This window comes from Lytechinus pictus, chromosome 15, assembly GCF_037042905.1.
Source record: "Lytechinus pictus isolate F3 Inbred chromosome 15, Lp3.0, whole genome shotgun sequence".
Classification (NCBI taxonomy): domain Eukaryota; kingdom Metazoa; phylum Echinodermata; class Echinoidea; order Temnopleuroida; family Toxopneustidae; genus Lytechinus; species Lytechinus pictus.
Genome location: NC_087259.1, coordinates 24,159,781 through 24,224,094, shown reverse-complemented (window position 1 = coordinate 24,224,094; position 64,314 = coordinate 24,159,781). Strand labels below are relative to the sequence as shown.

Below are 64,314 nucleotides of genomic sequence, written 5' to 3'. Positions count from 1 at the left end.
AAGAATAAAAAATCAATTTATGAATAAATATCAACGAAATTATAATAATAAAAACTTGAAAATAAGGTGAAACTTAATAAAAGAGAAATTGAAGTAAAAAGAAAAAGAAAAGTAAATAAACGGAACAATAAACAAAGTAATATACAAATTACAGAATAATGAATAAAAAATATATGGGTAATGATAATAATAACATATAGCATTTATGAGGCGACGATTATCTGGTTGCCTATTCTTTGGAGAACTATACATGTATATTACCCCGACTTTAGCTCCAGCTGCTAAAGGTGCTTGGTGCATTCAAGGAATTAATCCTGCTGGGTACCCATTCTCCTCACCTGGGTTGAGTGCAGCACAATATGGATAAAATTCTTGTTGAAGGAAAACATGCCATGGCTGGGATTCGAGCCCACGTCCCTCTGATTGAAAGACGAAATTCGTAACCACTAGACCACGAAGCTCCCACTAACTATAGTCAAAGGAGGGGCATCATATACCCCAATAGAAAGACGTGCAAATGTTGACTTTTCTTTCTAATAACTTGGTCTACAAACAGTTGGTCTAGCTTCTCAGATATATACTAAACACATTTTGTCTACCATCAATTTGATCTAATCATTAATTGTTGTTTGGTCTAAATTGCATTCGGTCTTATTCACACTGGCCCGTATTCTGAAATCGGGTTGAACTTAAACTCAGGTTTAAAATTGTGGTTTAATTATGGAAAGCCAATTGTTACATAAATCACTAACAGTAGAGATATCGTATTTCAGCTCATTTGGCTCTCAAGTCATTCATAATTGTCTATGAAGTATAAAAAGATGATTGTCTTCACCATCGATGAATCAGGAAAGAGCACAGTAAACATAAGAAACATACAACTTAATAAATTTTTTGACACTTTTGGCTTCCCATAATTTTAGCACAGAGTTAGACCATTGACTAAGTTAAAGATGACTTCAGAATACGGGCCACTTAGTCTAATTCTCATTAAACAGTCTAATTAAATAGTCTAATTTCCACCTCGTCTTCTTATGAATCGTTTCTTTGTCAAATGAAAATTTGGTTCATAAACAGTTCATCTCATAATAGACTAAGTAATGTTAAACCAAGTGAAATTATAGATATAAATGGGTAGATCCTAATTGGAAATGATACAAAATGGTAAATGGGATAATTACAATTAGACTACATTTGTAAGAAGGCGAATTGGTTGCAGATGAGCGAGGACTATATTGAACGATTTCTTCTTGCCGGGCAGTTATCAATGATTTGGGAGTCAAATGAGCTGATTCATCGAACTTGTACTGTAAGAGTTTTGTGTTACAATTGGCTATCCATAGTTAAACCACAATTTTAACCAGAGTTTAAATCAAATCCGACTTCAGAATACGGGCCACAGAGATTATCCCCCTCAAAATTAAAACTATATTTACATGAAACATAAGTCGGTTTAGATAAAGATCCACTGTGGAAAATAATAAATATTATACCGAGGATGCGAACTAAGCGACCATTTACATCTTTGCCACTTCCCATCACGTAGGATGATAATCACATTGCTGACATAAGCTTCAAAACAGGTCGACAATTTCAGCCGGAGGGCGCGTAATAATTTATACAATACATCATTCTGCATTCACTATTTTTATAGTGTTAAGGTGTGTGCGTGTGTGTGTTTATTTTTTTTTACTTCAGACTTTGCAAGTATAGTCAAACAATAATAATGTCAGTACAAGGGTAAATTCAGTTAACCATCTGACCCCATATAGCAGATTTGACATCCATTAAATTGATAACATTGCTCGACAACCAATCACTATCTTCCATGAAAGATATACCGGATGGCGAAGTAATTGTTTAAAAAAAAATCTTGAAAATCATCTTTAGCATTCATTAACCACAGAAGAGGTTTACGGTACACCATGTGATGTGAAGGGCAAAACCTATTCTGCGATTATCCACACCACCATGCAAACCTGCAACACCATCTAACATTCAGTAAGATTTAACATGTTTAATGATTAGAAAAATGTATCAAAGTTTATACGAGCGGAAATATACTTGAGGGTGGGGGTGTCCTTCTCTCTTGAAAAGTGAAGTATTGTATAGAATTAGTAATGGAGATGGTTTTGAAGCAGTAATGGAACTATTTAACACTATAAGAAAAAAGCATGGGAAGGGGTCACAAGTAGAATAAGTCACAATTTATTTTCTTTTTTGTATTATTATTCAATTATTTATTATTTTGGGTTAGGTTTTTTTTTTTTTTAGAAAATGTCCTAAATTCGCTTATTTCAATAGCAATTTCCCAACATTTCTCTCAAACCTATTTATGTCACTTTCTATATTCCCATTTTTAGGATAACATATGGGTTAATTTCGGAAAAACACTGGCGCCAGACAGTCTCTCCAAATAAGTTAAATACATAAAATAAGAATTATTTGTAACACGTAATGGCGTACTACTAAAGTGGGGCAAGTGGAATGGAGATTAAAACAAACATCTTTAGTCCCAATCTTCTCATCAATTAATATAAAATCATTAACGTACTCAAAACAAAGGAATGAGAGATAAGACAATTAGAAAAGATGTTCCTCTCGTTGTGTCTCTCGCTCTTCAGACAGACGAAACGTTGTTCTTTTGATATCGATTTCAACTTGAATTATCGTTGTCTATATCGTCGTCTGCCCGAGCCTGCGTGTTTTTATGTGCAACTGAGTAAAGTGGTAGTACGACGCCATGTGCAGTACATTACAGCGTACGACAGTATTTAGTATTTAAGAATGGTTACTCTTTCCAGAGGCAACGCCAGGGTATTTTGATTTTTTAGGGGGGGGGTGGCAAGACGACTTTACAATAGAATAACATGGATAGTAAATAGTTACATGACTGCAACTTGTCTCTCTCTCTTATAACTTCTTTCTTCTATCTCATATCTTCTTCCTCCTCTTTCCTCTTTTTCCCTCTCTTTAGTCGCACTCCCCTTGCTCACCTCCATGGTCCCTCCCTCTACTGTATCAGGAATGATTAGAATATTTGATAGCCTGTCTAAACAATAAGTTTTCTTCAGTGTTAAGGTTGTTTTAATGTAATGTATTGATAATCTCCCACAAATCTTGAGCAAGTACGTCATGTATATCCTCACTGTCTTAATCATAATGTCATAAAAGCAAGCCTAATAAATTGGACGCTGGTTTGTCTAAAAGTATTGATTATAAATCTCACGATTTGCAGTGATTATTCCACTAGCAAAATAATATCAAATAAGATGTCGGTTTTTAATGAAATGTAAAATAAAATCACTTTCAAGTCGCTATCAGTAATTGGTAAAACTCTTTATTGATCTATGTATTTAATACCCTAATTCTTAAAAAAAATTAGTAAATTTAGTTTGGAATGCCATGACCACGTTTTGAAATAGATTTTTTTTACGTTTTGGGATGGTCTGACTTACTAGACGACGTACTACAAGACGAGGGTAGAAATTACAGCAATTGGTTATTGGACTAAATTGAATTCGGCTGGTGGGTAGAAGACCAAGTGCAGTTTCGATCGAACGGCAATTAGATCAAATTGACGGTAGACCAATGGCCTGTATTCTGAAGTCAGGTTTAACTTAGACTGTGGTCTAACTCTGTGCTAAAATTATGGGAAGCCAAAAGTTTCAAAATGTTTATTAAGTTGTATAATTCTTATGTTTACTGTGCTCTTTCCTGATTCATCGATGGTGAAGACAATCATCTAGTTATACTTCCTAGACAATTACGAATGGTTTGAGAGCCAAAAGAGCTGCAATATGATATCTCTACTGTTAGTGATTTATGTAACAATTGGCTATCCATACTTAAACCACAACTTTAAACCTGAGTTTAAGTTAAACCCGATTTCAGAATACGTACGGGCCAATAGGTTTAACTTTGGATGAAAAGTAGACCAACTGCTTGTAAACCAAGTGCATCTAGACCAAACCAAGTCGACAGAAGGCCACTTGCCTAGCTAGTCAATCCGTCTGTTCATTCAATAGAAGATTTTCTGGAATGGTTGTTAAAGAGAGAGAGTAAAAAACCTCGTCTTGGCCTGGATTCATCATTACCGCTGTTCATCGTAGTTACTAAACAGTGATTAAAGTCTGCCGACTTGTTATACTAATTTGACAAGACAAGAAACATCTCAGGAGAAAGGATTTGCAACCAGGGCTCCATGTCTCCCTGCATGCCTCGACTGTGGGCCTGTGCCCGTACAGAGAGGCATGTCATGCCACTTGGTGAAAAGAACCTTGGTTTGTCTATGGTACAGACATTAAAAACCTGCGAATCGTTAGTGTAAATGACAATTCTCTCTATTTTTTTAAGAGATGACCAATGTCTTTCTATAAGTAGGCATATTAAAGATTCTTTTTCTTGGTGGGGCAAAATAGCTTGACAGATAATGATGCACTCAAATATGTATAGGCCTACACACACTAAATACTTTTTTTTTTAAACCGCAACATTAACCATATTGACAATGTTAACAAGCATTATACATTGATCAAAATAATCAAATTTTACATAATTATCGGACTTCAACCGAATGCTAATGCTTATAATACAGCATTGCTCTCAATGTAAAAAGAAATATATTTTTCTTTATCATGTCGCAAAAATGAGGATAGGCTACAATTTTAATTGTAGGACATTTTCACTGCGATAATTTGATTTTATACTTACTGGACAGAAATATGATTTCCCATGATTCAGTACATGCTTTCACTTGCATTATCTTTTATATCTTACTACAGAAAGGATTAATCCCCAATTCTCTTGTCCCTATATATACCCTTTCCGAGGTTTAATCGAAATTTGTTTAATAAAACGACCGTCTAATTAAGAATGTTCAATAAAGAAGAGAACAATATTAATGGAGAATAAATATATAAAAAGATTATGCTGTTTTGAGAGCGCCATCTTTGAAAAAAAATTATCATTCAGTGGCGGATTCAGGTAGGGGTAGGGGCACATCTGGCCCGTGCCCCCCCCCCCCTGAGAGGCACAAAAATAATATATATATATATATATATTGGAGGAAAATGCCATGCAAAGGTAAGTAAGGACTTTGGGGGCTTGTCAAATTGTTCATGCACAAAATGACCTCTATTTGGAAGCGATTTTTTTTTTTTTTTTTTTTTTTGGGGGGGGGGTGGGTGGTTGTCAAAATTATCCTTTACACCCCCCCCCCTTTGTAACCTGGATCCACCCCTGTAATCCTTGATATTAAAGATAGGACAAAACATGAAACAGACAGAGAACAATCAGGATACATACAAAACAAAATCACAGAAAATGTTTTTAATGTTTTAAATTAGAGAACAAAAGCAAAAGAAGGAAATAATAATGTCGCTTGCTACAATCTTGGTGAAAAGTAGGACAAAGCAGCTCGAATTGAAGAAATAAAATACGAAAAGAACATGAAAGAAAGGGTATAATTGCAAAATATTGGAGACACTCAGAAAAAAAAGCAATAACCAGTCGTCCGTTGAAGCATTTTACGCTGACAAATCAAGAGAAGTAGCGAGGTATGGAATGATAGATTGGTTTGTAGCCAAGCGAGGCTTCAAGGACATTGAAGTGTCCTTCAAGTATGACCAAACATCTGCATCAATATGTGGGACTGAGTTAAGAGGCAAATGCACTTCTCTTAGTTTTCCCTATGGATTTAAAGCAATGATTAGTTATTTTTCATAAATGAATACGAGAAAAAAATATTTTCCTTCTTATTCTACTTTTTTTTCTTCTTCATGTCCTTGTTCTGCTTCGTCTTCTTCTTTCCTTTCTTCTTCTTCTTCTTTGTCTGCTCCTCTTTATTTTCTCGTGCATATTTCTTGGAAAAACGTTTTAGTAAGCAATATCAACGATATCAAAGTACTTTAGAAAAAATGCAGAAATATAACCTAAATTCTGTTAATTTTTACTAGAAAAGGGTCACGCGGTGATCTCGTGAAATAATGGCAAAATTTTGACGATTTTCATAAATTATTGCCTATATTAATTTGAAAATGGGGATATGGGCTTCCGCCCTCTCATCGTAATTATCTCCCCTGGTATGCATAAAAATCAAGCTTAAATGATGCCCAACTAAGCTCGTTCAGGATTGAAATAAGGACGCGCCCGCCCCGGAACATGCGGAACGCGCCCTATGTTCTTAGCATCAAGTGGAGCTTTATTGGTAGATTAATAGAAATGGGAACAGCCTCATCCTGCTAATACAAAAGCGCTTGTTCACATTGCGTTAGAATCAATACCTTTGTAACTATATATATATTTGATAGAACTATTAAGTTTTCAGTTACTTGTAAATCCTTCATTCGATTCCCCTTTCGTCATGTTCGTAAGGAAAGGGAAATTTTTCATAGAATAAAAAAATCCCCAATAACAAAAATATGTTCGGAAATTTAAAAATCCCTCCTGCATTGATCCCAGCATGGGTTTGGCGCCGATATACCTTAAATATATCCCTTTCGATTTCTGGATGCAACCGTGACACAGAAGAATTAATACCTCAACCGTTACCATGACAACGCACCCTTCACGTGGGCTTATGAATCACCTCATTTTTGTAATGAACACAAAAAAGGACAACAACATCGTGATTATAGCTGAAATATGTTATATAATATAATTACCGAATGTTGAAATAAGCTGACTTTACTGATAAGCAAACTTTACAACAATTATATTTAATTCCGGCTGCGAAAACTCCGGTGTTGATTTACCACCAGCCCGGAATCAACATCAGAGACGTATTGAAAAACAACACCAGTTTGGAATCAAACTGATGGTGTTTTAATACTAATTAGTGTTGTATAAACACCTATCTGCATGTTATAGACCAAAACCAAACTGGTGTTGTTTAACACTTCTCTGGTCAGCTGGTGTGGACATATAGATTCCGGGCTGGTGGTAAATCCACACCGGAGTTTTGCGGTGCAATCTAATCCAATTTTGATATAGCGTCTTTTCCTTTCTTATCGACCAAACTGAGTGATTTTTTATTTGGTTTTTAATCAAGAAAGAGGATCGATGTTATATGAATATTACTGCGTAGACGCGTCTAATAGAAAGTATGCACGATGTTTGAAAAGAAAGAAATGATGATACGGATAATGATTGAAATTTACCAAAACAAATGAGTACAAAAGAGACAAATAGTTACGTGTAACGTAAATGAAAAAAAAATGTTTAAGAATAAGTTAAATTCAGCTCGAACAGACCTGCGCCAGGAGTACCAAGATAGTTATTTACGTCAGTAAAAAGTAAACAAAGAATTAACCAACATAAACAAGCAACTATCAAGCAAAACTTACAGAATAAACAATCAATAATATGGCACAATTTCACATTTTATTCAACCAACCTATTGGTTACTTCAAATATTAATCTATCTACTGTTTGTTAAAACAAAACTACATGCAAAATTAATTGGGATTTTTTTAAAAATCCAACTTTGCGGTTGTTCTAAACATATTTCTGAGAGTGCATGTTTGTAGCTATGCAACTGTAAATGAAACCTCAAGCCAGCAATGTGAACGCACTTTTATAAAGATGTTACCGGGGTATATTATTAGATTATTGCTTAGGAATTTGGGTATTTAGGTTAGTGTAACTGTTTGTCACATACGGAGCCTTACACGATGTAAAGTAGGCTTTAATGAGCGTAAATAGGACCCGATGTTTAATGCCCCATGCAGTTCGGTCTGACGCCATTGGTAAAAAAAACATAAGGGAACAAAAATGGCACGCGGCAATAATAGTGGACCCATTCAGCTCTGCATGTATTGAATAATTATCTTTTAAAATGCTGAAAACTTTGTTCATGAAAGAAATTACATTCAGATTTAGAGATATGAGAGCACACTCATTAATTAACAAGGAAAAAGATCATGAATATCCGATCATATTCAATGCTGAAAACTTTGTTCATGAAAGAAAGTACATTTACATCATTACCAATATCTTCATCATGACCACCATCATCTCCATGGCCTTCATCATCATCATCATCATCAACATCATATCACCGTCACCCTCAGCTTTATCATCTTCATCTTCATACTATAATATTGCATGAATTCATGTTTCGTATTTGAAAATGTATGCCCATTCTGCTTTATAAATGTATTAATTAATTCAATTAGTATAAGTTTGGGATTGTCATTTTTTTCAAGCAATCTGCTTATGATGACAATCCTTCTCCTGCAAATTGTGAATATCATATAGTTAATCATTTTTGTCTGAAATTATCTTTTTAATACTCTTTATTTATGATTCATGCCAAAAATGCTAGCATGTTATGTTATGAAAAATGTATTATACGAATGTTATGGATGCAGAAGAAACCAATAAATCAAATCAAATCAAAAAATCAAAATTTAGAATTAGAGATATGAGAGCCCAGACATGCACCATTAACAAAGGAATAAGATCATGAATATCCGTTCATGTTCTTCATTACAAATATCAAAAACGCAAAAAAAAACTATTTGTTTTCTCTTTAACATCCCCTTAATATATTGTAGCACAGAGAAAGTATAATTACTAATTCAATATATTTTGTAAAGCGTTTTGAGCATGTTCCAATGAAAAAGCGCTATATAAATGCTATAATGTGGAGAACCGAGAATTCATGCAAGGTCTAGCTCGTTCGCTTTTACGGTAAAGAAACCTAAAGTTTTACTATCACCCGCAAGCTCCAGTATAGTCGAATTGGACTATTCTACTCAGTGGCGGATCCAAGGGGGGGGGGGGGCACAGGCCGGAAATGCTCTTTTGAGAGTCATAGGGGGTGTTGCAAGAAAATACTTGCAATCAATCGCAAATATTCTGTTGCAATTTACAATCAATAGATCAATTTTAGCTCTAGCAGATCAGATTACACTCCTTGTTTCAAGAAGCAGATAGGCAATCAATCGCAAATATACAATCAATTACAAGAGATATGATTGATTCAGGTACCGAAAATAGACTTGCAATTGATCGCAAGTTTCTTGCAACGCCCCAATAGTCATTATTCCTAATGTGAATGTGGCGTTTATTTTTTATTTTTTTGCTTGTCAAATTTTACGCGGGACAAAATGACTTTCATTTTTAGTGACAACCTTAACTTTTCTTTCTTTCTTTTTTTTGCTTGTCAAATTTCCCTTGGGTAAAATGTGCCCCACCCTTTGGAAAAATCCTGGATCCGCCCCTGATTCTATTTTACTACATGCCTACCATGGACAATACACCGATACTTACCGGTCACATTTGATGATGTAGAAACGTATTCCACATCTGTCATTTTAACCAATGATTTAATTTTTTTATGTAGCCTCCTATAAAGCCTTATACAAAATACAAGGAATGGACTATTACTGTATATCTCCAACCAAAACTATTACTCAATGTATGTACCTCATTTAAAATTCAGATAACGTACTATGTGAAAGCTATATATAGCACATCGATCTCGAAGCTCAAAACGTGGAGCAAGAATTGTCAGAAAATCTTCATGCTAAAAGTGTCAAAACGCATTATTGAATGTTGGCTATAAAATTGAATCGGGCTTTTAGAAAATCAAATCAAGTATTACAATTGAATTAGAATATAGGTTAATGTTTCGATAGTACACCTTGTATTTTGTGCAAAGAAATAAAAATGAAATAATTTGGGGAAAAGAGTAATACATCTTCTAAAATCATAGAAACATTAATGACGCCTAAAGATTGAGTATGACCGTATGCACCATGAGTGAGTTTCGATAGAATGATATAATTCGTATCACGTGCTATTTACTTATTTTTAAGAATTTACACGAAAAAAGACGAATTTATTACTTTTGCGGATTATATGTCAATATTCCATCGAAACGTATCAATTCGAACTTTAAACTTATGTACATACTTAAAATGCTGGGCAACGTTCTGTCCACCGTGTCACTGTGTTGGGTAATGTCTGTTGCTAACAAAATTATATTCTGGGCAATTATTATCCAATTGAGCAAATTTATTACCCAATTATTAGTTTTTATTACCCAATTTGGACAGATTCTAACCAATGGTTGTGTGAACAGTATGTTGTCCAGGGTTGGTTAAAAGTTGGGCACTTTTCGCCCAACTATATAGTTTAAGAGTGTAATCATTATTTTTTGATATTGCAAATATTGTACATCTTCGTATGGTTTCAAGTCGCAATCAATATACAGGTATACCAGTATAAAGTTCATCGATGGCTTAAGTGACATAATACAAAAAGTCTCAATGTGTTGAGATTGTGGATTATTATGTAGCTATGCGTGATAATGTATGACTTGTGATAGACCTGGACACTTGACGCGGTAATTTTTGTTTCCCTTCGCAGAAAACCAATAAATAATATGGAATTACAAATATATACACTTTGTGTGGAGGATGGCTATCATAGCTCGGCAAACAATAAGTGAATAATAGAATGAGAGACAGTGTCTGCTTTATGGGGGGAAAAGTGGATCAATTAGTGCTACTGCATTATTTATTCATTTAAATCACCCCCTCCCCCAAACAAAAAAGGAACAAGGCATATAGGAAAGGGAGCAATACATTTTCTAAAATTAAAGAACTGAATGAAAATGGACCTGAGCTTTTGGGTAAAAACAAAACAAAGAGAGAGGGGTAGGGGGGAAAGGGGCAGGGGCGGATCCAGCCTTTGCCAATAGGGGGGGGGGGGTTTTCAGCCACATTTTCACAGATCGGCCTCTCGAAGTTGATTTTTGTTTGTTGATTTGAAGAGGTAATCCCAATAGTCACTTCTAAGCTTCATTCTTATAAATCAACATAAATATATGATAATCTCATAAGCCTTATTTAAATTGTGCGAGTGCGAAGCGCGAGCTATTTTTTTTTTATTTTATGTATATTTTCCTAAAATTTAAACATTCTGGGTAATGTTTGTGATCCTAAACGAGATGTGTATCCAACTAAACAATTACTGCAAGCGCGAAGCGCGATCAGAAATTTTTTAATATACGTTTTCATCTGGTCAAAAAAGGATCTGTTTACGGCTGCTTGCAGTTAGCTATGAAGACGTTACATATTTCAACAATCAGATAATGCTAGCGCGAAGCGCGAGCTGAAAATTTCGACATTTCTACCTTAAGAATGGAACTTCTAAGGACTTTTTGTAATCGTGAAAAGGATAAGTATATAACTAAACAATATTGATGCGAGCGCGAAGTGCGAGCGGGAAAAATTAGAAATTTACACCTAAAAATGGGACACTCTATTCATGTTTTGTAAATCATGAAAATGATGAGTAATTGGAAATCTTCCTACATTAATGCGAGCGCAAAGCGCGAGCAGATTTTTTTTTATAATGTGATCTGAAACTGGATAATGATTTAGATAGAGAACAAGCTGCGTATCTGAATAAAAATGCGCAGGCGTGTTTCAGATTTCGACCAAGAATCTGGGCATTCTAAATACCTTTTCTTATCATGAAAATCAATAAAGCGAGCTTGAAATATTTGATATTCTGATCTTAAAAAGGGTCAATTTAAGCCCTGTTTTATAATATGTTTCATTATTATTACTTTGAGTTTTGACATAGGACCGGGATATTCTAAGAACATTAATTATGTCATCATATGAAAATGATGACTATCTTCCTATTTCTCTTCCTATGCGCGAGATGAAACTTGTCGATATTCCATTTTGAAAAAGGGACAATTTGATCATTTAAATTAATATCTTATTTATTAATCTAATAAGCCTAAGGAGAGCGCGAAATCTGTTAATATTATGGCCTGAAAACTGGACATTTAAAGCTTTTTTGTAATTATGAATAAGATGCATAAGTTAATATATTTACAACAATCAATGCGAGCGCAAATCGCGAGCCGAATTTTTTGATAAACTGTCATGAAATGGGGATTTTAAGTAGTTTGTTATAGAATTAATATTGAGATTTACATAAAATGCGAGCGTGCAGCGCTAGCTGATACGTTTTGAGAATCTGACCTGAATAGGGATATTTTGAGAACTTTATGGAATACAGGAAAATTATAGGTACCAAACAAATAAAATTTTGCGAGCCGAAAATATTAATATTCAGACCATAAAACAGAAATTTTTACAGAGCACCTTTTAAAAATCAATTTGTAAATCAAACAAAATAATGAAAGTTCGATTTCCGAGCTGAAATATGTTTTGTATATTGACTTCAAGATTTGATATTTTAAGCTCTATATTGAGGAAGATATGAAAATCACCTCAAAGGCAATGCGAGAGCGAAGCGCGAGCGAAAATTATATATAATGACATAAGAGATTTTTTTATATTATTTTCCAAGTCTTCCCCTCATCTTATTTTATTCACTCGTCTTCCACCTCTTATGTTTCCATTTCTTTTTATCTCCTCTCTTTTCCCTTCTTTTTTTCTCCGCCAATAGGGGGGGGGGGCAGGCCCCTCGCCCCCTGGATCCGGGGGATATAAATTCTTCAGCTAGAGAGAAGAAGTCAGAGAGACAGACAGAGACAGAGGGGGGGGGGGGGGCTGACTAAAAACCAAGTGCATCTTCTCCAATTACAACCTTGTACATCGAACTGGTTTTTGTATCATGTGGCTCGCAAGTTCAAGTCGATGTTTAACTCATCAACCTCGGGGCGGCGGCCCGGAGAGAAAGCGATCTACTACCTAAGATCACTCACCATTCACCGCGCAAACCAGACACAACCATTAACCTTCAACAAACAGACTCTTATCCACTTTCATAAAATATCATCGTATTCATGCAGTATGATAAACAGGCTTGAAAGTGTGGGGAGGTGAGGGAGAAGGTATTAAACTGCCTGAAAAAAGGAGACTATCACACTTTGATTCATCGATGTACTTTTTTAGAGCTCAAAGTTGACTGGTTTCGCAAAAAGGAATAAATTTGAAAAAAATATATAAGAATAAGAAAAACAAATCAGTTTAATAACATCCCGTGATGATAAAACCAATTTAGGTTAATTCCTGTCATCACATAGAAATGTATATCATAACTTGTATGACATAGGATTATTCTGCAAGGTTTAATGTCAACACTCGCAATAGGCCTATATCTTATCTTCAAAGGATCAATAATATTAAAAGGGGGAATACGCGTTGCAGATCAAATCTATAACTATTATAGTATATTTTGTAATCTAAATATTCAAAATCCGCGGATTATATTACAATAGTTTTTTTAATGATAAAAATCTCATATGAATTTAGAACGAAATATTAAGATCATTATTATCATTCATACTCAAAGAGAATATGAATAGACCCCCACTCTTTGTGTATTTTCAATATACGAAAGGGAAAATGGGTTTTATTTGAAGTCAACCGAATGTGGTGGGGAAATTAAGTTGAAACTAGCGAAGCGATGGAGTTTGGCGTTGCCGTTTTACACCCACTGATCAGTGCCCTTGGCCGTGAAATGGCGTCCATTCATCACACTGTCAAGTCCAAGGCTGTCGCCTATTTCTTTGAAGATTGGCAAGATTTGGATATGAACTGGCCGATATCTGATTTAATTTGATTTTTTCCAAGCATTTTTAGGGTTTCTTTACTGATATATATATACTTTGTATTTATCTATTTATTTGTTTATTTATTTATTCATTTCTTTATTGATTTATCTTTATTTTCGTGTCTTTCTTTGATAATTTATTTTTTTCCGGGGTGGGTGACATTATATAAAAGAATGATTTTGTAATGCCAATGACAAAAGTTTGGGAAAAATACAAAATAAAGATAGTGCAAGATGCAAGAAATTGCTATCAATTAGATCTGAAAATTATTTATAACTCCAAGCTCATGCAGAAAACAAAATTGATTTCAGTGATATTGTTCCAAATATAACCGTCAATTGTAAATTTGTCAATTAATTTGCAACTGACTGCAAAATGGCGTTAGGTCTTCACAATACCCCCTTCTTTTCGTGAACACTGATTTATGTAATGTTTCATTCATAGAAAAAAAAATCTTGAACAATAATGACCCTTAAGGCCGAATGAGATTCCAAACCGACCGGCTTTTGTCGGCCGTGATTCGGTCTCGCGGGTTTGACTGTAGCATTTAATTTGGCAGATGTTCGACTTTCAGAAACTATTCTTTCCCTTATCCATCTTCCTCGATTCATGACATTGGTATCATTTTTTATTCCTCCGTTGCAAAATGTTTCCATTTCGTGTAAGTTAAAGGCACCACGAAAGTCGAACCATTGGCCAATTTCGAGTTAAGAAAGTTATTTTTCTAGGGGTGACCGTCAGTTTATTGATAAAATCAAATGAGTGGAGTGAGAGATGGCAAGGTTGATCTTCATAGATAAGTATTTCAATTAGCTAGCACTTTATCTCGAAATGAGCTTCTCCAGTCAACCATGATGATGAATATAACGATAATACTGATAATAGGGGAAGAAAAGTAAAATTAAACTATAACCATAAATGCTGTCTAAACTAAACTATAAAAAAAAAACGAATACGTATATGTGTTCGACACGATGGGGGTGATTCTTCAGTTGTATTCTAACATGTTTTAATCGCTGGAATTGAGCACTGTTCAAATGCAACACCGACATCACTTTTTTTTTTTGGGGGGGGGATCTTGCACCCTATTGATAAAAGGTGCAAATGTACCTTTTGCAAATATGCCTAACGGAAATGCCTGGTAAACTCCAAAAATGTTCGGCCTTATCGCCTTTTAAGATTTTTGCGTCCAATTGGTGCACATTAACTTTCCTTAAGAGTGCAACTCTGCACTCTAATAGGATGCAAAAAGCAATGTAGCTGACTGCAATGAGGTGTAAAGAACTGCTCATGGTGCAAAGTTGCATTAAAAAAGAAGCTCGATATGTTGCATTAAATGATGCAAAATTGTAAATCTGCACAATTTCTTCGTGTGTGAGTTGGAAATTTGCTCCAGTCCGTGGGGTGTATGGGAAGGTAAAGCACGATTGTGCATGTGTGGGTGTGGATGTGTGATTGGGTCGAATTTTACAGTAAACACGGTAAAGTAAACTAATTACACGCAATCACAGTTCAATAAGGCTATCTGTATACATGTAGGCATATGTCACCATGATAAACTGGCCAAACTTAAGCAAATGATTCATCAGACAATTTTATAGCATTAACCCATTTTTTTTTAATGACATCAATGATGTAGTCTAACATTGTTAGGAAGTACACTTTTGAAACTTCAAAAACATCTTTCTTTAATCTCGATGCTTTTTTCTCCCTCTCACTTTGTCTGTCCGCACTCCGCATCATATTGTCTGCCCGTTTCCCTCTCAAATCCGGAGGGGTAAAAAAGATGCTCCACAAGTATGATAATAAATGTATTTTGGCAAGATACTGCCATTGGGATACATGTGACCGTGACCTTGACATGATGGGTTTGACCTTGGGGAATCGCATCAGGATGTGACATACAATATTACACCCTAATTAAAGGTGATATTCTTATCAGTGTACAATATAATAGAGAGAAATGGGAGAACAATATATAAAAAAAACAGCTAAGCAAGCTAACAAGCGAACATCAACATTCTATAAATTTGAAATAATTATGAAATAGGGTATTTCGGTTTTATCTCAACCATTCATTGATGTTATTGCCACTCTTCATGGCGTTTAAGGAGTCCTCTACAACACAAAATTGTGTCATCCTTTGTATTATATTCTCAGAGTGAAGTATCAGGATTTGGTAGAAATTATAAGCGGTTGCAAGAAATAATAAATGGTATTGGTCATGATATAAATGTTTTTGTTCTACCCTTTTCCCGGCCTTTTCCTCATCATAGAAGCGTGCTTGATAATAGATATAACAGCCGTTACACTGCTGTCAAGTGAAATATTAATTCAAATTGAGCAATATGTTTATACCTTGAATTGAACTGTTGATAATTTTTCATCAAAGAGTATAAACGATGAGGGGTTTAATTCTAATTGTCGATATTCTGTCATCGTTCTGTCTCGGCGACCCCTTTCTTCCGAAAGTATTCGATTTCTTGAGGCAAAGTTTTTGTCGGGACTGAGGAGACAGCGCGCGGTCGGGTGATTGAGGGAGATGAGTCGATTGACTCCCGTTGGTGGTGAACCAATGGTTTCGCTTCTCTTACATCTCATGTTCTCGCCACTCCGAATCACCACATGTTACATCATACACGCGGTCTTTGGTTGGTGGGGATAGGGACGGTGCCCCAGCACCCCTTTACGCGACCCTCTTCATCTAATGGGGTGTTACAAGAAACTTATGTTTTAATTCCAAATCAAACGTCAGTAACAAACATAAATCAAGCATAAGTGTTTTGATTGAACGCAAACATATAGTTTATTTGGGTTTATCATTTTAAAATTCGGGATTTCTTACCACTCCTCCATTACGCATGATTTTCGCTGAAGGGGTAAGACGACCAAAGTCGGTATAGGATTTGATTTATTCAAGTTTCAAGTTTGGTTTATTTCCCCTCAAGTTATCAGATAAAATACATAATACATAAAATAGACATTGAATAACAATGTATAAAAGTAATAATGTACATAAATAAGTTATAGAAAATGAGGAGGGGAATGGTTAAAAAAGGGAGTATTGCATACAAGTAACGCAATCTCTTGTTCAAAATTCTTTATTCAATTTCATATCTTTTTTCTTTCTTTCTTTCTTCCTTCCTTCTTTTATTCCTTCCTTCCTCTCTCTCTCTCCCTCTCTCTTTCTTTCTTTCTTTCTTTTTATTTCTTTCTTTCCTTTCCTTGTTTTCTTCTTGTTTTCATTTATCCATAGTTTGGTTTATATCATTCTATAAACGACCAAAAAAAACAGCAACAAGAAACCCATTAGAGGCGGTTGCCCCCCTGTACACCTGTAGCTGCATGCAGTGTGTAATTATTCGCAATATTTATGATATATTTTGTCGTGATATTACTAATTCAGGTCGATGAGCTTCATTCCTATTATACCGAATCTGGTTTCTATTGGAGAAATGAAATATTTCAATTGCAAAGTTACCGTAATTATCACAGTGATTTTTTTTTTTGAAAATCAGATACTTATGCAATATACAGAAGTGCCCACAATTTGCATCAATCTGTTTTTCAGCAAGGGCGTGATAACAACAATTGAACAAGGATACAACAAGTTACAATAATAACGCAAAAAATTAATTTTATCAAACAAATCATATAATGACAAAGAAATAAATGAAAACCCGAGTAATGGGACATTGTAAAAGTTTCCTGCATCTCCTCATTATGTTTGGCGAACGCGCTGTGTAAAAGAAACTTCATTAACATCAGTTTCATAAGTATGGTGGATACACGTGTCCTTCAATGTGAACTTAAAAATTATGATCTCTTTAAAGGAGTTAATCAAACGTCCAGCTTAATGTAAAGTCATCATAGATCAGTCATCCATATTGCATATTATTTAACCGTCCATTAGTCTTTGACTTTATTATAAATGGCATTTCATCCAATGCCCATTTCATTCAATAGACTTACACCCTTTGCCTCCTAGGATAGATACAACATATACATGTATATATATGCCACTATTCGCGGTGAAAAAAATGACCCTAAAGCCTTCGATCCCCCACCACAGAAACATGCCGTGATTCACCCATTGCTTTTTGACAGAGATAGATTGGTAGGAACCAACCCCTCCACCGCCACTATCACCACGGTAGACAGAGCCAAATAATACAGTCGTCATTCCAAATCAGGCATTTTGATAAAGCAAAGAGAGAAAAGGTTTTCTTCTGATTAAAGCACAGAAAATCGAACATCGATAGATATGTATGCCTTTTTTATTTACCATTCTCGCAATCGAAGCCCCGGCTCCGAAGTCGCCCTGGTCGTGTCGCCAAGAACCGTTTTGAATGATTGTTTTCAAGGGTTTAATCTTGTAATCCTCCTTTCTTTAAATATCACTCTCAATCAATCTAAAGGCCATAAGTAGCGTAACACAATTTCTTTGTGCTGCATTAAAATCTTATGAATTTCATTTACAAATGTAGACATGTATGTCATCATGTAAAAGTAGGAGAATTAATGACAAACTCTTTATGGACGACTCTTAAACTGAAGTTTGATCATGAATTGTAGAGAGAAGGGGGCTTGCAGTTTACTGTAAAATAGTGACAAATAAATAAGGCCACAGGTTTTGAACCAGGCTAGTTAAGCCCTCTTGGAGTTCATTCCCTCCGAGTTAAGTCCACCTTTGTTTCACAATTCCCTAAACTAGTGTGCACTTCGAAATGTTGAGGATGACAAATCGTCTGCACACTGGATCCAAGGACGCGATGCAAGTGACCCACTTCCCGACATTTTTGGCGCGGTTTTCGATTGAGATAGTTTAACCCGATGTGATGTTTTTTTTTCTTCTACTTTTCCGAACGAATATGAAAAGTATGAAATTCTAGAAGCGTTTAGAGACATTGCGAATGTTAGTGCGGGTTTTATTTCATGTCAATTGAGTAGCGCTTTAATGAAAAATTACAAGCATTTTCCTTTGATGCGCTTTCTACAACAACGAAACTTTCAAATTGTCGGGTATCAATGTTTGACCAATAAATCGAACAGTAATATGTTTACACAGTATCAACGAAATTTGGGAAGCTTTGATTCCCCCGTCCCATTCCTTCTTTAGTCTTCAATCCAGATTGTTCTGACATCGACATTTCTTCAGTTAAAGAGGACTTCCAGTTTTCATCTTCTCTACAATTGAAATAAGAGTCGATAAATGCATTGAGACATCGCTTTATATCAGGTTTATCAATAAATGCTAATTCGAAAGAGCATCCCTAAATGACTAACTCTTATTCACTCTCGATGACCACCTAATTTGTTTGTTGGTAACACTTAGCTTATTGATATTAAGAATATACTAATATTTGACAGATATCTGAAAATAGAAGTAAATATTTTGGTGACGATGATTAACTTTAAAATTCTATAAAAGGGTGAATTCATTGACCAATGACTGACAGACTCGTTTTATCTTGGCAGTTCTCCTTTGTCACTCCTCACAAACGAGGAGACAATTATTTCGAAATCTTTTAGAGTAATGATTTACTTCATCACGTTCATCGGTCATTATGACCTAGGTTATTTTTACCTGTACTAGACAAGTATATTGTTACATCAGTTTAAAGAAAAGAAGGATGGGATGGATGCCGTTGGATTTTCCACAACATGTTCATCGAAAAAAAGAAACCTGTGGACATTCGTCCTCAGCATTTAATATGTTCAAACATTACTTTGTAACAAATTATAAAATGGTGTGCAAAATTATCAAAATTGTCGTTTTGTCCGGTTATACAACAGCAATTGGAAATTTTATTCAGATACATAGTTAATATAAGCGAGCGCGATGCTTTAGGATTGCATTTCTAACATATCTTCTTCGGAAGTGATTAAAAGTAAATTAAAGAGAAAGGGGAAAAAGGGAAACAGGAATCACTCTCTTGTTTGTCAAGAGATTATACGAGATATGTGCAATTAATACTCATAAAATGGACTCACCATTCCAAAATATATACCCTCATCACTATTTATAATCTATTGCCCTCGGTTGATGACTCCGGCGGTGATAACTAATTTGGGCAATATCTCCATATTGGCCCGCCAAAATCATTAAAAATTAACATTATCTTTGCAATCACAGCTTAGAAAGAGAGAATTTATACATTTATAAGAACTGTTATCATATGTCTTCTTCTTGATGTGAATAAGGAAATTGTGGAGGATATATCGAATGAATATATAATTCTTCTTGTAATATTCAATTTAATTTGTTTGTTTAACCATCAGATACAAAACATTACAGACAGATTGACAACAGGTTTTATACAAAAATACAATAATGTAAAGGTGACCCCGGATAAAGTGAAGGTTACAAAAAGGGGCCACCAAGTAACAAAAATATACAATTATCAACAATATAAACAGACAAGCCATGTGTTTTGTGACGAAGTGAAAATGACAAATCAGCATCTCATTATATCCTGTTCATTAATTCGTCATTCAATTTGAAAATTATGAATCCATGAGTCATAGAAATGTTTGTAATGACAAAAATAATTTGTAATGTTCATTGAACAAAACAAATATAGCTTTATTTATTTAAATAACAAAACATTCACGCGCATGACTAATTTTACTTTGTCACATAAAACCACTACTTAAATTATTGTTTTCTTCACTGTGAGAACGAAACAAGTTGATGTTGATCTGCATTTTGTCAAAGGATGACAACAAAATTGACAATTATGATGCAATAAAACGATGATTACGATTATTATGACGACGATGAAGATGGCTGCAATACATATAGTGATGATGATGATGCTGGTGATGATGATGTTGTGAATGATGATAGTGATGATGATGATAACGATGGTGATTATAATGATGGTGATGATAATGATAATATTGATGATGATGATAATGATGGTGATGATGGTATTGATGTATAATAATAGGTCTAAAGATTGATGATGATTTTGAAAATGATGTCATAAAGATATTGGTGATGGAAGTGCAGTCAAGGTTTGAAAAAAAATGCGATTTTGCACATGAAGGTTAATATTAAACATTTTATACTGAAGTAAATTGACGATTGTTGATGTATTGATTATGCCAACGTCTTCATATCACGTTGCCAATCAAACTGGTTAATTTCTTGCTGTTTAATCATTTGGGCCTTTTGTTTTTGTGTAATTATCTATAATTAAATGAAACTTAAGAATCTGGCGAATCACAATAAAGAAAACACAAATATTTCAAATAAAGTTATCTATAGCGATGTTGAAACTATAACTTAAGCTAAAAACTAGTTGCAAAGTTTTCTTCCCATGAAGAAAATGGAGCGATCACTTGAAAAAGTAAATGATAAAATCAAGCCAAAACTTTCAAAATGGTAACAACCGACAAAATCAATATTAGATTATCATATCGGTCTACCCCCTTCGTCTGGAGTTTTATGAACTGTTATTTCCCGTGCTCACTTGTCCTCCTAATGCCGTGCTAAGGAAGACATGGGTTACGTTAACCTCACTATCCTATGATAAATAAGAAGGTTTTACTGAATTGCCTGTCAAAAAGAGATCCCATTGCCTGCTTTTGACAGTTGAGGATTACTGCGAGATTTCGTAAATAATCACGAACCGTGTTGCGGGGAGGGTTCGGCTGGCGGGCAGGGAGAGAGAGTCAGGCAAGTCCAGTGGTGGTGAATAGGCTCTTGCTGTCGGAGTACAGGCGGGCCGGATTAGGCGAGCTGTCAAACCAAATTGCCGCTGGGACGGGTGAGTTGGTGGAGCGGATTGGAGCAACTCGGATGATAGGTGATGTTTGCTTCTAGTGCGTGGGCACTCATGGAGTAGCCCTCAGAGGGGGTGACCAGTAGCCTTTCTCAAAAAAAAAAAAAAATAAAAATAAAAATGTTTCACGCACCCCTCCACCCCCAATAGCCCACCCCCTAAAAATGAAAAGGTATGCCTATATTTAAAAAAAAAATGTTTTGTGCAAGAAGGGCGGGGTGTACCCTGGTCCTGCCCAAGTAACTTTATCATTCGTTCAAGCCCATAATTGTGATCAATTTTCCGAGAAAACTGGAAGATCGGGGGTCTTAAAATGCTGAAAATAAATAAAAGAAATATATATAGGGCAATACAAACATAAATATCTTTAGTTGACACCAAGGGCCTCGATTTTGAATGTGTGGGGGTGGGGTGAAAATGTATATAATCACAATCTGATGTTCGTTTTCATATGTTTGTACATGGTTACCTAAGGGGGTGCTGAAGCCCCCCCCCCCCCGATTCCTCCGCCCCTGTACTTATGCTTTGATTTAGGAACGGGGAGGGGCTAGATATTATAATCACGAGATAATAGGCATTTCAATATTACTTTGTAAGTAGGGCTTGTTCGCCGGTTTTGAGGGATCGAGAGGGTTAAAGAAATGGAATACGAGAAGGGAAGAGCCAAAAGATGTTTCACATTCATCATGTTCAATCAATGTTATTGAGAGGATACTTCAACGAACTGAGAAAAGTAAACAAGTGCTTTCTAGGGAAAAGAGGATCAACAAAGGTGTATGGAAATATTTTCACTCTCACTTCTTTTCCTCTCTCATCTATAAAGCCTCAATCCCCCTCCCATCATCAACTTGCTACTACCCCTCCCCACCCGCACTCTTTCGAATGATGCCAGGGAGTGGAAGATGAGTAGGAGGAATGAGGAAGAGGTGAGGATGAAGGGGAAGGAGGAGAAGGAAAAGAAGAAGAAGAAGAAGGAGAAGGAGAAGAAGAAGAAGAAGAAGAAAAAGAAGAAAAAAAAGAATAAGAAGTAGAAGAAGGAGAAGAAAAGGAAGAAGGAGAAGAAAAGAAGAAGGAGGAGAAGAAAAAGAAGAAGAAGAAAAGAAGAAGAAGAAAAAGAAGAAAAAGAAGGAGGAGGAGAAGAAGAAGAAGAAAAAGAAGAAGAAGAAGAAAAAGAAGGAGAAGAAGAAAAAAAAAGAAGAAGAAAAAGAAGAAGAAGAAAAAGAAGGAGGAGGAGGAGAAGAAGAAGAAGAAAAGAAGAAGATGAAGAAGAAGAAGAAAAAGAAGAAGAAGAAAAGAAGAAGAATAAAAAGAAGAAAAAGAAGAAGGAGGAGAAGAAGACAAAGAAGAAGAAGTAGAAAAAGGAGGAGGAGAAGAAGAAGGAGAAGAAGAAGAAGAGGAGGAGGAATCACTCTGTTGACTCCTCTACCACTATTGACTATTTCACCACCACCACCAACACCACCACAACTGTTACGTGGACCCTTTTCTGCCCCATCTATGCGCCTGTAGAGGGGGGGGGGGGGTGGCGGAGGTAAATAGAACAAGAGGGAAATATATAACAACTGTAAGTGAGAGATAGAAATAAAGATAGAGAGAGGAGATGAAAAGAGGTGTGAATACAATTTTTCTTTCGCCAGATGGATAGCGACAGACACAGAAAACTCAACACAAAATAAATGAGAAAATGAATCCCTAAATAGGGGTTCAAATTAGGACTCGAATGAAAGCATCTGAAAAGCTCATTTACTGGAAACCTTCGATGAAGAATCCTCGAAAGAGTTCACGAATTGCAAACCTCAGTGGTAGAGAACAAGGGAGAGTTTCACAAAGCAAATAGTCAGTGATTTTCACCAATTAATGCATTCTGAGCCAATCAGATACAAGGATTTCAGTAGCTTATAACAGCTACCAGTGAAAATCACTGATTATTAATTTCATGAAAATCCCCCCACAGCATCTACCCTAGTCTAGTTCTAGACGATATTAAACGAATTTATTTGCACCGATATATACGTTCTATTCCGTGCGTACGCCCAGCCGAGTGTGCGCGCAAAACCGAGAACCTGTACTCCGAGGAAATATCGTCTAGATCAGTTGCTCAGCGGTGACGTCAGAGGTCAAAGGTCAACGGACGAGTGCTCATGAATATGCATGAGTTACTTGTCAATCTCGCTGCGCCGAACAGTGCAACGTTGTTTACGTTTTGCACACTCGTTATCAGCTGTGTGCATACATTGTGCACGTGGGATTGATGTAGTAGATCTATGCAGCGCAGGGACGTGAGCGTCCGTGATCTATGTGATGTGAATACATGTACATGTATCATACGACAGTTTAAGATAGTTCATTACTTTTAAGGCTACAAATAGACATTTCATTGTTGGGAAATTACTGTTACATGCATAATAGTTATTTCACTCTATGTGCATATCTTGGTTAAATCTGTGGGTATGATGTTACCATCATGATATATGAAAGAAGGTGCTAATGTACCAAATTTCAAACTTCAAAACAATACAGACTAGTTTTTCCACTTTACTCAGATGGAATGATTAATGTACATGTTTGAATGATATATTTTATATTCTTCTTCATCTACACATGTAATTACATAAAGGCATTTTGTCTTAGTATGGGTATTGAAAATTTAGACTCATACAATGTAATTAAAGTCTCATTCTTGTGAATGGATCACATCACGGTACATTTTACTGTGGGCACTTGTAAATATATCATTTTCAAAGTCTTCTTCACATATTTCACTGTCAAAGACATGGGTGTCGATCACCGGGGGGGGGGGGGGGGGGGGGATGGGGGGATATATCCCCCCTAATATTTCAAGTGGGGGGATGGCCTGTATTATCATCCCCCCAATAATTTAGGGTAGAAAAATTAAATAATGATGATCAAAAATGAAAAAGTATGATCATGATAATTATAGTGATGATTATAGTATGCCATCAATCAGTTTGTTTCCGTCGCAATGTGTGTATATTGTTATTAAATAAGAACATTCTTTTCCAGGACTTTAAAACAGATGGGTGGAGGTTCAAGATGACAAAAATTTAAATGTTTATGTATATGATATTTTTTAACACATGACATAAAAGGACCCCGATGAACTAAAAACAACTTTTGTTGATAGGGTGTTCTATCCCACCAGGCATTGGTGAATAAATACATTTTAATAAATCAATTAATTCAAAAGGGTGGGAAAATAAACGGGTGGAAAAATAAACGGGAGTAAACAGGGAAAACCCCATGGACGTAAATCCCAGAGGGCCGCAATTTTGAAAAAGTACAAATAACTTTTCTCAGATTTACCCCTCCCCACATCCAAGTGCATGATGTTTGTTCCATTTAATCTACAACCCTTTTGAATATCATTTCATTTTTGAAGTTATGTAAAATAAGTAAATCGCCAGGGATCGCTGTCATAAAAAGTTATTTGCAATGAGGTCTGACATGAGGCGAAAGATTTTCGGACATTATTGAGACTACCTGAAATAGATGTTGTTCTATTTCACCTTTTTCTTATTCATTCCCAGAAAATTCAGAGAAAAAGAAAAATACCTTTGCGTTTCTATAGAGTATAGGCTTATCACTTCATTTATTTGCCTGGTTATACACACTTTACCGATGTATGTCATGGTAGTTATATATTAAGTTCGGCATTCAGTAACTTGAACAAGAAAATATACCAAAAGCAAGATGTGCACAAAACGAAAGTCACCCCTACTTGTATATCCAAATACCTTGACTTGAACGATAACTTTTGGTCAATAATATTTTGCAGGAGAGCATCGATGTCCTCATTATCTATCTATGTGGAAATGAGGTGCCTATAGTCATGAAAGAGTGAGCCCACATCAAATGCAAAAATTTCACTTTAAAAAAAGTCATAATGGTCGTTTGGTGATCAGTAGCTCATATATGGTGCCTTTGTTGTATGCGGTTGGATGTAATTGATATTAAAACATTTTATCATGTGACCCCATCAGATACCTCTCATGAAAATATTGAGGTTCAGTGAGCTCAATATAATATGATCATATTTTTACAATTTTTTTAATAAGTGAAATCAATTGATGGTTTCAGAAAGAATAATCATTCATTCTCTCTAAAGCGGATATGAGGATATGAACATCGGATGTTTTTTTCATGTTATTCTTGTTATTGTTATGGACTTGAATAACTAAACTTGATTATTTTTTTCTTATTTTGGCAAAAAGAAATATCTTTTGAGTTTGGAAAGGGATGGCAGTTTTACATTCTATATGAGCACACTCATGCGGTACGTAAATTTCATTTTAACACATAATGTATATTAGCTGATATTACACACTGATGGTTCAAGAAAATGTTGGAGAAATATCATAACATGACAGTTGAGTTTTGATTGTTTTAATGTTTGTTTTTGTTTCATGCACTTATAAAGTATTTAAAACATGTTAAAATCCAGGGTTAAAATCGTCTAAGGAATGACGGTAAGCCCGATGGCACACGAGAAGCCACACAGTTTGTAATTTGTGCTAGTCTTATATTTTTTGTCCGAATGTGCATTTTATCATGATCATGCATTAAGAAGAAAAAAGATATTGCCAGTCGGGTTAGATTTAAGAGAGAAGTTGTATACATCATGCTCAATAAACATATCACTTTGTACATGGTCCAGACAATTTTTGTCATTTTTCTTTCGTATGGGTTTATAATAAGCTTACTTGTAACACAAATTGAATTTAAAAAAAAATTATATAAGTAAAGTACACTGCAACAATCCCCTACTTTTCCCCTACGTCCAGTGAAGAAACGCTAGTTCATGCTTTTTGCATTAAGCAATTTCCAAGAACACCATGCATATCAACCACTCTCAAATGTCCTAACTTGTAATTTTAGTGGGGGTAATGTTGAAAGATCCCCATCCACAAGAACATTTGTGTCAATCACCCCCCCCCCCCAACCAAGCATACCGATCGACACCCATGGTCAGAGAGTATGACAAAAAGGGTTGAGAAGTACATGTACTTTGTACAGATTAGTACAGAGCTGTGAAAGGGATAAGGAAAACAGAATAAAAATCATTATTGATTTTTAAAAGTAGATTAATCTCACAAATGTGGATTTTGATGCGTGCATTAGATTTTGGAAGAAAATCTTTACAATTGTCCTTGGAACTTTTAGTTTATTTATTTACTTTACATGAACATGTAGATAATGCGTACAATTATTTTTGTTGTTCAGCTACATTATTATCTAGCTACAGGTAGCCAGGAAATGATATTGCCAATGATGTACATGAAGCCTCTTCGATAAAGACCCTGACCGGTGTAAAAACAATCATATATTAAAATAAAGGTAATGATTCTTCCAATAGTTAAAAATATTAAATAAAAATCAAAGAAACTACTCCTCCAAAGTACGCTTCGATTGAGCATCCCCATGTCGCCTGGAAATGATGACGTCACGTTGTGTCAGGAGGGTTGTGGTTCCATAGGTTTGTGTACAAAAGCATTGGGTATTTTCTTCCATTTCCATGTTATGAATCCATTTTTTTTTCGTTTTCAGATGAAAATGGCACTCAAAATTATTCACTGTTCAAATTGTTGTAAACCTACAACTATTCACTACTTTTTTGTGATTTCTTTGTTTGGCTCTTATTGGGCCTAAATTGCTATGTCAGAAAAAGTTATTATACATAATCTAAATGCAGATAGAATTGAAATTTGCGCCAAGTAAGCAGGAAATAAATATGGCAAAAACTAGTTCAAAACTGTAGATTTCATAAATTCAAGCTTGTGGGTAAAAATATATGTGATATCCCTCTGTGATAGAAGTGAAGAGAATGAAATGCGTTATCTGGAAAGCAAAAAAAAATCACCCAGTGTTTCTGTGTACAAACCTATGGAATCACGACGCTTCTTACACAACGTGACGTTAGGGTCTCGAGGCAAGTGAAAAGCACAATAAAGCCTATTTTCTAAGCGGGGTTCGAAGCCCGATAATTGGAATATTCTTAAGCAAAATACTCAGCTGGGAAGCGGTGAAAATTAATATAGCATACCTTGCTGTATTTAGTAGCTTATAAGCTTTCGATTGGTATATAATTTATGAATTTCATTTTCGGGTCCGGTCTGGATCTATAAATAAAGGCATCTTTTCTCATTACCTTTGAAGTACAGTATTTATGAAATATATTTTTTGCAGCCATTATGAAAGAGCATTATGTTCAGATCTACATGTACCTTGCCAGTTAATTAAATTGCTAGTAACTATTCCATTGCAGTGTAACTTTTACATGTAGTTTGCATAGGCGGATCCAGCTTTTGGCGAAAGGGGGGGGGGGGACCGCCGAGCGGCGCACATATTTTTGCACTATAAATGAAAATGAAAAGGGGAAAAGTCAAATTCAATTCAAATTCAAATTCATTTATTTCACTTCCATCAAACAAAAACAAATTGTATACCATATATAAACATAAATATTTGTATCCGTTGCAAACAAAATTAATAATACATATGTTGTGAAAAAAAACACTTAGACGATTTGGGCAACACATTGTAGGTTTTAAATATATATACTATTTTTCAATAGAAATTAAATTAAGATGGAAATGGAGGAACCCACTAAAAAGCAATGCTGGTACAATGTGGGCCCCTCAAGAAATAGATAACACAACAAATAACAAAATAACAAAGTATAAATACAGATAATCAAATGAGAAAAGAATGAATAAAGGAGAGGGAAATACTCACAAAATAAATACAAAGTAATAAAAAATATACAGTTTGGTGAAGGGCAAAACAACCCGTCCTAAAAATATCTACCCTTCCCACCCCCCCCAGAAAAAGAGAAGAAAAAAAGGGGGAGAATGCCCTGAGAAGATGGATGGGTGCTGCTGTACGTAGGAAGGCGGATAAGCGGAGAGGAGAAAATAGAGGAGAGGATAGACACAATAATGAGCACATCTGAGAAGGACTTGTGTCAGTTTTTTTTTTTTAAGAAACAAAGGATAATAATTATTTTATGTTTTAATTGTAGTTTAAAGTAATAATGATGACTTGACAGAAGTCTGACCCTGTCAAATGCTCTTTTCAAAATGTAGGATTTCCAGTCATGCCATTTTGCATGACCACACGCAGATAATATTTCCGGGGGGGGGGGGCAAATCTCGAACATATTTTTGAAAAATAAAAACGGACCGAGCTGCTCATGTGGCGATTATTATTTTTTTATAAAGTGTAATAAAAGTATTTGGTACACATCTCACATTTGCACATTTTTCATAGTTTTCATGAAATGTTAAGGGAAAAAATGTGTTTTCACAACAACTGATCGGGAATTTGCCCCCCCCCTTCCCCCTTGCTGCGTACGACCATTCCCTGAAGTCCACTTAAACATATATCATTACAACATAAAATATACATGAATTTAGACATATAATCTTTCTTAGACATATATAGAGAGAGATTGAAAAACTTATTAAAGAAAGAAACAAGCAAAAAGTAACACAAAATCTCGTGTACTAACCCTTTTATTGCGATGAGGCCGATACTTGTGTATATTAATTGAGATGCAATTTTTTTACTATATATACACAGGGGCGTCAATCTTTTTTTCACATTGGGGGGGGGGGAATCATGAATCAACTTTCCAACGGCGCTCGATCACACAAAACAAACAAACTCACACACACTCATATATATATATATATATATATATATATATATATATATATATAACTGAATTTTTTTAGTAAACTGACCTGAAAATAGGAAAAAGGTGCCTTTTAAAGACTGTTTGTAGTAACTCATGAGGAGAATACATATCTCACTACACAGATAATGCGAGTGCCGAGGGCGAGCTGAAATTTCTTTATATTCTGACCAGAAAGCTTGATATCCTCTGCATTTTGGTACCTATGATTAAGATGGGTATCTAAAAAAGACAAAACATGCGAGCGCAAAGCGCGAGCTTAAAATTTTGATATTTCGATCTGAAAAAAAATGACAGTTTAATGGACGTTTTTAATAAAGAACAAGATTATATCCAACAAAAGATTATTGCAAATCGAAGCGGGACTTCTTTTGAGGCTTAGAACTGAGAACGGGACATTCTATTCACCTATTTAATGATGAAAAGTGTGGGGTTTTGCTACAGAAATGGTGCGAGCGCGAAGCGCGAGCTGAAAATTTTTGTATTCCAATCTGAAAAGCGGACAATTTGAGCACGATTTTAAACAAAGAACGAGTTGTGTAGCTCAATATCGCTTGCTGATTTCTGTGTAACATTACTATATCTTATTTTATTTTTGTACATGCGGAATTATTGGAGGAGGGGGGGGGGGGGCAAAACGATATGTTTGCCCCCCAATCATTTCTATTGGTGGGGCGAAGGACTATCTTGGCCCCCTGACGAGCTTGAAAAAATAGCCTTTTTTGCCCCCTGACGAGCTTGAAGACCTTTATTGCCCCCCCCCCCTGACGAGCTTGAAGACCTTTTTTTGTTTTGCTTGTCAATTTTTTTTCCAGGTACGAAGTCCTTTATTTGTGATTGAAGACTTTTTTCTTGCTTGTCAATTTTTTTGGCGGACGGTTTTGCCCCCCCCCCCCTGTGGAAAATTGTAGGTACGCCACTGTTTAAAGTGCTATACTGTACGTACAAATATGACCGACTTGTGAGTTTTGTTTTGGTCATGGTTCTTTAGGATTTTTTTTGTTCCAGAGAGAGTTTACTCAGTCCACTTCAATATATGCAAAAGGGAGACAATTACTGTATTCTTGTTCTCCTGCAAATTCCAATTATTGTTTGGTCAGCCATATTATGAAAGAACAGTACATTTCAGACCAAACTTGCCAGTTAAAGGACAAGTCCACCCCAACAAGCTGACTTGAATAGATAAAGAAAAATCAAACAAACATAACTCTGAAAATTTCATCAAAATTGGATGTAAAATAAGAAAGTTATAACAATTTCAAGTTTCGCTTAATTTTTCAAAACAGTTATATGCACATCTTAGTCAGCATGCAAATGTGGGGACCGATGACATCATTCACTTACTATTTCTTTTGTATTTTATTTTATGAAATATGAAATATTTTGATTTTCTCGTCATTGTCTGTTAACAAAGTTTCATTCCTCCCTGAACACATGTAATTCCATTATTCTAACATTTTGTGGTTCGAGCAAAGGGGTACTAATATTGTCGAATTCGTAAAAATTGAAATAGTGTATTATTCAAACAAAAACAAAAGAAATAGTGAGTGAGTGACATCATCGTCTCTCTCATTTGCATATCACCGAGTTGAGTATAGAACTGTTTTGTGAAAAATAAGCCAAATTTTAAAATGTCATAACTTTCTTATTTTACATCCGATTTTGATGAAATTTTCACCATTATTCATGTTTGATTTGTCTCTATTTATTCAAATCATTTTTTTTCTGGGGTGGACTTGACCTTTAATGACTTTGCCATTATTTTCCTGCTATATATTACTGTCATGCGAACAAAAGAAGCAACTCTGTGGAACAAGTTTATGAGGAAATGTGTAAAATTGTCATTGTCATTTTACATGTGGAAATATAGAATTTCTTGCTTTTTAAGTGACTCCATTTATGAAACTTGGGGCCACGTGACTTCAATTAAACTGGCATCATGAAGAAATTACATAATTAACCCAAATCAAGGGGAGTGTCAATTTTGAAGGATATAAAGTCGCTACCCTCTTTCCATATATACCCAGTAGATATATTCAAGAAGACATCGTGGCCTCGGAGGAAACTTTCGAGAGCTAGCTTTGTTCTGTAGGATCTTCAAAGTCGTTGTTCCCAACTGTTTGGAAATATGCAGGATGGAATCTCTGATAGAATGACGTTAATTTCCCGTCACCATCACACCATATATGAAAAAAAACGAAGATAAGTGATCAAGACTTGTCTGATTTGGTAAACACGCAAGAAACTAAATTTGGAAACCGCGCGCTGTATAATTATGTATAGGCCTACACAATACAACCAGGGAGTTGGGAGTCTCCCTAATACAACAGCACGGCAGACGGTACAGTACACAAGTCTATGGCTTATGTTGTGCTGCTTTGTGCGATCCGATTGATTATGTAATCCATATACGATAGTCTACGCTCAAAAACCTTATTGTAGGTATCAGGGGAAACATACACGATGCGATTCATTTATGATGTTTTTGTGTGTTTAATTTGATTTCTTTTATAATTATTTACAACGAAAAGTCCTTTCTTAGGTAATTAATATTCATTTTATCGGTAGATCACACCATATTTCTCAACCCAGTAATCTTCCCTGCTGTTAACAAAGACTAACAGCTGAACGGGAGGCGTGTCCACTTTTAACGACTTTCCCTCAAAAATCTGAGGGAGTGACGTCACCGCTGAGCAACTGATCTAGACGATATTTCCTCGGAGTACAGGTTCTCGGTTTTGCGCGCACACTCGGCTGGGCGTACGCACGGAATAGAACGTATATATCGGTGCAAATAAATTCGTTTAATATCGTCTAGAACTAGACTACATCTACCCTGACCTTGTCTTCCAGGTGGGGAAATAGAGGTGAACGACTGTCTAAAAAAAAAAACCAAAATGAAACTAATTGACTGTAGATGGGTGAAAAATTAGTGGATGAATGGTAGAAATGCGCGGTTGTAATGGAAACAGATTGATTGGTATAAGGTCAAGATTCAATGAAAGAGAATTATAAAAAGGGGGTGAAAATTCAAGGCAACAGGACGATGGTTCAAAGATACAAAGTACAAGTGTCACCTAATTGCATTACAGCCATGAAAGTTTAAAGATGGGCAGTGGTATGAATACCCTAGGAGAGTTTACAAGAAAAAAATTATCAGCAATTGATTGCAAATTCAATTTCAAATGTTCAGTAAATGGGTCAATATTAACTCTAGCAAATCAATAATCTTTTTGTTGCAAGAAGTAGACAAGCAAAATATGTGCATATTAAATTGAATGATTTAAGATTGATTGGGGGGCCTAAAAGTGATATGCCATAATTGCCATTGATTGCAAGTTTATTGCATGAGAAACTTGACTCATCATTTACAAAGAGCCTATTAGCTACCCCAGCTACAGAATATCCAAGTCCTTTGGAAGCGCATAGAGACATTATTCATAATTGTGATATGCGCTATACAAGAACTGTTTATTATTATTATTACTATTAGTCCATCTCATCTTATAAAGATTTTTTGCATTGTACACTTTTTTTTTATATTGTATCTTTATTATCCAAGGGAATAACAATACCAAGATAGTTTTTCATGAAGCATCTTCCTTCTGATCCAATCAGATGCAAGTATTTTAGTAGCTTATAACATATAGTCAGTGAAAATAACTCTTAGGAAAGGCTCCCCAGGTAGTATTACCATGAATGTTTCGACTTTACATCCCTTTTGCGTTCAGATAGCGAATAATGTACGAATGTATAACGTACATAATACCTATGCCATGAATGAAATTTTGATATTATACATTTTCTAATGGCATAAATCACAAATAACCATTTAAAATAAAGATACATGTAAGCATTTGTGAAGCAATATGATATTTCTTTAAACTTTCACTCTATCAATGCATTTCAGAATCGGAAAACTGTTCTTTTCTAACATATTCACTAACTTTCAACCCATAATTTGAATTTTGTGTAGCCCTCTGAATCTGCTGAATAAGCACACTAGGAATTCAAGATTAATTTATTTCAATCATCATCAAAGATTAAAAACTATCAATTCATATTGTATGTCATGGATCAAAAAGCTTAACAATTTTTTAGAAGTTTGTCAACCAATCTCTCTCATCCCCAAATCAATCTTCAAATGACAGTATTTAAGTAATGACAACTAATACACAGAATATATAAATACATCAATATATTATGTAGATGTAGCGTATATGAGCCTTTAACACACTAATGCAATTAGCTGACACTTGTACTCTGTAGGCCTATATGTATTCTCCATCTGTTGGGCTGCATTTTTACCTTTTTTACAAACTTTTATTGTATCTTGACCCCAATGCTCTTCCAACCAACACTACAACAGCTTATAATATGTTTCTCTCAATTGTAATCATATTGTCATTTAATCATATAACTTTCAAAATCAATTCTAAGTAATCGATTAACTTTGATCATTAATATCATAGCTGGGTCTGTTTGTATTTTTGAAGTTAAATAAAATGAATTGAATTTTTCCCCCTAATTTTCAGGTGATGCATGACAGCTCAAATATGCACAATAAAGATTGTGCACAAAACATGTAGAATCAAAACTTGCCCAAATCTAGAGATTTGAAGAATCAATTTACACACCATGAGCGCTACATTGAGAGGAGTGACATTACATCTATATAATTTGTTATTTCAATTCGGATAAGTGTAAATGAATTATGCACTCTTATTATCTCAATTAATTCAACTTTGAAGTGGGTCTATGACTTATTTTTTACATTTACTCTTTTCATAATTTTAGTATCATCATTTCAAAATAAAATTGAATAAAAAAAAAATTCTGTACATGTATTTCATGTTATCTCAATCATATTACCAATTCAAATTATATAATGATTTGTATGATATTTCTGAACAAATTCGAATTGAATATTATATTCAAATGAATTGACAAAGTCAAGGAATGCTACAAATCTTTAATATTATGATTCATTACCTGATCACTGATCAATGTTACTAGACACCATCCATTCTCCTTTTTTCCTTTATTTTATATATTTTTTGTTACTATAGGGAACCATGAACCATAGATACCAGTGAAAACCCCAAACTAGGGGTACAGAAGGGGGGAAAGTCATTAGCGCTGGCGCCGCAGAGTCTCATCCAAGACCCGCAAGGGAGTATGAAGGTAGTGGTAGCTGAAAAAAGAGTCGTTTCCACCACAGGGATGCGACACAGCCTCTATCATGTGACTTTTGTGGATAGAGAGGGATGCAAGGGAGAGGAAGGGAGGATGAGATAGAGAGGGAAAAAAATGTTGGCATGTTAATTCAGTCTTAGGGTCGTATCTTCCAGTTTGAGCCGGGGATGAGGTGCTGGAGTGGGCACGTAATCCTGCGATTTGATTGCGCACGTATCATTCCCCGGTGGATCTCCCCGATGTGACGTGTGTTTGTGGGCTGCAATCCCGCGCAAAACAAACTAGCACTGTAAGGGTATAAAGGATGTCAGCTCAGGCTTCCAGCGATAAGTCACGGTTGGATGACAATGAGTCTTAAAGCAACCCAAGACCAGGGGAACTTCTCTAGGTTCTGGTTTAGAAGAGGGTTGACCTCGGGGTTAATCCCCATCACTCATTGGTTCCTGACTGTCACCTGACCTCTATTCTGGCTCGAAGACTTAGACCCCCGCTGTCAGCACCGAGCGAGAACCCAATCCCAATCCCAGGATGCCGATGGTGCTCACCCCACTCCTGGGGTTACGCTGATCCCAATTCACAAGACGTCAAGAGTGGTGGCGGTAATGCAAGCGGGTCGGTTCGGGGTGGGACCCACGTCTCTCCTTTTCTACCTTCAACTCTCTGTTCCTCCATACCCGCATGTTGCTGACGATGATGTATCACCCTCACTATTGGAGATGGCATGGAACGCTCGCACCGACTGCCAACTGCCAACTCGCACAATGGATTCGCAGCCCAGGAAATTAAATTAAGGTGCTCAGTGTTTTGGACGAAGTGATCCCGACAAATTAGCCTTGGAGAATAACGCACCCTTTCCAGAGGGCCACTCCCCCAAGGTTTTCATGGGGGGAAGCGTTGGACCAACTCCCTGATCCTCTTGCGCCCGCCTGCCTCCTCTGACAAAAAAAACCTGCTGGATTGCAAAATGGGCCGGGAGTCACCCCTACCAATAATCTGTTTACAACCTATTCTAATCTAGGACTTAAAGACTTGTGGGGCAATCAAGAAGACGAGTGGGGGGTTTCGCTATCCATCATACAGGCATTCCGTAGAGACACTGACAAATACTCCACAATAGGCTTGGCTAAGCTTCAATCCATTTATTATGGGCTAGTTTGCTCTAGCGCTCATCCCTCATACCGAATTATACATTGACATCATGATTCAGATTGCATGCAGTTCACAATAGAGTGACACACACGTACTTATTCTCGCACAGTGGTATTTACAAGAAACCTATGTACATCTATCAACAGACTTTTATGTCAAAAGTCTACAGAAATGAACTTTTAAATCTTGACCTGGCATGTTGGCCTCTATCAATTGCTGAAATGGCACAAACTCCTTAACTTCTTCATGTCTCTTTTATCTGTAATTGCCATATGCTAAATCACTTCCAACACCATAGATTCTATTCCCATCAATATCGTGTCTAAAAAACGTAAACATTTTATTAAGCTCACTGCTATTTCCCTTTTATTTTGATGCTCTGATTGCCATTAAACTTTACTTAGGAATGGACACTTTTTATATTTTCTAGTTTCCTGAGATATTGATTCAATATTAGCCCCGTCTGGTGAAGGCTAATACAGTGGTGCTAAAAAGTGTTCAAATTATGCCATGTTTATAGATCTTCAATTGTGAAGTCAGGTGATAAAATATTACATTCAATAAATTTTGTAGTGTTGTTGTCTACATTCAACACTCAGCATGGAGGAGTGCATTTTGTGGAGGGGTTCGCTAACTTGTTATCACCGCTGTAGCAACAACCAAATTAAAGTTCAAAGGTCATCATGTTCTGTATGAATTTCATGATACCTCTAATTACATTGAGTTCACAATAATTTCTTTATAATTGCCGTTATCATTATCAAGTACCTGTCATCACAAAACTCAGAAGACATCTTTTCACACCCACTTCCCCTAATTACGGCACACAACCAAAGGACAGTCGGCTCCTAAAAATAGCTGATCCGCCATTTTCAGATGCAGAGATCCACATACCATATCTGGAATGGTTTTACCATGGCAATGACAGTGTGGTCAGAGTTTCAGCCTTGGTCTGGGCATAACTTTATAGGTCATGTTCGGCATGCACGGTGGCCGGCCGGCCGCTAATCGCTTCAGCCGGCATCTTTCAGTAAACCTCATTAGGAAGGCTCAGCTGGGAGCTAGGCCCATTTAATTGAAGGATAGCAATTTCATCTTTTGGGCCTAATCCTTCTCATTCATTTATATGCAATGAACTGACAGAAGGGGGGGGGGGTTTGTGTTGAGAGAGAGAGAGAGATACAGAGAGGGAGAGGACTTCGGAATGGGGGGGGGGGAGTGTAATGACTTCTATAATAATATCTAGTAATCTAGTTTCAAGTATAGTCCCATTCTAACTTGAGGGTACATTGTACACACTCCTACTGATCAATACTTTACATATTTTTCTCACCTAGGCAGGAACACTTTAGCAACAGATAACAATTTTGGTTTCGTAAATTCATTAAAATTCCCTTGAAAAACACTGTAGGCTCTCAGATATTTTTCCGTTTGATTATTGTTCCCTTTTATTGTTCCATTTCAAATTAAGATTAAAAAGTATTGTGATGCCAAGAATGTTCTCTGTTTCTCTCTCAATCTTTTGAGCATACACTGTACACGTAAATGTCCTTTGAACCATGAATCGTCAATTATAAGTGAGCATAATCTTTTTTAGTATTTGCAACTACATATGTACACACCTATGTTACAACTTGAAGTATATCCATCCATTGCAAATACCTGTTTGCGCAGTCGTACAAATTCTATAAAATGATTACTGAATTGCAATTATTTACTTACATAAACATACACACGTTTATATGATTTATTAATTTTTTTTTATTTACAGCAGTGTGATTTCAGGCAAACCCTAGCTTGTCAAAATTTCTTTATCTATCAATTTGTACAAGATTTCTACACATTATTCACAAATTAATTGCCAATTAAGATTAAATAACATCAGTCATTGAAAATAGAAATACATGTATTCTACATCCAATACTGTTAAACTGGTCAAGTATATATACATATGTATGTACTAAAAAATGTCTGTTGAGAGGTATACTATACTGCAGAAATAAAATGTTGACAATATGTACACTTTTTACACCATCAAATAGTCCCTCCCCCTGAAAATATATCTGGCACTTCTAGGATGTGAAACATTTATGAGACTTCTATGCTATGCTATTTGTTTAGTCGTTTCCACAATGCTTTATACATAAACATTCTGATTAATTTTGGGCAACAAGCAGTGATATTTCAATAAAATTAACATATAATAAGCCTATATTTACTAAATACATGAAGGCAATTACCAGAGCCCCCCTGACCATAACCCTTTGACTAAATTTTTTTGTTCATTACTGTATATTTAAGAAATGGTTACTCCAATTTTTGTTGTAAAGGTTTTGTGAATCATTTTGCATGGCATGGCAGTGTTGATATTGTGGGACTATAGCTACTTGGTATAATACCAGTTACATGTACCTTAATTCTCAAAGCACCTAAGACCACTATATAATATGTCTTTAACCCAGTTGGCATACAATCAACTTTGTCATGTTGCTATTGGGTGCAATCATTCAATAATCTCATATCAGTTGGTTTAATCTACAAATCATATGATACCACAATGTATTATGAAAAACCCATTTGATCTACTGTCTATTTGGTCTTATTTCCTTCTGGTCCAGTTACAACTAGTCTCAACTCATTCGGTCTAATTGCAGTCGATATCATCACTTGGTATATTACCAATTGGTCTAATCCATACTATGTATTACATGTACATGTCTCTGCATCGTGACTAAACCCACTGCATCTCCAAATCAACTTGGTCTAATGACCATTTGGTCCAATTATCACTAGGTCTAATACTAATTGGTCTATCATCCAGATAATCTAGCCTCATATTGCATTAGGTCTAAACCCATTTGGACCATTTAACACTTGGTATAATACCATTAGGTCTACTTTCCTGAATACATTGCATTTATGACTACAAACAAATTGGTCTAATTGGCATTTGGACCAAATAACACTTGGTCTAATACCAACTGGTCTACTTTCCAGATCATCTAGCTTTACATCGCATTCTGTCTGAATCCACTTGGTTAAACTACCATTAGGTCGAAGTAAAACTTGGTCTAATACCAACTTAGGGCTAATTATCACTATGTCTAACGATCAAATAGTCAGTGAAACATTCTGTGGTTTGAAAATTGTGGATCCCAGTACATACATGTATATGAAGTAAAAATTCAAATGTAGAACTAGATGTAAAATCTTGCTGATTTTCTAGAATTTCTTGTTTTTAACTAATTTTATGCAATGCCTCAGGAACGAGATCTTTCTCATGAGCCAATAAAGCCTTTTTTCATATTTGACTTGATAAATGTTGAGGACTACTAGTATTGGCAATTTTTCTAATATATAAATGAACAAGAACTTAATGATGAAAGTTTTCAGGGGCAAAATGTTTGGGATAAGAAAGAGGAATATAAATTATATAATCGCTATGTTAAGTGGCCATTTAGAAGGGTTTGACCATGTTGCATTATTTTGAAAGAAGGCTTATGGCATTTCACGTCCCGCTAGAATCGGTGTCGGAGGACATCGATGAATACCTGTAGATGAATGCCTTCTTATTGAGATGCTCAGCAAACCTGACGTGCTTGCTGCGCTTCACCCCCGTCTCTGACTCCGCAGGGATTCGTGACCTCCTAACGGTGTTGCGTATGTAATCTTGTAGTGACCTGAGGTGGGTCAGGAGCTGTCTGCTAGCCAGGCGCACCAGGTCGGTCGGACGGCCAGGACCGTCTGTCGAGGAGGTGGTGGAGGTGTCGGAGAAGGTGGAGCTGTTGCCATGGATACTGAGTAGCTCCAGGGTGGATGCGGCTTGAGGGAGACGGTTGACCACCACTAGAAGTGCATCGGTCGGCAGGCGTAGCTTTAGAGGGTCAAACTCTGAGCCTGCATACGGTAGGTAAAAACAACAACAAAATATTTGTAATTTCAAAGCTCAACTGAAATGATTTAATAAATATAGCCAAGAGATTTTATCATATAATAATCAGTCCAATGTATATAGTGTGGATATGAAATAAAATAAATATTACCTAAACCTTTATAGAAACATTCTCCATAAATGAGTGCAGTTGAAATTGAGAATTCCCATATTTTATTTTTATCATCAATTTATTTTTTATTTTTTTAGGGGGTAAGGGGGCATTATTTTCAAATAAAGCAATGGTTAAATTATTAGATGCATGTTCCTCACATTCGGGGGATGCACAACTGGAGAATATCATGGAGGATTCCAAAATCTACCAATTATCCCCTGCAATGGTTAATAAAGTAAGACAGAGCATTGCCTTCACTAAATGCGTAATTCCCTCAGTTAAGCTTTATTTTGAACTTAATCGACTGCATGATATTCTTCAAATTATCATTTTGCTGCATTTCTAACCCTGCATTACTAAATTGAATGCAGATCCTAAAAAGAACATCATCAAAACTCCCTGAAAAGGATGAATGTGACAGAATTTCAATGAAAAAAAAAAGTGATTTCATGGTTTATATTTTTTGAAAAAAATTTGCGACAGATGAGAATTTCAATGAAAACATTGTGATTTTGAATTTGCCAATTTACTGGTATGCAAATGCTCAGATATTAAAGCATATTCATAAAGCATTTTCAAAAATCTCTCACACAAAGTACAATATGAGGAAAAGATAAGAAGAGATTCATAAATACTCCAACCCCTTCTACTCATATACTGCAAATTGTTAAAAACATTCAATATTGAAATTAATTACCCGCAGTATGTGGAATGAATGCCACAATTGGGTTATAAAATGGGAAATTTTTACAAGACAGACTGGTAGCAAAATGATGAGATGAACATTAGCATCAACAACAACAACAAAAGAAATGACTAAAATCCCCTCATTCAACCTTAAACCTCGATCACGACCTGAACCCCAACAAGAGGAAGTGTAAGAGGAAAGTCAATAGATACAATTATGGACCCCACATAGTTTTTTATTTTCATTTAGACACTTGCGGAGAGCTATATTAAGGAATGTGACATTTGGAGACTCTGGTGAAAGATGCCAGGATATTGGTTTTCAAATAAGTTTTTGGGTGACATACATAGTTTGTGTAGCACTAACTTGTGGAATGGGATCAAGCGCAAGATATCTGACATATTTTCAGAGGTTACACTATGAAGAAAAGGGGGAATGATGGATGTGTATGGAAGTGAAATGAATAGAAGATAAAACAGTGAAAGGAACCTGGGTGCTGTTTCATAAAACTGTTTGTAAAGTTATGAGCAAATTTATGCATGATTTGAATATGCTACATACATGGATATATCATTTATCACAAGAAAAGATTATCAGTTGTAAGTGAAATTCAGTTTTATGAAAAAGCCCCAGACCCTCAAAAGATTAAAGGATAGGCATGGGTGAGATTGAATATAATGGTTACAAAATATTTGGGGGATATTCTGAAATTTGTAAATGTGTACATGTATAATGACCACAAAAGAAAGGAAGGAGGGGGGGGGGGCAGAGAAGAGGAATATTCACAGTGAACATCATGTATTTTAAAAATCCTTTCATATGTACATGTAGAAAACTTTTGTGAATCTGCACATCATTTTTGTAAATTACCACTAGAAAGAAGGGAATAAAATATACAGGGATAAGATGATGGGGGGGGGGGGGTAGGCTATGAAGATATAGGTGATGAAGGGCAAGGCTATGTAAGGATAGGTGATGAAGGAATAGATAAAGAGGAATTGGTTTTGGAGGGACGAAGGAAGGATGGGATGATGGAGGAATAGGTGATGGAGGAATAATGTGTTAAAGGGCGAGGTTATGGAGAGATAGGTGATGAAGGATAGACAAAAGAGGGATTGGGTGATGGGGGCATTGAAGGGCTAGGCTATGGAGTGATAGGCGATGAAGGAATAGACAGAGGAGGGATAGCATGATGGAGGAATACGATGGGAGGACAGGGCAATGAAGAGATGGGTAATGAAGGGAAAGATAAAATAGGACTATGTGGTGAAATGATAGGACATTGAAGGGTATGTCATGGAAGGATAAACAAATGAGGGATAAATGATGAAGGATAGGGCAATGAAGGGATATGTGATGAAGGAATAAAGAAAGGAGGGATAGGTGATGAAGTGATATGGGGCAGAACTGATGAAGAAATGATAATGAAGGGATAGACAAAGGAGGAATGGATGAAGGGATAAGGAGAAAGGGCAATGGAAGGATAGGATAATGTTGAGATAGGTGATGAAGGGGCAAATAAGGGAGGGATAGATGATAAAGGGATAGGGGGGTGGAGGGATAGGATATGAATGATAGGGCAATGGAAAGACAGGGCAATGAAGAGATGGGAATGACAGAAGCATTGATCCGTGAGAGATGAAAAGTCAAATCGGATGCCACTCCAAGCTTCTATTTCGCATTCAAACCCTGACACTGATTGACACGGGGCTAAATGGCGGCTGACGTTCAGGCCATGATGCGTTTCACGCTCCCTGGAATTCACGGTGTGGGAAGATGAGCGAGGGGGAACCGAGGGGCCGGAGAAAGACACCGCTGAAGGATGGCTTTGACGCAGACTGGAGTAATTCGAGTGGGTAGGTGGGATTACATATCCAGAAGTAACAACATTACAAATATGTCATGACAAAATTTGACAAACAGATCATGTCGCTGTCTATGTCCCCATATATTACAACACAGGTAGATAAACTGATGGGCCATGGGGGGCACAATGGAAGCATTTATTCACAAGAGAGTGGACATGTGAAATGGATGGGTAAGCAGTATGAACAGGCTCAATGCTGTTTTCCATATACAGTATATAAAAATCAGTGGACCAACACAAAGGTAGATTATGAGACAAGCCGAGGGAGCATTTCATGAACTATGGACAAATAGTCTAGATAATGTTATAAGTTACTGCAAATCCTTGCATTTGATTGGCTGAGAGCAAACAAAGTCAGCATCAATCAAAACTTCCATGAAACACTCCCACATAAAGTTTGGTAGTTGTCTTCGAAAATACTTTGTAGATTGTTTAGGTTAGATTGAAAAAGGTGCAATTTATTTTTAGATATATTTTTGTGAATAAAATAATAAAGACTGTCATTGACCAGTGGTGCCATGGCTTGGAGGTACAGGTAGCATTGTGGTCTGGCAAGCAATATCCCGGCTGGAAAAAAAAACAGTACCCCACAGTTTGTTCACACTGTCCCATAATGTAGTCAGTGTCCCATACTGTGGTCGAACTGTCCTATAGTGTGGTCACAGTGCCCCATATTGTTTTCAGTGTCCCACAGTGAGGTCAGTGTCCAATAGTTTTTTCAAAGTTTCCCTTTGTGTGGTCAGTGTCCCGGCCATAGTGTTTCAGTGTCCCATAGTGTGTTCAGTGTCTCATAGTGTTTTTCACAGTATCCAATAGTGTAGTAACGGTGTCCCATAGTGATTTAAGTGTCCTATAGTGTTTTTCAATGTCCCATAGTGTGGTCACAGTGTCCTATAGTATTTTGCAATGTCCCATAGTGTGGTCAGTGTCCTATAGTATATTTCAATGTCCAATAGTGTGGTCACAGTGTCCTATAGTATTTTTCAATGTCCCATAGTGTGGTCACAGTGTCCTATAGTATTTTTCAGTGTCCCATAGTGTGGTCACAGTGTCCTATAGTATTTTTCAGTGTCCCTTAGTGCGGTCACAGTGACCCATAGTATTTTTCAATGTCCAATAGTGTGGTCACAGCGTCCTATAGCATTTTTCAATGTCCCATAGTGTGGTCACAGCGTCCTTTAGCATTTTTCAGTATCCAATAGTGTGGTCACAGTGTGTTCACAATATCCAATGGTGTGGTCAGTGTCCCATAGTGTGGTCACAGTATCCTATAGTATTTTTCAGTGTCCTTTAGTGTGGTCACAGTGACCCATAGTATTTTTCAATGTTCAATAGTGTGGTCACAGTGTCCTATTAAAGTATTTTCAGTGTCCCATAGTGTAGTCACAGTGACCCATAGTGTTTTCACAGTATCCAATAGTGTGGTCTCAGTGTCCTGCAGTGTGGTCAGTGTCCTATAGTATTTTCACAGTATCCAATAGTGTGGTCACAGTGTCTGATAGTGTGTTCAAAGTGTCCCATAGTGTGGTCACAGTGTGTTCACAGTGTCCCATAGTGTGGTCACAGTGTCCTATAGTATTTTTCAGTGTCCCTTACTGTGGTCACACTGTCCCATAGTGTGGTGACAGTGTTTTTTCATAGTATCCAATAGTGTGGTAACAGTGTCCTGCAGTGTGGTCACAGTTTGAAAAAACCTTTTCCACACTATTAAATATCAGATCATTCAAGCACAAAATGTCTATATAATAATTATTCTAGTCAATTGTTAATCACTGGATAAATTTTGTGGTTTATGAAGCATAAAATGTTCTTGAAGCAATGATACAGAGACAAAATCAAAGTTCTGGGGAGGACTTCATGAAATTTTTTTTTTGAGATTTTCATAATCTTATTTTGATTATCAGAATTTCAGAAACAAGGATATGTAGTAGCTCATAACAATAGCCAGTAAAACTCACTGAAAATTTATTTCAAGAAATGCCCCCTGTGTTGTGACATAAAAACATTACAATCCTGTATAATACTCTTTGAGTGTATCAGTAGGTGGAAATGTATTAGATGTTGTTAGATATGCCTTTACATCACCCTTTTAAATTCAGAGATTAATATTTCACATGAACTTTGCTTTGAACATATAAAATGCAAGAAGAGAGGAGGATGAGAGAATGACAGAGAGAGAGAGAAGAAAAAAGGAATACATTATAATTCCACCCATAAACTAGACCAATGGGTTAGATGATGAATAATAGAAGAAAAAAAAGGATCTAAAAGGGGGAGACAGATATTATGTACACATAGAAAAAGATACAGAAATATGGAGTCACAGATAGAGACGTTCTAGTGGTTTTGACTCCTGCCTTTGAAACAGAGGGTCGTGGGATTGAATCCTGGCCATGCTGCAATTTCCTTGAGCAATAAATTGTTCCACAATGGGCTACACTCACCCAGGTGAGGTGAATGGGTACCCGACAAGATTAATTCCTTGAATGCATCAAGCACCTTTAAGCAGCTGGAGCTAAAGCCATTACAGCAATATAGTGCACCATTGAATAGGCAATTATGCAATCAGTGCCTCAGAAATGCTATAAATGTATATTATTATCAAAGACATAGAGAGGCAGAGATAGACTTTAGTCAGAGAAATAGAGATAGATATAGATAGATAGAATGCATTACTGATTCACAAGACCAATGATTTTTTAATGATAAATATTCAAACAGGTGCTTACCAATCATACCACTTTCACCATCATTCGATGGGTTTCCTGATGAAACAATCATAATACGATAAAAGGGCTTACCCATAAGAAGACAATTCTTACATAAAGAGGGAAGGGGGTTTAGCTAAATCTTTGATTTCAGATATTTATTGTCAATTTCACTTTTTCTTAGTAATCTTAGAAATGTTGGGATATAATATTGGAATATACATGTAGTACATATATTAAAATACTTAAAGGGGTATATGTGTGCAGGATAATGAAATCAAACATTGAATCAATAAACTTTGTGTTACAGGGGGCCTTGGACCATTCAAAATGATACACACCTTTCCAGTCTGTTACAATGACATCATAGAGCTCTTGGATGTGGCTTTGTATCTGATCATGGAACTCCCCGATAGGCTCAGCCAATCGATCTAATCAATCATAATAATCAATCTTACAATCAATTACTCATCTTTGTGTGATTGGGCGATGGACCATACAAAATGATACAAACCTTTCTAGCCTGTAACAATGACTTCATAGAGCTTTTGAATGTGGCTCCTAAGATGATGGACCTCCCCTAATGACTAATTATTAATCTATTCAATCATAAGAATCAACCTTGATCAAATGTCTTGGACCTTTATCAAATGATACACACCTTTCCATCCTGTTACAATGACATCGTAGAGCTCTTGAATGTGGCTTCTCAGATCGTGGACCTCGCCGGACAGACTCAGACTGCAGGCATAGGACTGACCATAGTAGGATCCTGGTCTAGACTGGTCCTCTGGACTGGTCTGGGTACTGGTCAGTTCCAGCTGGGCCTCCTGGGTCTTGTTGAGAAGGATCTTGGCTGAGGTGGAGATGGATAGGACCAGGTCTAGGGGTTTCTTGACCTCCTGCAAGGGTTGACAGAGATTAAGAATGAGTAATGAAATTAAACTTAATGGCCCGTATTCTGAAGTCAGTTTTAACTTAGACTATGTAGTCTAACTCTGTACCTAAATCATGGGGAGCCAAATGCTCAAAAATTTTGCTTATGTTATATATTTCTTTTATTTACTATTTTGTTTCCCTTTGATTTCACAATAAAGACAATATTTCAGTTATCATTCTGAGACAGTTATAAATAAATGATTTGAATGTCATAAGAGTTAATACATTGAACATTTACCAATGGAGATTCGTGAGAGAAAACTACATCCATGAGGCAACGCTCGATACGTCTTATAATGGCTTTGTAATAGATCTAGCTGTGTGTATTAATAGAGGTGGAATGATGATATGAGAGGCCTTCTAAAGACCCAACTCAATGAAAATATCCATCGTCACTTGCTGTAATTGATTGCATTAAAGCCTATCCAGCAATGGGAGCAATAAGAACCCCAGAGTATCACTCGCTAACCCGGCGTATCAAGTTATTTGATCAACATCTTATTCAATGCTCTACGTATCCAGATTACGTTCATCCTACAACTTAATTCCTGAAGTATCCCAATGGAATAGCAAAGTATTACGCCGGTAATTGTTAGATAAATTTGGGGATGCACTGCGATTCTTCCTTTCTCTCTCCTTTAGACCATCTATATAATGTAGAATATATTGGTGCAAACATATTGAAAAGTATTCTGACTAATCCAACTAAGTTTTTTCCTGTAGAGTTTGAATCAATGAAGCAAATAAAGAAATTATCCTTTATACTGTAGTGGGTATTGGCCCAAGTGTCTTGTAGATCACATAGCAATTTGACCAAACTAATTGTAGACCAAATGAGTTTGGTCCATGCGATATGAGACTAGATTAGATCTCAGAAGTAGACCAACTGCTTGTAGAACAAGTGAAAATAAAACCATAGTGAGAAAGTTTGCTGCAAAATCTATTGTGGTTGTGGGAGCATTATATTTCAGAGGATCTGTTATTGAATAATTTACGTGGAATGATGAGGTACAAGTATATCTACTAAACTTCTGACTCTAAGGCCTGTATTCTGAAGTCAGGTTTAACTTAGACCATGGTCTAACCCTGTGCTAAAATTATGGGTAGCCAAAAATTCAAAAATTGTTTGTATTGTATATTTCTTATGTTTTATTTTTGTTTCCTTTTGCTTTCATAATGAAGATTAATACTTCAGTTATCATTCTCAGACAATTGCAAACAATTTAAGTGTCATATCAGTTAATAAATAAATTGAATGTGTACTGTTAGGGATTTGTGCTCCAATTGGCTCTCCATAGTTAAACCACAACTTTAAACCAGGGTTTAATTTAAACCAGAGTTCAGAATACGGGCCTACTTGTATGACAGGGTTTATTTAAAGTACAATACCACAAGAAATGTCTCTATGAATGCAACGAGCGCTGCAGATAAAATGGAAGCATGAGCTTCATTGTAAGGTTAGGGTATAACCGCTTCCCTTTGTATCCTCTGGCTAAAAGCCCTACATACAATCCAGCTACATGTATTATTATTATAAAATGAATTTCATAACCTAAAAGTGATAGACAACATTATCAGGTTAGTCCTCAACCCATATCCACCTAACGCAATGTATTTCAACATTGTACATGTGGTAATGCAATCTCTCCTCTCCCTCTTCCACATTATGTAAATATACCGGTATGGGGAAAGTTCATTGTAATTAGTAACCTTGCAAATTAATTTAAAGGTAGCCTGAACTTTCACCTGCAATATAGCATATTCCTACAGGAGGAGAAAGAAAAATGAGAGGGGGGAAAAAAAAAATGGTCCCTCTTTCCTCATATCGAAGAGAGAAAAAAAAATGATGGCTTTTCCAGATGATTGGATGAGGATGACGGTAACTGATCGTCTCGTGTTTTGAATGGTGCGAAAAAGGGAAAGACGTAATTGCCGCTTGGTGCAGATAATAGGTTCCGACCACTATTTTACCCCACTAGACTACACGTTAACAAATTTGATTAGGGTTGATTAAAGAGGACCTAATTACGAGCTCCATATCGCTAGAACTGATGTTAATCATATCTCTTCTTTTTACCTATGATATAGAACAGTTTCCTTATATTTGTGTGTTTCTTTAAAATTATTATTCTAAGTTTTGCTTAATCTAAACATTCATTTTCAATAGTTTGGATTCATTATCAGATGAAATTAAAATAATTAATTATAAAACATAGAACTTACGATTAAAGTGTCTAATAACTAGAACTATTTTTAAAATGAAAAAAAAAAAACACCTGACCTTATTTCAACAAATTGTAATCAAAGATATAAATTACCTTTGAACACAAAAATACACAAATAAAATCATGATAAAACTCTGAAAAGGACATCTTCCTCATGTTAAGCCTTATCAGCTAGTGAACTAAATTTGTCAAGGCTTTCTCCTGCAAGGTTGCGAAGTAGAGATGAGGAATTCTTAATGACTTTGCACTTCTCAGTTTTTCAAAAAATTATAGAATATCCCCCTCATTTTGCACTTTTTCCTTCTTAATCTCCTGTGCTTTGAACTTTGAAGTATCTCAAACACCAGGTGGATGATGACTGTAAGTTTTTTTTTCATGAATAGGCTGTCTGAAGTAATAACTGCATTCAATGTCTCAGGAAATTGATAAGAATACTTGCTCATCTGATGCCTAAATGAAACTTATTCTGAGATAAAAACTGAATAGAAGGAGGCAATTAGTCTTTAAATGGTCAAGTCCACCCAAATTAAAAGTTGATCTGATTAAAAATGGCTTGATAAATCAAATATAGCTAAATGACCTATTTAAAAAACTATTGTAAGGTTCATATTGGAAACAGTGTTGTACTTTTTAAACAGCATTTTTACTGTGCATCAGTTCCCTCATTTGTACACCGATCACGATGTCCAGTGAAATTAAGCAAAACCTGATAATTTTAATTTTCAAATTTTATATAAAAAATATACAGGTAATGTTCAGTGTTGTATATATTGATTTCTGTATTTATTAAGAACATATTTGTATTTTGTAAGGTGGATTTGGCTACATAATAGACTTCATTCTCACTATACAGTGCGTTCCCCAAAACTGTTAACTTTTGAAATAGCTGTCAAATAAAATAATAAATATCACTTTTAGGGGAAAAGACTTATATATATATATGGAAAGCCAATAAAGTCAAAACTTTCAAATGACACCAAAAAGTTGGAAATATATTCATGCTTGAATGAACAATGCCCACGTAAACCAGGGGGGCGATTCCACACTAGAACTTCAAAAATATCATAAATTTCAACATGCTTTCAATAAGTCATAAGTAGTGTAATGTTTTACTATGATACCTAATTTTTATGAAAATTATGAGTTTTAACCAAAAGTGAAGTCAGATATAGTTTTTTTGGGGGGAACAATGGAATTTTTAATTTTCAATAATTTTGCTAACTAAATAGTCAAGTACAAACACTGCCTGAAACAATTATTGGCAAAGCACAAGAAGATTAAAAATATTGCAGGTCAATGGAATAATGTATCATTGATGGTTCCAAATAATATCTACAACATTTTCATGATCTATAATAGGGGCAGCCCTGATTTTTCCGAACCTATTTTTGGCAATGTCCCGTACGACACATGAAAATGCAAAAGTTTATTTTTGATGATGCAATTTCACAATATCAGTTTCTCTTTCTTTGACCCATGGGTGATCGATTTATCCCATTTAATAAGGATCTAATTACTGCCCTTCATTTTTCAAAAATTGTCCTATTAAAAGTTGTCCCGTACGACACACAATATATAATGCATTTAATTGCAGGATTTGGATTCAGAAACTATAAATAGTAGGCCTATTTTAATTCAAGTAATCGATTTGACATAAAGTGAACTGAAAAAGCACTTTTTTTATCTCCATAGAACATGAAATAGGTGATTCTAACCATTTTAATTGATTTCATGTAGGCGTATTCTTTTGTGATTCCCATCAGCTAAACTGGTGATTTTCACTGGTTAGAGCAGGTTAATATCTTTGTCATTGAGCATGAAAAGACAACCTTTATAATTGATTCACCCTAGCCTGGAAGATGACTTCTTCTTGCATGCTAATGTGGAATTACTATAAGATGGTAAAAAAAAAATTACATATCAATCATCTATTTGGACTTCCCTTGATGATCACTAATTTTTTTATATACAGTATTGAAACTCCTTACTTTTTTCAAGTTGTAAAACAAAAAATCTGGAAAATAAGACAAACCATATGGTTTCATGAAATGCAGAAAGGTTTGAAAAAGTAGAACCGCATTTCTTTAGAAAAAAATATTTTGTGGAATTACAAGTGACAGTTGTGACATATCATGTATATATACATTTTATATGAAAAATTATTACATTTTAGCCCCATAATTTACACAAACAGTTTCATTCATTCATTGTTTAAATAGTGTATTGGAAATCATCAATTAATTCACTAAAATATAACTTCACACAAAACCTAAAGTTTTTCAGCTCGTAAACATGCTGTGAATGAACCATTGTACATTTCCCATCATGAAAAAAAAATGATAACATTTTGCTCCCGATTGTATATATTGAGGTTACTTAATTATATTGTCCTGAATGACTACTTATTAAAAGACTTTTCATTAAAAAGGAAGAATTTAGGGGCAATGCTCCCCTTCTGATTGATAAAAAGTTCATTGTTTTATTCAGGCTGCCCAGTACAACACGCAAGTGCCTGTACAACACACAAGAGTCCCGTACGACACACAAATGTCCCGTACGACACACAAGTGTCCCGTACGACACAGAAGTGTCCTGTACGACACACAAGTGTCCCGTACGACACATTATTTTGTTTATGATATATTGACAGAAATATTCAGCCAATAGCGGTTTCTAACATAATGAATGTCTTTAGTTTGATGGGATTATCATTATCATCAGCCAAATAAAGTGATTGAAGAAGTCACAGAGACATAAAGAAAGTTTGGCTTCAATTTAGAGATGTCCCGTACGACACATTTTGAGTGTCCCGTACGCCACAATGTTCTTGAAAATTGTAATTTGCTTTATTTATTCATTAATGCTTATTTTGCTTTCTTTCATAGATGTGTTTGTTCTTGGGTAATTGAATATCAATTTGAGTTCAGTTTCTATGAAAATTATCAGACCAACTCACAGACTTTAGAGTACAAACTTGAGGTTTCTAAAAAAGCCACTTTTTCTGCATCCGTATGACACATTACTATTTTAAATCTGTATTATACAGGATGTGAATTCAAGTCATGTTAAGTCTTGGTTTTTCTAACACTCTGGTAGTAATTGATGATCACCTTTAGTTACTGGAATATTTTTTGTTTTTCTTGTAAAAAAACTGTCAAATGTTCTCTAAATGTCCCGTACGACACTTATGGAATCACCCAGGGGTATGAAAATGAGACTGGGCAGGAAATAGCCTTCCAATTTTTTTTTTAACTTGCAAGGTTAAGGGTTTTGTGAGGAATTCATGATCAATTGTGATCAGTTTGTTGTTGAGAAAATTTAACCAATTATTAATTTGAAATTTAATGCATGAGTGATCATGAATTGCAATTTTTGGTGCAGCATTTTGACTTTATCATGTGGAACTCAGCAATGTGTTCATGAGAGTCAGGAATCGGGAGAATAGGGGGTAAATAGGACTTAGGTAGGTGAAGTAAGTTGATGGGATAAAGGTCAACATAACGTTTAGCCACCCCTCCCCACCCCACTTCTCTCCCCCTGAGAAACTAAGCTTGGCTAGGCTGGGCAGGAATTAGGCTTCCAGTTTTTTGAGTGGTTAGTCCTTTGGAACTTGCAAAGCTAAGGGTGTTGGGCTAAATAATTGAGTGAGATAAGTTTTGGTTTCTTAGGCAAATTTCATAAGTCACTAAATTGAAATTTAATGCATGAGTGAACAGGAATTGCAATTTTAGTGTAGCATTTTAAGTTTATCTTGTGGACCTCAGCAGTGTGTTTGTGAGTGTCAGAGTAATGTGATGGTACCTGTTACAAGCAAGAGGGCGAGATATGGTAAGACTTGGTTATAAGGGCATTCCTCTTCTTTTTGTCCTTTCACAAATTAAAAGTCTTATGTACCCCCACCCCCGCCCTCCACCTCCATTTTCCCCGGCTCCCTCACTCTCTGTGTCTCACTTCCTGGATGGTAGCCTATTCAAAACTTAACTGCCAAGTGACCGGTGGCTGATGGTCATTTTATTTCATTGAATGGTTACCAAGAAATTGACAGATTATGATTTATGAAATAATTTATTGAAAAAACTGAATGTTTGAGTAATCCCATTGCACATTGATTGAGTTAAGTTATTGATAAATTGTTGATTAAATGATTGATAGGTAAAAGTTGATGCCCAAATTTTCAGAACTTATCATTAAATCAACGTTCTGCTCTGGACTTCATGCTATATGTAATAGCAATCAGTCTCTCAACAGGAGGGAAGGACGGGGGGGGGGGGGTAAATGTTCTGTTGACCCTTATTCCATCAACCTACTTCTCCCACTTAAAGTCCTATCTCACCCCCTATTCTCCTGACTCCCATGAACACATTGCTGAGATCCACATGATAAAGTTAAAATGCTGCCCCAAAAAGTGCTATTTGTGTTCACTCATGCATTAAAGTTCAATTTGAAATTTGCTTAACCAACCCAAACTGGTCACAATTGATCATTAATTTATTACAACTCCCTCAACTTTGCAAGTTCCAAAGGATTTCCCTCTCAAAAACTGACAGAAATTGGAAGGCTAATTCCTGCCCAGCCTAATTTTTATACCCTTTGTTTAAGTGGGTAGTGCTCGCTCAAGAATAAATTATTTTCCAACTTTTTGTTTTGGTGTCATTTGAAAGTTGACATTGGCTTCCAGGTATGTAGGTGTTTTCCCCCCAAAGTAATACACGTATATTTTTTATTTGGCAGCCATTTCAAAAGTGTATAGTTTTTTTTGGACCCACTGAAAATTGAAAAATGTGATATACTATTTCAAGTCAAACAAACAAATTTTTTGTAGATACAGTCAGTCGGCAAGCCCTGAAAAAGTAGCTTCTTTTATCCAAGTGATATTCATGAACGGAGGGTTTTTGCATTGTTAATGAGCTTGGTGCGGACGAAAACACCTCTTTTTATTTGGCCATTGCTGCTCTAAATATTGACCAAATTTAATGTTTTTTGTATCTTTTTAAAGAAGAAAAGTCATTCTTTCATGTCATGTGTTTGGATTTTTTAAAAGATTGTTTAATATAGGTGAAACTTTTGATCTAAAACATGAAAGAAAATAATTATTTTCATGCAACACAGGTTGTTATTTTCAACTTATTTCTGTTTGAGCACAAATGATTTTTAGATCATGATAAAGCTGAAGATCAAAGCTTTAATATGATATAATTTTTAAAAGAAGAGGTACTTTAGATGGGTCAGCAGCCAGCTTTTCATAGGCCAAGTACATTTAGCAGCTCAAAAGCAAGAATACTGCGCTCTGATTGGTCATAGAGACCACGCACCCATGCAAATTCCAATGTTCCTCACACTGGGCCTCAGCAAGGTCACACTCCCCATGTGGTAATCGCTTCAAATTACCTGCGCCTGTTGTTTTGAAAACATTATTCAGCCAATCAGAACTCTGGATTTTATGTTACTCAGAAATTTCAGAAAACTCGTCTTGCATCTTGATGGAAAGAGCTGGCTGCTGACCAATCTAAAAGATGCCACATATCAAGAGTGACATTGTAAGAAAGTATAGAGTTTGAGCTTTCTGATGATATGAATAATGTTTGTGCCTAAAACACAAAATTTTGCACAATTTGCAAGTGAAAACAGGGGAAGAAAATTCTGTTTGAGGCATCTTTTCAGGTCAAAAATTCACTTATTTATCAAGAATAAAAAGTATAGAGTTTGAGCTTTCTGATGATATAAATAATGTTTGTGCCTAAAACACAAAATTTTGCACAATTTGCAAGTGAAAACAGGGGAAGAAAATTCTGTTTGAGGCATCTTTTCAGGTCAAAAATTCACTTATTTATCAAGAATAAAAAGTATAGAGTTTGAGCTTTCTGATGATATAAATAATGTTTGTGCCTAAAACACAAAATTTTGCACAATTTGCAAGTGAAAACAGGGGAAGAAAATTCTGTTTGAGGCATCTTTTCAGGTCAAAAATTCACTTATTTATCAAGAATAAAAAGTATAGAGTTTGAGCTTTCTGATGATATAAATAATGTTTGTGCCTAAAACACAAAATTTTGCACAATTTGCAAGTGAAAACAGGGGAAGAAAATTCTGTTTGAGGCATCTTTTCAGGTCAAAAATTCACTTATTTATCAAAATATTTCATTCAAAAGAAATAACCAATATAAAAGAGTATCATTTACTTTCTCCTATGGTACAAAAATAATCAATATTACTCAAGGAGAAAGTGGTTAAATTCTTTGAGAAAGAAAGTCTCACAATTCACGAGATTTTGCAGGGACATGAATTCAGCCACGAGAGGACTTGGATAAATCTTGCTCATTTGCTCATTAACACAGGGGCTTGCAGACTGACTGGATAAGCCAACAATAAAATGACTCAAGATAGCGATAGAAGAATCTTAAAGGGGGTCACTTTACAAGGGTTCATGCAGATAATGGAACAATAAATACATTAAAAACAATACGTGCATAAACAGGACAAGAGAGGGACCTGTAAACAAAGTCAGGTTGAGCTGATGAGTTCATATAGGCAAGGGGCCCATTTATCGACACCAACATAAGTCTAAGTACTTGACTAAATTGGAGATAGTGAGCTACATGTCCACTATCCGTTTCACAAAGCTCTCTTTGCCAAGATTGGGGACAACAACCTGACTAAATATTCATGACACCTCCGACCCTATCATAACTTCTTTCAAAATGAAGTTGTGGCATCACGAGGGTAGACTATGACATGCAAAAGTGCCTCAAAATTTGTAAATTATAGTCTTACGTAATCAATAATAGAAGTTGAAAATACATTGCAAACAAGTGGGATAGATCATTCAATAATTGCAATGCACAAAAACTGTATAATCTGTTAGTAAAATGCAAAAAAACATTCATTATGAAATAGTAAAATATCTCAATCGCTAAAGATTCTGCCACATCGGGCTAACCATAATTGGACTTGCATTCTCTGTTTTCGGACCCTTAACCTTATGAGCATTTGGATGAATTCTATCTCTACTTTAGGCAAAGAATTTGTCAAATCATATGTTTCGGTTTCTAAAGTTTAAACAATTTATGTTTCACCATATTTATCAAGGGATTCTAGTTAGGAAGACTTTTGTGAAATGGGTTTAGTAAGATTGGAGCTAACTCTGTGGTTAGTGGATAAAGATCACCTCACATTATAGTATGAGTGGATAAAGATATGACTACTACCTGTCCTGGTGTTGAAAAACGGACCCCATTAGAAATCAAATGTGACATTAATTCAATTTACGTCATTTTACCCCAATAACATTGTTCTTACGTATACCATTTATTATCAGAACAGAAAAGCAATACTACTCCTTAAGAAAAAACCCCCCCAAATAACCAGATAGGTCATAAAAAGTGGAGCAGACATGAGTATGAACAATGAAGCAAACCCAATCCTACAGGTGCACGGATGAATCATATAACAACTCCTTATGCACCTGACGAACACTTACACTTTTGTACTATTTCCAAACAATTTCTAACACCTGAAGATAAGTAGCTGTCTCCCATAAAAACAAGTTTCATCATTTTTTTGCCATAAATTCTTTCTCATATTACTGAGGAATCTAATGATCTCTTGGGGATTATTTTCTATTAAATCAAATAAGGTGTGTTTTAGAGTTGACTGGCAAATTTCTTATCTGATTCTAACACATTATTTTAAAAATATAATAATTTCTTTAAATATACCAATATTAATCCATTATCAAGTTTATAATTCTTCATAATTTTTCATATTTACTATTTTTGTATTTTTCTACTTATTCTCTTTCATTTTTGATTCATCTAAATCAATTTCATTCTTTTTAATGTTGTCAATCTTAGAATTTTCTATATCAAAGAAAAATATTTTGACTCATTCAACAAAATTAAGTTTGTAATTAACATGAGTATTATCTAATTCATCTTGAAAAAAAAAACACATTCTTGATAATGTTCCAATTATTATATTTATTCCTTGATATTTCTATAGAGCTAACATTTTTTCATCAATATTAATTTCATTTCTTTTCTAATGCTGGTATTTCTTAGAACTGTCTGTATATTAATTCATTCCATGACTCATTTATATTTCAATGATAATAACAAGCACAATAATAAGAATATATTATGTTACATTTATCTTTTTACGGGGTGGGGGGGGGGGGGGGGCTGGGGTAAGGTGATTAAAATACATAATACTTTTCCATTCTTAAAATGCTGCAAATTCATTTTCCAAATTCCTTCATTTTATGTAAGATACCCTTCATGCCAATCACGATGAACTTTGAAGACATTTCTTATTGGCTCTTTTGTTTCATTATTATTCCTATGGCCCATGCATATAATTGTTTTTCCATTTTCAAACTGTCAAGGGGTCCCCCTCCATTTCCCTCTCACTCCCAACCTCATCTCTGCCTCAATCATGGCTGATCGCTGCTGACAGATCTCCAGCACTTTGCAAACGTTTCCATGGCAGGTGTGGCCCACTACTACCCACACAATGAAATGTCACACCCCTAACTGTTGCATGGCTGGGCATGGCACAATCATCATCATCACTGCCCCTTTCTACTACACAAAGGCATAACTACGTAACTCTGGGGTCATCAATGATTGTTTGCATCATTTAAAGTGGCCCTTCCCAAACTTTTCAAATTATATTACAGATTAAGTTTGTCCAATTACACACTACGTTACCACTTAACTTTGCCACATCATATTGAATGGAAGAAAATCCCAAAATAGATATAATTTATTCACGTTTTCTTTAACGTGAAGACAGGGTCGTCCCGTTCAAGCCAAATGGCCTGTTTTACAAGGGAGCCCTCGGATTGTCAATAATTATTTCATCATCAATTAATAAGTAAATTTATAGATTTAATATATCTAATTACAGTGTAAGTTAAACTTTGTCACAGTATTTTGAATGGAAAAAATGAGCCCCCAAATTCATGAGGGTTAAACTAATTAAAAGTGCTCACAAAAAATCTTTTCTAAATCTAGAATTAATATTTACAGGTTTAAACTCAAGTTGGCCCAATATAGAAGCAAATGTTTTTAAATCCTTATTTTATTATTGCTTATAGTTTATACTCACCCTTTAGACATTATTTATGATACACACTTGATACATTAAGCTGTAACAAGTTTGCATAAGAAGCTACATGGACATGCAGATGTAGTTTACATCACAACATTATTCTTATCATACTTCTATAGTATGGCGCATATGTATATAGAGGTTTGTATTTTTTCCTTTAATATAATTCTGCATGTTTATCACATACCAACTGCATCAGTTCATAATAAACCTTTTAGCCAATGTTGAAAAAATAATTATAACTTAATGAATGACTAATTCATAAAAAAATGAATAAATGAGTAGATGGATTATAGGTGGCAGCGGTGGGATGCTGTTGAAAAAAATTCAAAGCAAAACCCTGTTTCACAAAATTTCATAATCTACATGTGAAATGTCCCCCTTTTGAAATCATCACATGGGTACATGCACAGCGTCTATATTTTTGTAGTCATGCAATATTTTTTGTAAATATATGTAAGTAGGCATGTATTATGTTTTTAATGAATTTTATTTTATAGACTATGATTCAAATATCTGCCTTCACTACTGTATTTTGGAAGGGTAAAGTTGGCCAGACAATTTTTTTCAACAAATTAAATGAGAGAGATAGATATAGAGAAAGAGAGAGATAAAAAAGAGGGAAAGAAATAAACATAGTACATAAAGGTCAAGTGGCTAGACACCATCGGGTCCTGTGCTATCTCATAATTATATATCTCAAAATAGATTACCAGACACCTAGATATAGAATATTTCCTGATCTATGGAACAAGTGCAAAAATTACAAGTTTTCTTTGATGAAGAGATATGTCATGACCATTAGTAGTAAAGACCACCTGCCCTATGCCTTCTTATCCCTTGACCTTGAACCATGAATCCATCCGTTATGACCCTGTATGGTGCTATAGCACAATTCATTTAGATGTTTGGCCCTCTATTGGCGATCGATATACAAGTGTGGGGTTGTGTATTCTCCACTGATCTTCCCAATTCTCGCATTCATTACTTTTTCTCATAAGAATATGCAAATTCTTAGGGCAATTGAAGACATAAACACCAACAATTCCTACTACAAATACTTCTTACTTCTTCTTGTTCTAGATACTACATACTACTATCTGTACTACTGCTGCTGGTGGTATAATTTTCCTACCATTCTACTACAACTTGTCATAATTTTGGAAACAAAATGAAATGAGCAAGGACTTTATATTGAAATCAGATCAAACTATCATAATACAACTTTGGATAAGACCAATTAAGTGGCATTTTTATACGTAGGGGAGATCGGGGTTAGTTTTATTATTTATTCATTCGGCAATTCACACAAAATATAACAATGTAAATATGAGTACACAAACAATTATAAATGCAAAATCTTACTGGCGGTCCTCTGAATGCATCAGTTGGCTGCCGGGGAAAGCAAACTTAATCACTGTAACCGTAATGGTCCCCCTTCCCGATAGTTGGAACACGGGGTAAGTTGAATCATTGTAATTTTCTTTAACGCCTGTAAAAAAAAATTATGCAATACTGCCCTCAATTTATTGCTATTAATAATACAATACTGTTGTATTATTAATAGCAATAAATTGAGGGTAGTATTGCAATACACTACTCTTGTATTATTAATAGCAATAAATTGATGGCAGTATTGCATAAATTTATTTTACAGGCGTTAAAGAAAATTACAATGTTTCAACTTACCCTGCGTTCCAACTAACCCCGATCTCCTCTACCTGACTAAAGAGGCAGACTCTTCCCTTGCCCCCCCCCCCTACCTGACCATCAACCACCAGCCTGAAGTCCTACTATTGGTTATCTGCTAGGGTGCATCAACTTGTCTCCTCACAAAGTCCCTATCCCTAGTGACATGACCCTACCTTGAACTTAACCAGACCCACAAGCCGGTATTCACCAATCAAATTAGTGTCGTGCCTCGTTCGTTCGGAAGAACAATTGTAAGAGCAGCTTCTGTATTTTTTTCTTTTAATACGTTACTTTTTCCTTTGTGTGATTATCAGACTATTTTTACTCCCTTATCTTTGCTCTCTTACAAGCACCTTAGTTTCTTCAATAGTTTAAAAAATATTGCCTTTCTAACCCTCTCCCCCTTCTCTCTCTCTCTCCCTATGTTTCACTACTCTCTCTATATTTCTTCCATTCTTTCTCCACCCCTCTCCCCTGAATATCAGTGCTTGGGAATGCTACACAACAACAAGAACGAAACCGGCTGATGATATGCTTTGGTCAGTCTGGAGTTTCACCGGCTAGTGAAAATAAGAGTTGTAGCAAGGATGAGGATCGATCTTTGTGTCCCAGACACATATCATTTCACCTGAGACTCTTGGAAATTCTTGTGGATGGGACAGGCAGGTGAAGACATGGTGTGTGAGGTAAACAGTCCGTAAAATACCCCCAAATACATCCCATTCAGACAGGAGCGAATTATATACAAAATGAATACATTTAGTACTTGAAATGCAAAACTTCCCAAATCTTTCAATGAATTTAGATCCAAACTTAACATCAAATATTGCATGGCCTCAATGTCCCTCTCATTGGTCTTCAATATTTTTTGTGCCCCTTTTAAATTATTCCATTGGTGCTGCAATACAAAAAAGGGCCCTTTAAAGTGGTTTTGCCCCCAAAATATCAAAATAAAGGCCTTGCAAAGGTAAACATCAGATGTCACTTGATTTTTAATTAAGGAGCACACAGTTTAGGACTCAACTTTGATTTTTAGTTGCATTCATTTTAAATAAGACTCTTTCTGCAACAGATCCCATGGTCCTTTTTTGTGTGTGTGTGAATGGGGGTGACAGGCCATCCTCTCATCCACCTACTACACGAGGGGTGTGAATGGTTGAAGGTCCAATCTTTTATCAGCAGCTCGCTGGGTCTGCATCCTGCTACCACACTGATAGATCAGGTGTCAGCTCCCATTTGAGAATGTGGGCTGAGAGAAGTTCTTCTGCTTTTACCATCGTAGACGACGCCCCAACAGTCCAGTTTCGCAAGTGCAAGAGGTTGGAGCCCCACCGCAATATCGACCGCTAATCACTGGACTTTTGGCAGTGCCTTATCTCCCCTTTTACTGCTTTATAACTCCACATCTATATACAGGCAATTAAAAGGGGAGTTTTTGAGCTTAGTCAGAATGATCAAGTCCATAATTTCCATGACAAGGTTTAGCATTCATCCGTGGGATTTAAATATCCACTTGTCTGACAAAAATCATTACCTCTAATGAGAAGTAAAGTATGAAGTAGGTCAGTACCTGCTTTCACAAACCAAGTTTCTAAAAGCCAATTAAAGTCTATTTGTAGCCTGCAAATAATAAAAGCAGGTCCGATGCCAAGAGAGGACCTTGAAAATTCTTATGGAAGATTAATTATGGAAGATGAGCAGATTATGCTTTTGGGAGAAATAATATTAATGATAATGCAAGAAATATCCACTCCACAGAGTAGTCAAGGTGAAATTGTCATTATTTCAACTTCTGTACTTGACATTGATAGTAGCTTGGTCATTAGGCAATAAAATGCTGTGTGAGACATGAAGCAGTTCTTGACCATCAACGAGTCAGCGGACATCTTAAAACTCATGAACAATCTTTTTTTGTGTGTCTGGGGATTCCCCTATGGTCCAAGATGACAAAGGGGAGCTTGGTCAATACCAATGCCAGTGGAATATTAGGTGACTGTATGACATGGTTAAGTGTGGTTCTTGATCTTCAACACGTCAGCAGGTGGTCTAGCGGCTACTTGGACACCTGTTCTGATGCTGATTGGTGTCTCCAGGACTCCTGAAGCAGTGTCCTGAATCAGGACACCATTTCTTTCCACAAACAAAAGATGCTTCCATACCTACCTAGTCACAAAAATTACCTTGTACTTTGTGATAAGGAATTCTACCTAGATCTTAAAATACCAGGTATTTTGCAAATTTCTTGCAACATCTACAAAAGAATTTACCCCCAAGTCTGTTGGTAGTTGTCAAAATTACAAGAACTTTGCACTGATTTATCCAAGGTTGCTATGGGTTTTTTTGGCAGTATTTATTTAGAATGTAGATTTCAAAAGCCTTTGACATGAGGTAAGAAAAGAATATACATTTTTAATTGAGATTCTGTTGCTGGCTTACAACGGCAGGAGCAATGTTTGGTTCTGCTTCAGTCGCACTGGTGAAACCAACTCCAGACCGTCAAAAGCTACCTAATCACCAATTACCAACCATCGGCCTGTTTGGAGTACATTTTGTTGGTATAACTCAAGTATTCAGCATATTTAGGCAGATGTGAATGCACAAAATAAATTGGCACTTGCATTTTGAAACCTGAACAAGTTCTTATCATTTACAGGTATTTTTCTGATCAGGCAGGTTTGAACGCTTTTATACATGTAGCTGTTGACAAGACCAACCGAAGGGTTGTCACAGCTGGGTCATAACGGGTTAAAGGTTCTCCTTCCTCTTTGACCTTGAGGATTGGATGTACAGGTCATAGTCAAGGTCAGCATTATGAAGGTCACAAAAAAGAAGTAAACCTATTTGTCAAAGATGAGGACGATGCCTTTAATCCGCAGCCAACAATGTCCACAAACGTTCTCCGACAGTTAACACCATATGTGGGTGATGAGTAGACCAAGTGGTTCTTTACTGACTATTCACTGGCACCCATGATCGCTTCTTTAAAGTACATTCTAATAAAAAAAACCTTTACAATTACATTGTATTTCCTATCTCTGTAACTGTGTACACAATATTGCATCTTACTATGTATGACTAGCAGTAGCACATCCTCATTCCTCAGCCCCCCCCCCTTCTCCCCTCTCTCTCACTTCTTGCTTTGGAACCAGACTTTAGAAGGGAGCATGCGTACCAGCTCCTTGGGTACATGTAGCTCTCAATTAAGCAAGCTATCATGATTAATGAGGCCTGGAAGCGTTGTTGCAAGAGAGCTAAATTGCTTGGGGATCTTAATAAATTTGATCATCTTGGATCATCAAAGACAAAGACTAATTAAAGCACGATCATATGGGCCATGTAATTGACCTATTAATCTTCAATATTGTGTAAAAACAACTTTGTTATCTGTCGAAGGGCCCAGCCTTATAAAGTATTCACTCGTATTGGGATTTAACAATAATTTTAAGATTAATTTTCAAATTCAAAGGTTTAAGTTAGTTTTATTTACAAGCATACATTTTTCTTAACTTTCAGAAGCATTACAGAATAAATGTAACAAACAGAAGATTTTAACAATTAAATTACTTGAATGTGGGCTTCAATTAATTTGAGGATGTCCAAAGCCATGGATGTTTTATTGATTTGATATGTTTTTGCATCCATTAAAATTTCCCATCTGTTCTCTAATATAAAACCTTACCAGTTGGCCTTGCACTAACTTTAAAGCCAGTTTGGGTAACAGAAAAAAAAAATCACTCAACAGTAATATTCAAAATAGGAATATTTTCTATGTCATATTGATGTGTGACACTGACAAGAAATGCGGTACTTTTTACTTGAAAACATAAAATCCCCAAATTTTGTTTAGTGAAATCTATCCTTAGAAATCACGATTCCTCTAACCGATACCACATTACTGTATACCAATGAGTAAAGCTGGTTTCATGTTGGTTTTATCACTATAACTATCATAATCAAACCAGGGGCTAAAGAGCATACACCTTGTTCACTCAGATGCATTCATAATCATATGGATGCCTTTAACAAACTTGGTCTAAAATCATGAGTTGTCCTTAAAAAATGAAATAAAAATAGAAACTTAATTTAGAATACCAAAAATAGAATACATTTTAAGAAAAAGAGACATGAAATGTGAGACGTGAGTACGAGATAGGGCCCTCGAGCCTCAAGTTTGAGAAGACTTGCCACATTTTCCACCTCATTTGTGCTCTCTCCGTCACTAGTGGAGCGGGAGAGCGTATCCAATTCAGTGTGCAGCCATTTATTAAATCAGATCATTGCAAGTTTGAGATAGTTGTATTCATTCATGTATCTTTCTCCCTTGGGGCAATTCAAGCCACCATGGATTTAGTGGGAATGATTTGCCATCTATTTTGAGAATTAACATGATTTAATTATTTACAGCTCAAAATCTACGAAATGGATTATTTGCCATTGATTTAGCATGCTCAGATGTGATAAACTAACAACTAATAAATTTTCTCTTTTTTAATGAGTTTGCCCCCATTGCCCTATTTAAAAAAATGATTTGCAATAAAAGGTTTTAATAGCCAATCCAAAGATTCTATACATTATCTTTGAACAAATCAAGCAGTGTTCTCAGCAGCTGTTCATTCCCATATTACAATAAGATAAACAAATGTTTATTATGTTTATTAAAATGTTTATCATAAACGCATATTTCCCCCAATTTTGTTTTTAAATACAGTTTTGATGCTAGAAAGAATACAGAATTAAATCTGATTGAATAGAAAAAGGAACATATTTTACAAACTGTCATTTCACTCTAAGCTATCACATCCCCTTTTTTTTTTGGAAGGGGGGAGTAAATATCACAAATTAAGCTTACAAACTTAAATTATTCAGCGTTTAATGAACAGAAGTTCAGGATACCCCTAGGAAGAGATAGAACAGCTATGACAAGTGCAAGGTCGGAAGCAATGGGAAAAACATATCTGAGTATTACGTCTCCCATTTATTTTCAGAATGGAGTCCATTTTCCATGGCCCATTAATTGGGTGGTAATAGTACAGGGGAATGGGGGTCCCTCCTGCCTGGCAAGGTTTTGGGGTGAATAACATCGGTTTGTGAAGCCCCTTTCAGACGGTGGAAAACATTAATCACATTAACCAAAAATGAAAAGATAAAAAATGTGTGAATAAAAAAAAACAGATTTCATTTTCTATTGTACAATTACATTCAGACTCGAGTGGAATACTATTTTGAATATTTGATTGAATATTTCAAAACTTAAAAATATCTGTCTACAGTCTACTGTGAACTATACAATTACTTTAGTTTTTTGCTGAAATTCCGTCTCTCTTTCTATTTTTTCCTAAGCGCTTAGAGACATGTTTTGTGATAAGCGCTATACAAATAATGTAAATTATTATTTTATGTGTATACTGGCATGTCCATCAAATACTTATTAAAGGTTATCATTATCAATGAAAATCATAGACTGACATGTAATCAGATTTGTGAAGTTCACTTGATAAAAATGAGAATAATCACTTGTAAATTAAGTTGTGTTCATACTGTACATGTACTTGTACATGACAATGTAAAGTGAAGAAAAGCAAGGTATTTGTGTGAAGATAAACAACGTGGTGTATTTATCAGTGTTCAACACCACCCCAA

The 64,314-nt window shown here is 35.7% G+C and overlaps 1 protein-coding gene across 1 annotated transcript; it reads right to left on the bottom strand.

Annotated features, from left to right (window-relative positions):
* Positions 1-35,376: 35,376 nt before the first annotated feature.
* Positions 35,377-49,750, bottom strand: LOC129277475 (uncharacterized). Its single transcript, XM_064110045.1, has 4 exons — positions 49,721-49,750; positions 45,372-45,612; positions 44,732-44,767; positions 35,377-39,298 (listed from the first exon to the last, which is right to left on the bottom strand). The coding sequence occupies exons 1-4, from the start codon at positions 49,748-49,750 to the stop codon at positions 38,910-38,912; spliced, it is 696 nt and encodes a 231-aa protein (XP_063966115.1). The 3' UTR covers positions 35,377-38,909.
* Between the last annotated feature and the right edge of the window lie 14,564 nt (positions 49,751-64,314).

What these genes read in the sequence shown, in the direction of transcription:
- LOC129277475 (XM_064110045.1), bottom strand. Translation starts at nt 49,750, where the DNA reads ATGCAAGAAGAAGTCATCTTCCAGGCTAGG. An exon ending in AAGTCATCTTCCAGGCTAGG is followed by an intron (nt 45,613 to 49,720) that starts GTGAATCAATTA and finishes CAACCCTTGCAG; the next exon opens with GAGGTCAAGAAACCCCTAGA. An exon ending in TGGTGAAAGTGGTATGATTG is followed by an intron (nt 39,299 to 44,731) that starts GTAAGCACCTGT and finishes TACCGTATGCAG; the next exon opens with GCTCAGAGTTTGACCCTCTA.